At 42.8% G+C, this 64,392-nt stretch overlaps 1 protein-coding gene and 1 non-coding gene across 2 annotated transcripts; both read right to left on the reverse strand.

Moving 5' to 3' along the window:
• Positions 1–1,527: 1,527 nt before the first annotated feature.
• SLC10A1 (solute carrier family 10 member 1) lies at positions 1,528–23,864 on the reverse strand. The gene is made up of 5 exons (XM_030812638.1): positions 23,380–23,864; positions 12,692–12,902; positions 5,735–5,913; positions 4,888–5,084; positions 1,528–2,972 (listed from the first exon to the last, which is right to left on the reverse strand). The coding sequence occupies exons 1-5, from the start codon at positions 23,733–23,735 to the stop codon at positions 2,866–2,868; spliced, it is 1,050 nt and encodes a 349-aa protein (XP_030668498.1). The 5' UTR covers positions 23,736–23,864; the 3' UTR covers positions 1,528–2,865.
• Positions 23,865–31,224: 7,360 nt separating this feature from the next.
• On the reverse strand, positions 31,225–31,353 carry LOC115836067. Its single transcript, XR_004031070.1, has one exon. It is a non-coding gene; the product is annotated as a small nucleolar RNA SNORA11 (small nucleolar RNA).
• Between the last annotated feature and the right edge of the window lie 33,039 nt (positions 31,354–64,392).

Here is a 64,392-nt window from a genome sequence, read left to right on the forward strand (position 1 = left end):
AAGACCCCCCACACCACAGTGTCACTGTTGACATAAAGATTTTTGCCCCTAACCTTTCAGGTGTTTGGAAGAAGGCAGAATTAGAAGCACTAGAAAAATGTAGCTTTTAGCTTCTCGAAAGCATGCGGGTTAGGAAGTGGGAATCTCCATTTGGGAGAATTGAAAGGTTTTTGGTATCCTTAATTTTTAAAAGGCCACTCCCCAGCTGTTTCTAAGACTAGAACAGGCCATGGAAGCTTAAAGCTGCTAATTGCAGTAAGAGGCTGAGTTTAGGAGTTGGTATACCTGTTGAATTAGTTACGGAAACTAGGTTTATTTTAATGGTGAAATCTAGATTTTCTTAGCGTCTCTGAAGGCAGTACTTAGCCAGCCTGAAGTTGCTATCAAAAGCAACTTTTCCCTCTTGGGGTTTTAAAACATGCTTCTCAGTGCAGTATGGTACTATGTTGATGTTTTTCCCCTCTATCCCTAGACAATCAGACAAACTTTTTTTTTGAGTTGGAGTCTTGCTGTGTTGCCCAGTTTGGGCGATCTTGGCTCACTGCAGCGTCTGCCTCCCGGGTTCAAGCGATTCTCTTGCCTCAGCCTCCCAGGTAGCTGGGATTACAGGTGCCCATGCCCAGCTAATTTTGAATTTTTAGTACAGACGAGGTTTTACCCTGTTAGCCAGGCTGGTCTCGAACTCCTGACCTCAAGTGATACACCCACCTCAGCCTCCCAAAGTGCTTGGTTTACAGGCGTGAGCCACTCTGCCAGTCTTTTTTTTTTCTTGCGATAGGGTCTTGCTTGGTCACCCAGGCTGGAATGCAGTGGTGTCGTCTTGACTCACTGCAACCTCCACTTCCCAGGCTCAAGTGATCCTTATGTTTCAGCCTCCCAGTAGCTGGAATCTCCCACCACCATGTCTGGCTGATTTTTGTATTTTTATTAGAGACGAGGTTTGACCATGTTGGCCAAGCTGGTCCTCGAACTCCTGACTTCAAATGATCTATCTGCCTGCCTTGGCCTCCCAAAGTGTTGGGATTACAGGTGTGAGCCACTGTGCCCAGCCAAGACTTAAGCTACTTTTAATCTTAGAGGTGTTAGGGAGTACGATAAATTCCTTCTTTTGAAAAAATGGCAGGGAGATAACGATTATGTCTCAAAAAGGGGCTCTCAAAACCAGGCTTGAGATACCATGAGGAGTGTGGATGTAATCCTAAGGAAAGGTTTAGGACCTGACTTTGTAGGGCATGGTTTAGCCTTTGTTTTCTATGTTTATATTCTTTTCATCTTTATTCCTTGCTTTTTTTTTTTATTTAGACGGGGTCTTGTTCTGTTGCTAGGCTGGATGGAGCACAGTGGTGCTATCTCGGCTCACTGCAACCTCTGCCTCTGGGGTTCAAGCGATTCTCCTGCCTCAGCCTCCCAAGTAGCTGGGACTACAGGTGTGTGCCACCATGCCTGGCTAATTTTTGTATTTTTAGTAGAGATGGGGTTTCACCATGTTGGCCAGGATGGTCTCAATCACTTGACCTCATGATCTGCCCAACTCGGACTCCCAAAATGCTGGGATTACAGGTGTGAACTACTGCATCCGGCCATCTTTATTACTTTCTAAGGACGGTTTGAGGCCAACCCTGTCTTCCTCAAAAGCTAAACAAATGTGTTCTTACATAATTTGTATGTAACCGAGTCTCCTAGCAGATGATGTTGGTTAGATAATAGAGAAGACAATTTGAACAGGTAGGTATATATGGATATAATCAGTAAAAATGATAGGTAGTAGCCTTTTCAAAAATCTGCATTTTTAAGAGGATGTTAGTGACCCAAATCTGTGTTTCTCGTTTTGGTGTTGGAGTATTTGTTAGTCCTGCACATTTGCCAAACTGATACCCAAAAACTATATTGTCTTGGTTTCATTTGTACCTGACCATACAAAATGATAAAAATCCCAAATAACTAAGCATGATTGATTTTTTTGTAAGTGTTAATATTAGTTGTTAATCATTTACTCGATCCTTATTTGCATATGATATGCAGAATGTTTAAATTTTATTAGAGACAATTTGAAATTTGTGAATTCTAGGTATTTGAACATTTTTTCTTCTAATTGGGAAACCACTCATTTTGGCAGTAGTTTGCTGTACCCAGTTTTGGGGGTGCCTTGTGTTAAAACCAAATACCTAATGAACTTAAGAGATTATTAGTGAGGTAACATTGTGTTAATGTATGTGTTTGTTTCCTGGTTTTTCCTTGTCAAAGTTTTTCTCCTCTACTAACGTGATGCATTCGCCCAGTTTTTTCATTTCATTAGCTATTTTTTGTTTTGCCTAATTGCATCTTACTGTGTTCACTTTTGCATACTTGATGTCAAATTTGACTTTTTGGGAGCATCATCCCAATAATGTCAGAAGGGAAGGAACAGAATCTGAACTTTTTAGGTTAGAACTTCTGAAGTCTAATTCTATAGCACTTTTTGAGCATTTATTTCCCTTTTGGGTCACAAAACTTGGAATGGGATTTGGGTATTTGAGTAATGGGTTAAACATATATATTGATTAGTTGAGGAATTGAGTGACTTTAAGATGCTTATCAGATACTGTTTTAGAGATCCCAGCAAGAGGCAGATTCGGTTTCTGGTTTCGTAGAGTTTACAGTCACTGAACAAGTCTTTAAGTAGCAAATTAAGTTGGGGATAGGTGAGGCTTCTTGGGTAGGCACCCTGTCTGTGTTCCCGGCCAAGACTTGATGACTTCTGGTAGATGTACTGGAAATGCTGGAGAAAGACTCAGGCAAGACTGGTGTTTTTGCTGCGCTCTCTAGTTTACCACACTGGCTTTCAGAATTGCTTTGGGACCAGAATCCAGGCCACCAGGGGAAGGGCTAGGCTGTGCAAGGGGAGCAGTCCTCCCGTTTGTAGGTGCCATTTCCCAGAGCTCCTGGAATTGTTTCTTCAGTTTTGGCAGCTGTGTAGATCATTTTTGTTTTATCTGTAAAGTTAAAAAGGGTTATAGGTGTAGAGAGAGAACAAGAGGAGTGAACGATGAAGCTTGTTTAATCTGGAAAGTACAAAAATACCAACTCAGCCCTATTGTGTGCTAAGTATATGTTTTCCATTTCTGTCGTCTCCCGTGGTTTACTCTTTAAACTCACTTTCCCCTCAGTCTCCCTAGTGGTAGTACTAGTAGTAAAAGTCCTAATGAATTAGATTATTGTGTCTTCATCATCACTTCACTTCTAACTTCTTTGTGTATACAGTAAAACAACAGGAGATGAGTTTATGTATGCAAGGACTGTGTTGCATTCAGGGAGTGAGGAGGCAGGCGGGAAAGATCTTTGAGAAAGACTAACCAAGAGAGTTTCCAGTTCTTCCCTCCAACCCCCGATTCTTCTACATCTTCTTGTGCGTGGTGTAGGCGGTGATGCAAATTTGAAGATAGCTTTGATTCCTGCACCTTTCTATACAGATGGGAGAGTTCTCTATACAGAGTTGTTCTCCCATCAGGTGCAGGAATCAAAAGTATAAAAACTTGACAGATTCCTCCCCCTGAGAATAGCTTCTTGGGGCCATTAGGTCTAAAGAAATATGTTGCTTTGATTTAGTGTTTCCACTGGGGTCTTCTGAGATACATTGTGAGGAAAGTTCTTTTCAAGTCTTAAGAGCTAAAGATCCACAGAGTATTGCCCTTTGAGGTCACTCCAGGTCTTTCTGGTACTAAAACCTCAAATCTGGGAACTTGGTTGGTCTAGAAACTTCTCCTCTTCTGTGCACTTTTTGTAAGAGGGCAGCAAATCTCTTGCATTCCTCTCAGATAAGCATCAGACTAGATTCTCACAACTCCACTGTAGCTTTGAACCAAAGCTTCTAGAGTATGGTCAGCCTGTACTTGTTTCGTGTTGGCTGCTTGGCAACCTAATTACATCTTAGCTAATTGCAAAGGGAGAGAGAATTGGCATTTGCTAGTATAATGTAACAAATTCCAACCGAGAAAGTTGTGTATTTCTCCTAGGGTGTAAATCACAGTCCCTAGGGTCTAGAAAGGTTTTGAAGGGGACTTCAATTCGTGGACATGAAGGGACAGTTGAAGGATTTGGGTAAGTACTTAGGAAGAATATACTAATGTTTAGAGTTATAATGAAATGTTATAAAGTAGGTTTGAATGTCCTGTTTTTTTTTTTTTTTATAATTGGTGTTAAAGTACACTTCGAGGAAGGCACTCGGGTCTGTCTTGAGGTTCAATTTTATTTTGAAAGGTAATGCTCTGAGCATTTTAGAGAAGAGATGCTGTGTTAACCCCATAGTGATCAGAGTAAAGTATAAATCATATTAAGTTTATTGTGGAGGTAGTTACTGTTTAACAACCTTACGCTTAAGTTTCCTTTACTGCGTAACTAGAGTTGAGGAATCTTTTTTTTTTTTTTCTTTATTCTGGGTTATATTAGGCTGTGTTGCTTTCATATGTTTTTCCTCATATGGAGGTGCCAATGGTGCTGTGGCTCTGACCTCGTTCCAGGATATAAGAATCTAGTCCTGAGAAATGGAAACTTCCCCAACTCTTGCGAGTAGAGGCCTTTCACACAACTAATAACCTCAGTTGTCCAAGGCAGTTCTGTCCTATGATGTCTCCCCACTGAGACAAAGCAGCCCAAATTGCTTCAGTTTTATGAGGTAAACTGCATCCACAATTTTGTTCTCCCAGCTAGAAGGAAGAAATGGAGTGCAGTTGATGGAAGTAGCCTTGGATCTTTAAAGCTTCTTGGATGCTTCTTGGGGTTGCCTGGTTCTTAGTGACTTGATAAGAGTTAAAGCCCTATCCAAAAAGTCGCTGCTGGAAACTTGCTTGTTGGCAGGCTCAGGTCTAATATTGGAGCAGAACTTGAAGTGGGGATAATTTTAGTACTCACCCTTGGGAGTCTTGAATTTCTCATAACACCGAAACATGGCAATGAGGAGAAGCCCTTCTCCAAGCTGGAAAATCATGTAGAGGAGGGGAAAGAAGAAAAGTGGTCCAATGACTTCAGGTGGAAAGGCCACATTGAGGATGGTGGAACAGAGTTGGACATTTTGGCATCCGGTCTCCATGCTGACAGTGCGTCTGCACCTGTGTCGGTGAAGAAAACCCCACATACACTCAGAAGGAACTGGAGGGAGCAACTTTGTCCCAGTGCTGCTACCAAAGAGTTTGTCAGCAGATGGAATCTAGACCCTGGACAGGGGTACTTTGCTGTTGCTGTTGGTGTTTGGATACCTTTGATGTCTGGATTTTTAACCCGTTCGATAACTTCCCTCAATTTTTTTCAAGTCTAAAGTCTTGTCCGATTAGTGCATCTGAACATACTGCCAGGAAAATGTCTTACCCAGAGATTTCAGGTTCCTAGCTTTTTATTCTTTTCCTGAAAGACTAGGACAAGAATGAAGCCCATGGGACAGTGGGACCTAAAATAATACCTTTCTCCAGGCATGGAGATAGATTACGCCTATAATCCTAGCACTTTGGAAGGCTGAGGCAGGCGGATCACTTGAGCTCATTAGTTCAAAACTGGCCTGGGCAACGTGGTAAAACCCTGTCTCTAGAAAAGATAAATCAACTGGTCATGGTGGCTTGTGCCTGTAGTCCCGGTTACTTGGGGGGCTGAGGCAGGAGGATCAGTTAAGCCCAGGAGGTTGAGGCTGCAGTGAGCTGAGAATGTGCTACTCCCCTCCAGCCTGGGCAACAGAGTGAGACCTTTTCTTAAAAAAAAAAATACCTACCGTCCATTGAGGCAGAAGAGAGCAGAGAGAACATAACCCAGCAGAAAGCCAATAAAAGGCATCAGGGAGGAGGTGGCAATCAAGAGTGGTGTCATGGCAAACATGATGCTCTTCCCCACATTGATGGCAGAGAGAACTGTGACGGCCACACTGCACAAGAGAATGATGATCATCCCTCCCTGGGAATGAAGACAAGAAGAAAAGGCAATTAGAAGAGTTGGGGATAGAGAGAAACAGAGGTGGGGAAGCATAGGTAGAAATTGGAGGTGGGAAACATTGCAATAAAACACTGGAAGTGGAAAGGAATATGAAAGACCTTTATCATCTTTTTGGATTCCTTTTTTTAAAAATTTTTAAAAAATTATTAATATTAGAGACAGGGTCTTAGTATGTTGCCCAGGCTGGTCTTACTCCCGGACTCTAGTGGTCCTCCCGCCTTGGCCTCCCAAAGTGCTGGGATTACAGGTGTGAGCCACTGCACCCAGCCCATCTTTTTAGATTTCTTATCAGTAGCTAGGAAGCTTGGGGACAGCTGATTAACACTTTGATTATTACAAACTCAGCCAAGCACAGTTTCTGCTTTTGACACGTCTCTGGATAGCAGACTTTGAGTGAAGTGTTACGTGAGGCTATTCAGGACTCCTGCAAAATGGATATTATATAAGTTTAAAAGTCAGTATTTTTGGAACTTATATACACATTCCTACAATACTGTCATTGTTCCACATACTTTGAAACTCATGAGAACTTGTCATACATATTTGTCTCAAATACCTTGATTACAGGTAGGGATTTTACCCATTTTAGGATCAATTTGACTTCTGGAAATTGCCAAGAGTCATTTGAAGCAAAGCTGGTAAACAAGGTGGATGATCAAGCCCGGAAATATGGTTTTAAACCCAAAATTATGTCTAATAAGAGGACAAACCTACTTTCTTGAGTGACCTGCAAATTGAATATGAAGGAAGTTCCCAAAAGAACTTTCAGAAATATCTTGGGTGATAACAACATCATTGGAAACTATGCAGGTCTACTCTGAATGAAATTGTAGGGTTTTTCATTGTGCAACGTAGGATGCAACGTTTCAAAATGCACCTCCATGCACTTTATACTTTCCAGTGTGCATTTTAGAGAATTGCATGCTCCAAAATGATAAACAGGTATGTGTAAATTTAAGACTGTCCCTTTTATCTCCTGAGTAAATAACAAACTTTTCTCAAACTTAGCATGTTATTTTGTAATAGTTATATGTGTTGGTTCACTTTTTGGTTCATTCACGTGTTGAATTTTATATTTCCTAGTAACATTTAAAAAAAGTAGTAAAATATGTATAGCAAAGTTTGCCATTTTCATCACTTTTGAGTGTACAGTTCAGTGGCATTAAGTACATTCATAATGTCTTAACGACATTTTAACATTTATATTGCTCAAATTTCAGCTGCACAGCTTTGTGTTTCTGTTTTTAATACTTGTTGCAACTGATGTGATCATAGAAAACATCACCTATACCAATTAGTGGTCCTATCCCAGCATAGGAAGGACTTTCACACATCTCTTGAATAACCATGTGCTTCAAGTTTTATTAAAGGACTTACTAGCTAATGAACTTCTCAGTTTACCTTTGCATTTTTATTTGATTTCCCCTTTTGGATTTCTGTCTTTCGAATTTTTCCTTTACTCAGTAGTCAAATAGTTTTTAATCTCCATCAAGAGTCTAGTGGATAATGTAGGAGACATTGAGTTACAGGAATTGTCCACGAATCCAGAAGCCCTCTTCTTCTGTATAGGCATTCACTCTTACTCTATCACTCGTGTTCTCTGACTCTTGGGGACAGCACAGTTGTGGTTATGAGCACAGACTTTGATATGATCCAGGTGGGAAAGCTGGCTCTGCTAGTCTCAGGTGTGTAAGCTTTGGGGAGTCACTCAACCTGAGTGAGGTTGACGGCATAGGACCTAGCATATAAGAACAGTTACTAAACTGTAACTCCTATTATTACTCAAAGGGGAGGAATTAACATTCTAGAGGTTCCTGTCACTCACTGCTGCCATCTCTGGAAATTTATCCTGTCTACAACTCCTGTCTCCTGCTGAGACAAGTGGCCCTGGGTAGTTGCTTCTCCATAGGCTACCATGTTTTTGTACTGCCTGACTTCATTGCCCTGCTTACAACTGGGATGAGTGCCCATTCATGGGCAGCCAGTCCATTGGCTTACACGTGAGATGACATGTCCACACTCTACCCACAAAGGTGGCCTGCACAGGCTGGTGAGTGGTAGAAATAATCAGATTCTCTCATTTAGGAAGTTTGCAGGAGTGCAGAGAGGGAAGCAATAGCAGGGACAAGTGTCAAAACACACAGAGGTCTGGGAGCAATAGAAGCCACAAGTTGGCACAAGTTGTAAGACAAAGGAAAGTTAGGGGTCAGTTCATCAGTAGCAGCAGGTGTGGGAAATGTATGAGTAGAGTGTTGAGTCAGTGAAACGGTGGGATCCTTATTAAAAAATGGTGGATGGCTTACGGTGAAAGTGGCTCCTGGACCATGTCATTCTCAGATTCATCACCCTTCTAGCTGTATAGCCTTTGGATAAACCCTTGCATGGGTAAGTTAAAAATTACTTGAATTGCCTTTCAAAATGAGCATGCCTGAAATTGTATCTTGGTGTATCTAAATGTGACCTTCCACCAGCGAATGCAACTGGTTGAACCCGGTGTGAGCAGATACCTGCTGCCAGAGCTAGTTGAAAGTTGGGTTATTTTGATATGCAAGGTCCTAGGAGGGTTATGTGTGCATAAGAGGCTAGGACAATTATTTGTTCGTTTTCCTGTTTGGCACTTCCTGTATTATTTATGGGACAGGGTGACGAAGGATGAGCATAGTCCTCGAGCCATAGAAGCAAGGAAGCCTCAGCCTTTGCAGCTTGACCCACATGTTCGTCTCTGCATCCTCACAGGAGTGATTCCAGTTTTGGAACATAGGAAGATCAGTGTAGCTGTTGACTTTGGTTGTTTAACCCTGGAGGTTTAGCCAGGGGCAAAATGGGTCCAGGGCATTCCTGGGTTTTTTAGATCACCTTTTATGTAGTCCCTTACTACTAGTCTCTGTCTTTCCAGCCAAGGTATTTCTTAGCCCTTTTAATGTTCTCTGGCTTCATTTTGACTTCATTTCCTCTGTGGCATTGAGTAGTGAATGTGCAACACAACAGGAACAGAGACTGGTTGAGATAATCCTGTCTCTGCCAAGTAACACTTCTGGGCCTCAGTTACTCTATTTGCAAATTGGGAATAAGGCAGGAGACTGAACTTCATCTTAAAGGCTTCTCCAGCTTTAAGATCTGAGATTCTCGGCCGGGTGTGGTGGCTCACGCCTGTAATCCCAGCACTTTGGGAGGCCAAGGCGGGCAGTTCACAAGGTCAGGAAATCGAGACCATCCTGGCTAACACGGTGAAACCCTGTCTTTACTAAAAAATACAAAAAATTAGCCGGGTATGGTGGCGGGCGCCTGTAGTCCCAGCTACTTGGGAGGCTGAGGCAGGAGAATGGCGTGAACTCGGGAGGCAGAGCTTGCAGTGAGCCGAGATCGCACCACTGCACTCCAACCCGGGCGACACAGCGAGACTCCATCTCAAAAAAAAAAAAGTCTGAGATTTCTGCTTTTCGCAACCTCAGAGAAACACTTTTAAAGCTACTCTGAGGTAGAAAGGAGACATGTTCTCACATCAGTTGTCATTAGCACTATGACTTGGTATTCTGGTTCCCAGTTTTCCCACCTATAAAATGGGGGAGGGCAGAGTAGCATTAAATGATAGCAGTGGTCACTTCACATTTTAGTATTATTTATATTTTATATGCATTTCTTTAAGATCGTTTGTGGGTGTATAGGATTTTTACAAAATTAAAGCAATCTAATGCACCCCACAAACTATCTTAGAGAAATGAAATGATGCACACAAACATGTTTCTCTGTGTATGTTGTTTTTCTGCTGGTGTGTGGAAGAGCAGCAGACAGGACTTGCCCTTCATTCCTTTATTCTCAGGCATTAGCTATGGGGGCACTGTGGTAGGTGCTGTGGATTCAGTGTTAATTAAGACATAGCCTTATGGTCTTGCTTCTTGAGAAGTGAGTGAGGAATAAAAATGAACAGATATTCTTAATGCAGTGTAATAATTGCTACAGAGGTTAGCTGGAGTGTTGGGTGCTATGGGAATGAATAGGACAAGCATCCTACTCAGGCTTAGGAGGTTAAGGAAGGCTTCCTGGGGGAGGCGCTATTTGTGTTGAGACTTAAAGGATGAGTGGGAGTGATCCAGTGAAAGATGGTGAGTGGGGTGAGAATTGGGAAGAAGAGTGTTCCAGGTGAAGAGAAGGGCACATGCAAAGAGAAAAGAGCTGAGACTGGTGAGGTCAATTGAGACCAAATCAAGAAGTGCCACATTAAGGAGTTTAAACTCTATCCTAGGGGGAAGGAGCCAATGAGAGGCTTTAAGCAGTGGAGTGACATGATAGAGTTTGTACTTTACATCTTCACTCTTAGGTTAAAACTGGGTGAGGAGGTTGGATGAGAAGGCCATTTGAGTTGTCTAGTGAGAGGTAAGGATGGAGATGAATGAATGGATTCCAGCAACAGAAGGTGGACTCGACAGTCATTGATTAGATGGGTGTGAGTGGTGAGGGAGAAGGGAACATTGAGAATGACTTCCAGTTTCTGGTTGAGGCAACTGGGCACACACACAGTGCCACCGACTGAGATAACCACACGGGGCGGAGATGACTTTAACATACATTGAGTTTTAAATGCCCGAGGTATATTCAGATAGAAAGATCTGGTAGATAATAAATGGATTCTGGAGTCAGGATAGAGTTGACGTCTGATGATGCTGTTCTGGAAGTCTCAGCTTGCAGATGGTAATTGCAGACCTGAGAGGGACCAGATCCTGGGCTTGGAGAGGTCTGGTGAGAAAGGCAGAAAGCTTGGTCTGAATGCAGAGAAGTGCCTTTGACCAGAGGAACTCATAAGGGAGTTCTATGTATGTTGTTTTCTGCTGGTGTGTGGAAGAGCAGCAGACAGACCTCTGAAGGTCATGAGAGGTAGGAGGAAAGCAACAGAGCTTAGAGTCACTAAAGCTGACAGAAGGCTTTTGAGGAGGAGGCAGTGGTCAATTATGTCCAATGCTGCTAGAAGGTCAAGGAAGGATTGAGAAATGTCCATTGGATTTGGCAAAGAAAGTGGAGCAGGTGGTCATCAAGATGCTGGGTGGATGGGAGACCAAGGAGGAGAGAAGAGAGGGATTCAAATAATGGAAACGAATTGCTGAGGGCCTAGTCGCTCATGAGAGAGCTCTGGTGGTGGCATGGGGGGAATGGAAGGTGTTTGAGAGGAAGCGATTGACAGAGAGAGAGAGAGAGGAGTGAGGAGGACTATTGAAGCCTGGCTAGGAAGGAGAGCAAAGGGAGGAATGGGTGGATTGGGAGGTGGATTCCACAAAAAATCCCAGTGAGAGATACTTTTTGTTTTTAGAAGATAGGAGATATCTGAATTTGTTTCAAAGCTGATTGTGAAGAACCAATACAGAGATGTTTTAGAAATGAGAGTGAGAGAGGGGAGGCTGCTGGGCCAGGGGCATAATCAACAAAAGGAGTTCTCTGAGTACAAGGGTAGAGAGAATGATGCAATCCAGGGCTGAGATATGGTGACTGGCCACGGAAAGGAGGAGGGTTGATTCTTCCATGTCCTCCAGCAGGCGGGAAGGGGAGCTGTGGCCATGGCACTGGGACAGGGCAAGGGCAAGGGCAAAAACTACTCTTGAGACAATGGTAGTGTGAAAATAAAACCCCCCTGAAAACTGGACTCTTGGCTTCTTTGTTCCAGGCCCAAAGCTGCTGCCAAACTTTGGGGTTCTCAGCAGCACGCCTTGCAGACCAGGCCAGAGGCATTGATCCAGGAGCAGAGATGGTACAGGATGTCAGGAGGTCAAGTCCTTCCTGAGGACCAGGATGACCTCGTGGCCCTGGGGGATGAATAGTGAGCCAAGGGGGAGGCTGGCAGGGACCAAACTCCAAGGTTGAAAATGTTGGTGGAGAGACCATAGCTGCACTCTAGGAGTTCTACACACAAAGCAGTGGCATGATGCCCTGTCTGTGACCACACTGCTTCTCAAAACCTTTGTGGCCTTAATTCACTCTGCTTCCCACCCCATCCCTCTCCTGAAATACTGGGAATGGGTACACTACCTCTCTCTAGCTTCTTGCCACATCAGCCAAATTTGCCCTTGGTACCCGCTGAACTCTATTCAGGATTCTCCCCAGGTTTACCTAAATGCCTCAAGCTGTTCCTTTTTAAGAAGGCTCCTTGACCACTCCAGCCCTCACTGTTCCCATCTCCTTGCCTTCTGCAAATACTTGGGTGTACACTGGAATTGGATCTTGTTTCTCTCGTGTGTTACTTCATTTTTTTTTTTTTTTTTTTTTTCATTTTGGAGATGGGGTCTTGCTCTGTGGCCCAGGCTGGAGTGCAGTGGTGTGATCTCAGCTCACTGCAACCCCCGCCTCCCTGGTTCAAGCGATTCTGCTGCCTCAGCCTCCTGAGTAGCTGGGATTACAGGCACTCGCTACCATGCCTGGCTAATTTTTTGTTGTTGCTGTTGTTGTATTTTTAATAGAGAAGGGGTTTCGCCATGTTGGTCAGGCTGGTCTCAAACTTCTGACCTCAAGTGATCCACCCGCCTCAACTTCCCAAAGTGTTGGGATTGTAGGTGTGAGCCACCGCGCCAGCCTCGTGTTACTTCACTTTCTGCAAACAAACTGGTGACAGTGAATCCTCAGAGTGCATAGCATAAAACTTAGCATCTAGTAGGAGCATATATATGTTTATTATGAATATAATGATTTTACCTTATAGTTGTATATGGTGTTTTTACTCTTTTGCCCTAATTTGTCAAGCCCCCCAGGTTCTTACCTTAATGACATAGCACATGTATTGTGGCCGTTTGGATTTGAGGACGATCCCTATGGTGCAAGGAATGAGAACCAGGACCAGTGATATCACGATGCCTCTGTAGGGCACCTTGTCCTTCAGGTCCCCATCATAGATCCCCCTGGAGTAGATGTACAGGAGGAGAGGCATCATGCCAAGGGCACAGAAGGTGGAGCAGGTGGTCATCACAATGCTGGTGGGAGACATGGGAAGAGGAGAGAGAGCGAGCCCATAAATACAGACTATTTTGTTGAGTGCCTGCTAAGTGCGACTGTGCTAAGTGCTTGACATATGTGGCTTCAGTTCCTTTTCCCCATATCATTAGGCAGTAAGCATACTATCTTCTTTTTGCTGACAAGGAAGCTGGGGACTAGAAAAGTTGTGTCCTGCTCAAAATCGCGCAAGGTAGTAAGTGGCCAAGGCAGGATTTGAACTCAGGCTGGTTGAACTGCTTCAATCCCTGTGTGCTTCATTGTGGAAGGAGCCATTCTGATCTCCTTCTCTGTAATACAACCCTTTTCGTGTTGAGCACCTCCCCCATGCCAAGCCCATTTTGTAGAAAGCTAACTGTGTGATTCCATTACTCTGGTCATTAGCCCATTGGACCATGGAATAGCACCTGACCCACAGTTACTAAATGTCTGGTTTGGAGCCTAGGGAATGGCTGGTTGTAGTGGCTTTGTCCGACGGAGACAATAACAATTAGCTATATCAGCACATTTTACCTCATGGGGAGTCTGAGTGTGAGACACAGTGACAGGACACTTGGTCTTTGGGGATGGGTGGCATGGGATTGATGGTCAGGTAGAAGCCAAAAACTCTACTAAGAAGAATCAATAAACAGATACCATGATTAAAAGGACTGTAAAAGAAATAGTGAAGCAGTAAGAAACAGAATAATTGAAGGGCCATATGGTGGGGTAGTAGAGAAGGCAGTAATAGATACCCATGTTGAGTAAGTGACAAGATGATCTGGTCAGATTTGCTTTGCATCTTGGATAGTATTCCAGTCCCCAACTCTGATGTTCTCATGTTCTTTACTTTCTGGTTCCTCTTGATATTATTTAAAATAAATTATGACACTCAGAGCCTGAATAATGTATCCTTCCAGCTCTAATATGTATCTTACTTGTCCAATTTCCTTTTCCATTTGGAATCTTATATGTTAGTCCCAGGACCCTGTCTAGGGAGAGGCCCTCCAGAAAGGTCAACTGAGAAGGAAGCTGATAGGGCATCTCCTTAGATTTATGTACATTCACATTAACAATATATGGCTCTGACTTCTATTCCAGTGGGAAGGTGGTTGGGAGGTGAGGGCTTGGCAAGACCCTAGGAAAACCACACTCAGTGTGTCCCTCCTCCTCCCCACAGCCCTATCCTTCATCTACATTTCTTTCATTATTTCCATAAAGATGGAATATGGCTTAAATATGCATGAAGAGCAGCCTATATCAAAGGTTCCAGAGCGTAGCCGTCAAGAACAATAGGTAGACGTGTCATAAGGATAAGAGCTGTTAGAGGTGAGGAGAGTCCCTCAAAATTGTGAACTAGATAATGGGAACTCCCCCACCCCCGTGAACACTTAAATATACACTTGAGCTTGTAGGAAATTAACACTCAATTTATTTTAAGTGTGGCATAGTGGCTCATGCCTATAATCCCAGCATTTTGGGAGGCCGAGGAGGGAGGATTGCTTGAAGCCAGGAGTTTGAGACCAGCCTGGGCAACAAAGTAAGACCCCTGTCTCTACACACAAACAAATGAACAAACCAAAAACCACACACAAATTAGCCAGGTGTGGTGGTGTGCACCAGTAGTCCCAGCTATTTGAGAGGCTGAGGCAGGAGGATGGGTTGAGCCCAGAAGGTTGAGGTTACAGTGAGCTATGTTAGCGCCACTCCACTAAAAAAAAGGTGCCTACCGACAAGAAACAAATGCAAAGTAGTTAGTGGGGGAGCTCAAGCTGAAGCTTCATAGAGGGGTTCTGGAGGGGAGTGGAGTGTTAGTCTTGGCACTGTGGAGGCTTTAATGCCCAAGGAAGGGACCAGAATTGAGGTCTTAGACCTGGGGTGGGAGGAGCATTGAAACTGAGCAACCAGTAATAAAAGGATCATGGATGGGGGGAGGAGAATTTTCTAATTATATCATCAATCAAATATGAAATCATGGTGGAAACTTTAGAACATAAAAATAATAAAATACATATTTAAAAAACATGGAGAGGGGACTTTGGATTAGGCAATGGTTTCTTAGATAAGACATCTAAAGCACAAACAGCCAAAGAAACAGGCAAATCAGACTTTATTAATATTAAAAACTTGTGATTCAAAGGATGCCAAGAAAGTGAAAAGCCAACCAGAGAATGGGAGAAAATATTTGTAAGCCATATATCTGATAAGGGTCTAGTATTCAGAATATATATGAAGAATTCTTTTTTTTTTTGAGATGGAGTCTTGCCCTGTTGCCCAGGCTGGAGTGCAGTGGCACATTCTCGGCTCACTGCAAGCTCCGCCTCCTGGGTTCATGCCATTCTTCTGCCTCAGCCTCCCGAGTAGCTGGGACTACAGGCACCCACCACCACGCCCGGCTATTTTTTTGTATTTTTAGTAGAGACGAGGTTTCACCATGTTAGCCAGGATAGTCTCGATCTCCTGACCTCGTGATCCACCCGCCTCGGCCTCCCAAAGTGCTGGGATTACAGGCATGAGCCACCGTGCCTGGCCAATATATGAAGAACTCTTATAATGCAATAATAAAAAGTAAAAAATGGGCAAAGGATTTGAATGAGATATTTTCCCAAAGAAGATATACAAATGGCTAATGAGCACATGAAAAGATGCTCAACATCATTACTTATTAGGAAAATGCAAATCAAAACCACTATGAGATACCACTTTATATCTATTAGCATGGCTATAATTAAAAAGATGGACAATAATAAGTGTTGGAGGGTATATGGAAAATTTGGAATCCTCATACACTGCTGGTGGGAAGTAAAATGGTGCTTTGGAAAATAGTTTGGCAGTTTCTCAAAAATTTAAACACAGAGTCACCACATAACCCAGCAATTCTACCCTTAGGTATATATTCCAAGGGAACAGAAAGCATGTTCACACAAAAACTTGCCTATGAGCTTCCATAGACATTATTCATACTAGGGAACAAGTAGAAACAACCCATATGTCCATCAGCTGAATGAATGGTTGAGCAAAATGTATTATATCCATACAATGGGATATTATTCAATTACAAAAACAAATGAAGTATTGTGACATGCTATCACATGAATGAACCTTGAAAATATTATGCTAAGTGAAAGAAGTATAGATACAAAAGGTCACATATTGAATGCTTCCATTTATGTGAAATCCATAGAGACAAAGTAGATTAGTGGTTGTCAAGGGTTGGAGGGGGAGAGAGAAATGGGGACTCCTGTTAAATGGGATGGAGTTCCTTTTTTGGGTATTGAAAATGTTCTGAAATTAGATAATGGTGATAGGTTCACAGGCTTGGAAATATGCTAAGAACCAAGGCATCGTACAATTTAAAGAATGGATTTTATTGTATGTGAATTATATCTCAATAAGTAGTAATTTAAAACCATGTGGGGAGCAAATAAAGCAATTATTAAAGGGCAGTTTATAGCCTTACATATTTATATTGAAAAAAGATTAAAAATTAATGAGTTAAGCACCTTACTCAAGAGGTTAGAAAGAAAAAACAAACCCAATAAAAAGAAAACGAAGAAATTTTTTAAGTTTTCTGAATTGTTAGAATCAGTAAAACCAAAAGTAGCGTGTTTTTTTTTTTTTTTAAGGCCAATTAAATAGGCACCTCTGGCAAGACAGACCAGGGAAAAGAGAGATGGCACAAATTGATGAGGTTAGTGTGAAAAAGGGAACATAACTACAGAGAAAATGAAGATTTTAAAAAGTCATAAAATAAACTAAGGACATTTTCATACTTTCATTTTTAACTTAAATGGACAATTTCATGGGAAATATAACCTACAAAAACCAAGTCAATATGAAGCCAAAAACCTGATTCAACTTAGAATCATTTAAGACATTTAATAAGCAGTTCAAAACCTATCTTCTAGAACCCCACATGATTTATACTGTCTTATGGTAGTGTTCTACTAAACATGCAAAGTGCAGATTGTTGCAGTATTATGCAAATCTCTCCAGATAATATAAAAAAGGGAAACGTCCTAATTTGTTGTATAAGGTTAATATGATCTTGGAACGAAAGCTGGAGAATGATATTATGAGAAAAGAAAATTGGGGGCCACTCTTATTTGTGAACATGGAAGCAAAAATAATAAAATATTAGCAAATAAATCAATGTTTTAAAAAAGCAATACAATGAACAAGATGAGTAAGAATGATTTAACATTAGTCTATTCATACATATTACTATATTATTAAATAGTATAATTTTGTAGATATGGAAAAGCCATTCAACAAAATTTAATGTTCTTACATAATAAAAATTTAGTACACGAGCAACAGAATGAAAATTCCTTAACTCGAAAGGAAATCTATTAGAAAAAGTATATTAAACATTAAACTTAATGGTAAAAAGTTAGAAGGATTTTCTTTAACAAGAGGAATAAAGCAAAGATAGTCATTATTATTACCTCTTTTATAAATTATACTATATATAGGCCCTAGTAAGCACAGCAAAACAAGAAATAGAAAAAGTATAGGGATGGGAAAAGAAGAAATGAAACTTTCTTGTTTTGCCAGTGATAGGATTGTCCACAGAGGAAATCTAAGTAATTTTCCATTATAACTGGTAAGAAAATGTATGAGATTCTAAATACATTAGCATCAGTCAATCAATCAATTGGGTCTGATATACTAGAAACAAATATATATATTTTAAAAGACACCATTTATGATATTCGCAAAACTAGAAAATACTTATACATCTAAAAGAGACATGTAAGATCTTTATGAAAGAAATTACAAACCTTTATAAAAAGGTATTAAAAAAGGCCTAAGTAAAAAAAGCTATATCATATTCATAGATGGGAAGATTCAATATTACAAAGATGGTCTCTCAATTTATATATAAATGTAATGCACATTTAATAAAACTTCCAGATGTATAATTTTTTTTGTAGACTTGAAAGCTGATACTAAAACTCAAGTGAAAGAGTAAAAGGCTAAGAATAGCTAACATGATTTTTTTTTTTTTTTTGGAGACAGAGTCTGGCTCTGTCGCCCAGGTTGGAGTGCAGTGGCGTGATCTCGGCTCACTACAAGCTCTGACTCCCGGGTTCACGCCATTCTCCTGCCTCAGCTTCCCGAGTAGCTGGGACTACAGGCGCCCGCCACCACGCCCAGCTAATTTTTTGTATTTTTAGTAGAGGCGGGGTTTCACCGTGTTAGCCAGGATGGTTTCGATCTCCTGACCTCGTGATCTGCCTGCCTCGGCCTCCCAAAGTGCTGGGATTGCAGGCGTGAGCCACTGTGCCCGGCCCATGATTTTCAAGAACAAGGTAGGGGGACTTAACTTTCAGATAACAAGACTTATAAAATTGTAATTAAGAAAGTGTGGAACTGGTACAAGGATAGCCACATAGACCCGTAGAAGAGAAGAGAGATCCAGACACAAGCTCTGCATTTATGAGAGAGATGTCATTACAAATACCTGGAGAAAAATTCACTCACCGTGGCTTGGAATCTTCTATTTATATGGAAAAGATAAAATTAGTTCATGCCATACATAAAAATAAGTTCTACATTGATTGTAGCTCTCCATGTGAAAATCAAACATTTAAAAATTTTCAAAGAAAATACAGGGTAATATGTTTGTAACTTTGTAGACAGTAAAAAATGTTTTTTTTTGAGACAGGGTCTTGCTCTGTCACCCAGGCTGGAGTGCAGTGGCATGATTTTGGCTCACTGCAACCTCTGCCTCCCGGGTTCAAGTGATTCTTATGCCTCAGCCTCCTGAGTAGCTGGGATTACAGGCGCACACCACCATGCCCAGCTAATTTTTTGTATTTTTTAGTAGAGACGGGGTTTTGCCATGTTGGCCAGGCTTGTAGATAGTAAAGGATTTCTTAAACCCCTAAAAAACATAAACCACAAAGGAAAAATATTGGCAAATTTGACTAAATTAACATAAGCAATCTATAAGACATTATTATCAAAGTGTAAAGACCAGCTCCAAACTGTGAATAGACTGTTGCAACATATATAAAACAATAACTTTACAAATTAATTTTCAAAACCCACCCAAACCACAATCCCATAGAAAAACAGGCAAAGGACCCAATGTTTCCAGAAGAGGACACACGAATGGCTAACACACACGAAAATGTGGTAGGCCTCCCATGAAATCAAATTTAAAACGACTATGATCTGCTTCACTTTTTTCATTTGGGAAAAATTAAAAAGTCTGACAATTCCAAGTATAGATGAAGGCATGGAGAAACAGGGATCTTCAGACACTGCTAGGGAACGTGTGAAGTGAACAATGACCTTGGAGACCTGTTAAAGATTTGTGACTCCCACGACCCAGCAGTCCTGCTTCAATTACATATGCCCTCATATGTGGGCAGAGGGACACGCACAAGTCTGTTCACAGAAGCGAGACGTAAAATCCACATGAATCTTTGACAACAGGAGAATGGATAAATGTAAGCAAACTACACGGCAGTTCAGATACATGAGGTAGCTATTTTCTTTACATGCCTATTTCTCAAAAAAAAGCTGGTAGGTGATGTGGACACTATAATACTGTTCGTACAAAATTAAAAGACGTAAATCCCACAGTCTATCTTGTTTATGAATATATACATATATAATAGTTGAAAAGGGTCCGTGGAAATGCTGAACACCAAATTCCCAGGGATGCTTCCTTTGGCATGTGGTAGAGGGGAATGAGATTGGGAATAGGAATACAGGGGGTTTCAATGCTGCTGTTGATCTCCTCTTAGGGAAAAGCCAAACACAACTTGTGTGTTTGTTCTGGTGTCCTAGAGCAGAGGAATCATGCTTACTTTGGCTTGGTGTGTCAGGAGTTTTGGAATTTGGACTTGGTGTGCCTTGTCAGCTTGGGTATGCAGGAGCCATGTTCCCTGATCCCCAGGTACTTCCTCCACTTGCACAGGTGCTGGGGTCAGGTCAGGGACATCCATCTCCTAGCCTGCTGGCATCTGTGACTGTTGTGATCCTTACCCCAAGGGACAGGGGACGGGCAATTATTTTTTCAGACTCTAGATTCCTGAGATTGTGGGCCTGGTTGCCTTTCAGCGGGAAAGGGGCACATTTGTTTTTTTATTTTTCCCTCCTGCTTAAGTTATAAGAGCACAGCATAGACCTTGCTTTTGGACATCTGTGTACCCCACTTAAGGGACTTGTTCGAGCATCCGTCAATGCACAGATTGGAGGCAGAAGCTGAGGGAGCTGTGAGGACCCCAACACAGTCTCTATGAAGTGGGAAACTTCTGGGACCCCAGTGGCTTCCATCTTGTCCTGGTTAAGCTTCCTACATCATGGCTAGGAGACTTGTGGAAGTGCTTGGGTTGTGTCCAAGCCCGTTGTCCCCATGGCCATTGGCTCTGGGCTCTGCTGTGAGTCCAATGGTGGTAGGGGGAGCAGATGAACTTGGGACAGCAAGGATGTTCAAAGGAGGCCAGTTCCTGCTGGCATAGCACTCTCTCCTCTGTGCCTGACAAGCCATACTCACTTCGACTGTGAGGGCGTTTTCTCTTGCCTGTTTGTCACCTACATTTTTTGAAACTTGTCTAGTGGCCTTCCTTGAGGAGGGAGCTGCCGTGCCTGGCTGCGTTGAGGGGTCTGCTTGGTGGCCTGGCCTCCTGGGATGGCAGGCTGTCCCCAGACTGACTCCACCTATGAGGCAGAGTGAGTGGAGGGAGACACAGTTTCCCACAAACTCTGGGAAACCTCTGGCAAGTCTCTGACCTCAGCCTCTTCATGTGTAAAAGGGGATCTGTGTCTTACAATTCCTTCCAGTTCTAAATGGGATGTAGAGTATTGTGCTTATCTCAAACTGGGGCCTTTGGGCTACAGCTGGCCCTTTGACATGTATTGTTTGGTTTGCACATTTAAAAAAATGGAATGAGTTGCTGATTTCACATAAAATGGATATTTTACCTTCTTTTGAAAAGTGGGAAGCTCTGGCTCCCACACAATACTTGCTGCTGAGACACGGGTGTCTGCCCATGCCTTTGAGGCTGTTTGGCCGTTTTGTTTGTGGAAATGCTGACCTGGAAGATATTTCAGTAAAAGCACAGGTTCTGGAGACACCCAGACCTGGAGCCAATGTATTGACCTCTCTAAGATTCAGTTTCCTTACCTCTAAATGCTACTTGTTACATGCTGTCCCCCAGGGTGCTGTAGGAGGATCACATATACTTATCCAGGTAAGGTGTTTAGCACTGTGCCTGGCTGTTTCTTATAGTCATTGTCATTATTATAATGCATGTAACAAGTTGTCCCAAATTGGAATGGGATTTGAAGTCTGGCAGCACATGAAGGTAGATGACCAGATTCCCATTCCGACAGTGGGATCTGAGGCATGGTTTAATGTGCATGGGAAGGTTGTTTGTTGGGAAGGAGCTTTATGGCAGAAGGTGGCTGTCCCAGCAGAGCTTATCTCTTGTGGGGGTCTAGGTAAAAATGACAGTCATCAGGGGTCTGGACAAGGAGGTTGAGCAGGAAAGCATGAGGGATCATGTTCTTGAGTCACCAGAGGCTCTGCCTGGGTGGGGCCTAGAGCCACAGCAATGTAGGCATTGTGGCAGAGGCCTCAATAGTGGCCACTGGCTACGGGGCTGGGACATCTGGCCACTCACACTTAAAGACACAGTTGCCTTCCACCCCCCCCAGCTCTGCTTCTTCCACAGAAACACAAAACCCTCAGAGTACCCCTTCCCAGGCCTCTGACTTCCTGCATCCCTCCTACACCAAAATTCAGATATACTGTAGGATTCTTGGGACACACAGGCTGCCATGAGCCTTGTCCAGAAGCCAGATCCAAGACCAAGGGCTTGCTTTGTAAGTGGAGAGGATGTGGATTAGACAGAGCGAAGCATTTTCTCACAGTGAGGTCGTTGAACATTGAAATACCTTTCCGTGGGTGATGGCCCAAACCAAATGCCCTCTTTGTGCCTCTCTTCCCATTGACTGACTACTAAAGTGAGGATTAAATCATACGGAAAAAGAGCCCAGAGCTTCTCAGATGGCAGATCCTGTTAAACCCCAACTTTCACTCACTCTCACTTTTTTATTTCGTTTTTTTTTTTTTTCTGAGAGAGAGACAGGGTCTCACTCTGTTGCCCAGGTTGGAGTGCAGTGGTGTGATCATGACTCACTGTAGCCTTGAACTTGTAGGCTCAAAGATCCTCTAATCTCAGCCTCCCAAGTAGCTGGGACTACAGGCATGTGCCACTATGCCTGGCTAATTAAATATATATATATATATATTTGTAGACACAGGGTCTTGCTATGTTGCCCAGGTTGGTCTTAAACTCCTGGTCTCAAGTGGTCTTCCTGCCTTGGCCTCCCAAAGTGCTGGGATTATAGGTGTGAGCCACCGTGCCCAGCCATTCTCACTTTTTTCATTTAAAAAATCTGTCCCAGTGTCATTTTGCATCACTAGGAGGGGCTTCTTGACTTGGTTAGTTTTCCTAGGGAAGTTTGGCTAGGCGTAGGGTGCTGACAAACAAAAGCAGATAGACTTTCTGGATTCTGCTGCTATACCTGGCATTGAATAGCGTCTCCATGGAGGACTAAACCAGCGGGGACTGGCTTGAGACTGAGGTTTCACTAAAAGCAAGAGCTTCTGCCAGTGAGTTTTCTTTAGCTTCAGCACAGACTGCTGGAGCTGGAGCAGGTCTGAAGTAGCTCCTCTGGCAGATGTTTAAGACTAGAGTCTCCCCTGTTTGGAAGGATGAGCATCAACCAGCCCATGTGCTGCGTCTCCAGGAGTGAGCCCTTGCTGATTTCTGCTTATAATGCTTTGGGCAGGGGGTTAGGGGGTGCTGCTGTCTTCCCTTTACCAGGGTGGCTGAGATGGGGCTGGCATATCCAGAGTGGGTGCTGGGAAACTCTAGGATCTCTCTGGTTGTGCCTTCGGATGGAAATGTCACTGCATCTGATGGGGAATGAGGGACTTTAAAGAGAAAACATCTTAGATGACCAGGTAATTGGGAGGACCTTTTGGAAATTCTTGCCTGCTTTGCAGGAATTTGAGGTGCTCATTTGGTTCCAAGTCACCTTGATCTCCCTGGTGATGTTTGGAACGAACCACACTACCTTTTAAATCTCTGGGCTCAAAGCAGGCAACTTGTCCACTGTTGTAGGTGGATGCAGTTCTCCATAGGTCCCTTTGGCTTAAATCAGTGCTCCTTTAAGACAATCCTTGAGATACCTCTGGAAGCAAGGAGATCACCACCAGCTTCCTGGACCAGTATGGTCCCTTTGGCTTGGTGCCTCAACCAGACGTACGCCAACTCCTGCCCCCATCCCAGCATAAGCTCTTGGCAATAAATGCCAGCCTCCCCTTGCCCTAGCCTCCACCCAGCCTGCATTCACTCCTTTTCCTGGCTTTAGCCCAGCTCTTCCCCTCAACTGTGACATCTCTAATGTAGCTCCTGTCCCAGGCTGTTCCCTCCTCACCCCCGGGCCTACCTGAGGTTCATGTCCCCCTTCATGGCCAGACTGAAGACATTGGACAGGTTCCCTCCAGGTGAGCAGCCACAGACCAGGATGGCCAGCGCCTCAATGTTCTTCAGCCGGAAGACCTTGCCCAGCACAAAGGCCGTGAGGGGCATGATGCCATACTGTGCCACCAGGGCAATGGCCAGCCCTTTAGGCTTCCATAAGTGAGCCTTGATCTTGCTGAACTCCATGGTGCAGCCCAGCGAGAGCATGATGAAGAACAACATGAACACCAGGATGACGCTCAGTGCCAGGTCTGTGGGACGCTTGCCAAAGTTGGGTGGCAGGGTGAAGTTGAATGGGACAGACGCGTTGTGGGCCTCCATCCTCCTGTGAAGTAGTGGAAGACCACTCCTTGTTCTCTGGCTGACTCCGTTTCTTGTGCAGTTCTTGCTGGATGCTTTCTTTAATCACCTCTCGGGACAGAGAGTTTCTGGACAAAAGCTCTGGGCAAATAGAAGGGTTATGCAACTAGCTGAGCTATTTCTCTGGCTGTCGCCACAAAGAGGAACAGCCCAGAACCTTATCTGCCTGCCCTAGCTCTCCCAAGCTCCCTGACCTCTGCTGGATTCCTGGGTGCTACTCGTACTCCTCCCTTGTCACTTTACTGCTTCTGGGCTTATTTCTCCCCTTTGCCCTCCACTGAGTGTGCCTCATAGGCATTCATTCAGTTCCTGGGGAAGGTGCCCTCCCCATGTCCAGTGGGTTATCATTTGTCCCCAGAACCCATGAGAATGAAAGGAGCTGGGTGTTGCCTTTGGTTCCTAGATACAGGGACCAGGGTGTGAACCACTGTTGGGTGGAGATGGGGACAGATTTTGGCTTGGCGCAAGGAACTACCTGCCCAGGGCCCACCTGAATCCAGGTCCAACCCATCTCCTTCCCTGTAGCTCCTTTTCCCAGCTCAGCCCTTGATTCCTTAGTTTCTTGGTTGGGGGAAGGTGCCCTCCCCATGTCCAGTGGGTTATCATTTGTCCCCAGAACCCATGAGAGTGAAAGGTGCTGGGTGTTGCCTTTGGTTCCTAGATACAGGTAGCATAGTCCAAGAGGGTGTGGGACAGGCAATGTCACTGGCCTTCAGGAGGGGATGTGTCCCTGACCCTTTTCCTGGGAGCTGAGAGGATGCCAGCGTCCTCCCTGCCTGTTCTGGGGAAACTTTTGTTTTATCCCCAAACTGGGACTGTATGAGTCCCAGGGAGGAATACTGGTGGTGGCTGTTCCACACTCCCTGGAATGCTTACCATCAGAGGGAATAACCAGCTGGGATGGTGGGTGGGCTCTCAGGAAGCTTGGAGGCTCTTTCCCCGAAGAGCAACCTGAGGAAACCCAGGCTGTGGAGATTGCTTTGTGTCCGGGGAGGCCCATTGCTTGGGAAACTTGCTGAGAAGGAAGCAGGAATGCAGTCTTTTCTTCCTGACTTCTTGACTACTTTACTTTTGCACTGGGCCTGTGTGTTTTAGGCTGGGAGCCAGGCTTGGGGCATGCAGCAGAAGCAGAGAGAGGTGGGCATGCCAGGGGCAGGGCCACCTAGTATGCGAGGTTATCCTAAGCCTTGCTCTTTCCATCTATCCCCACTGCAGAGGTGGGACAAGGGAGGGGTCTCCTTCAGAAACACAACTGCTTCCTGGCTTGGTTGGAATCCAGGAGGCCTGGGTGGGGTCTGAAACAGGTGATTAGGCTTTGTATGTAGGACTCCAGAGGGCAGAATAGGGACCAGGGTGTGAACCACTGTTGGGTGGAGATGGGGACAGATTTTGGCTTGGCGCAAGGAACTACCTGAAAATGAGAGCTCTCCAAGAATGGCCTTGAGGCCTCTGGAATCCTACTTGGATAAGGGTTGGATGGCAGGATCCATACATATTGCATCGTATCCATGAAAAGGCTGCTCCCTGGGCTTGCGCGGTGGACAGCCTGTGGGGCCGTATACTGTGGCCCTGGGTGACATGAACTTGAAGTTCCTTTTCCTTTGAGAGTCTCTGCTAATGATATCCTGGTGCTTGAGTTGGGCTGGTATCAAAGGGAGGGCAGGCAGAGGACTGGGCACTGGATGTGATGCCTGGACTGAGCATTCCCACAGGGTAGGGCTGAGTCTCAAAGGAGGCTGCTTCCTCTCCCTGGGGCTAATCAGAAGGGAACAGAGTTGCTAGGGGAGAATTATTGATCACTAACTGAGTACCAGGCACCGTGGGAGGCAAAAAAAAAAAAAACACCAAAAAACAAAAACCCTATATAATTCATGTTCCTGTTCTCAGGGACCTGATGGTCTGTATAAGACCACAGGTGGCCAGATGGTACACAATGCAATATGGAAGCACGTGAGGGTGGAAGTCATGCAGGGCTGCCAGGTACACTTGTTCAGGTTGGGCACTACACAATGCTAGGGACGCCACTCTACAGATGTCTTTTGCAACCGTACATGAGGCCTTGAAGTCAAAGGAAGACGTTAGCTTTTTACACATTTGCCTGACGCCAAAGGGTGAGGAGGAATTGACCAATATCTGTTAAAGATCAGGGTCTGGGCATGTGTCTGTTGATCCGATTGTGCACATCCAAAGAGAAGAGTTCCCATGAACACATTTGTAACCTGGATTCTAAACCATGTAGTCTCTATCAACTCTTTCCCCTCACCTCTTCTCAGAAACCCAAAATCCTTCCACCTCCTACTGTGAGCTTTTCCCTTTGAGAAAACACAGTTTCTTGCCCTGGCTGCCCCTCCTCCCACTCCTTCCCATTCCCTCTGTTCCTAGCAATGTGCCTTTGCAGAGAATGGAAAAATCTGTTCCAGGAACCTGACACCCTCCATTCTTTTCCCCATATCCCCTCTGAATCTACTCTAATTTAATACAATTTTGGAGACAGGAAGATCTTTTTGTGTTATGTTAATGATACCTGAGAGTTGTTGAGCACATGCTGTGTGATGGATGCTGTGATTTAAATTACATTTGTTTTTAACTTTTATTTTAGATTTAGGGGTACATGTACAGGTTTGTTATTACAGACAAACTTGTGTTATGTGGGTTTGGTGCACGGACCACTTTGTCACCCAGGTACTAAACGTAGTACCTGATAGTTCTGATAGTTATTTTTCCTGATTCTCTCTCTTCTTCCACCCTCCTCCCTCAAATAGGCCCCTGTGTCTGTTGTTCCCCTCTTTGTGCCCATTAGTTCTCATTATTTAACTCCCACTTATCAGTGGGAACATGCAGTATTTGGTTTTCTGTTCCTGCATTAGTTTGCTAAGAATATTGGCCTCCAGCTCCATCTGTGTTCCTGCAGAGAACATGATCTCATTCTTTTTTACGGCTGTATAGATTCCATGGTGTATAAGTACCACATTTTCTTTATCCAGTCTACTGTTGATGGGCATTTAGGTTGATTCTATGTCTTTGCTATTGTGAATAGTGCTGCAATGAACACACGTGTGCATTATGGTAGAATGACTTATATTCCTTTGGGTATATACCCAGTAATGAGATTGCTAAGTTGAATGGTAGTTCTGTTTTTAGTTCTTTGAGAAATTACCACACTATTTTCCACAACAGTTTAACTAATTTACCTTCCCACCAGCAGTGTATAAGTGTTCCCTTTACCTTGAATGTAAATAGGCTAAATGCCCCAAATAAAAGGCACAGAGTGGCAAGCTGGATAAAGAAGCAAGGCCGAATAGCATGCTGTCTTCAAGAGACCCATTTAACATGCAATGACACCCATAGGCTTAAAATAAAGGGATGGAGAAAAATCTACCAAGCAAATGGAAATCAGAAAAAAGCAGGGGTTGCAATCCTAATTTTAGACAAAGCAGACTGTAAGCCAACAAAGATGAGAAAAGACAAAGAAGGGCATTACATCATGGTGAAGGGTTCAAATCAACAAAAGGCCTAACTGTCCTAAATATAGATGCACCAAACACAGGAGTACCCAGATTCATAAAGCGAGTTCTTTTTAAAAAATAAATAATAGAAATTTATTTTTTATAATTCTGGAGGCTGGAAAGTCTAAGATCAAGGTGCTGGCAGATTCAGTGTCTGATGAGGGTTGCTGTCTGCAGATGATGCCTTGTTGCTGCATCCTCCAGAGGGGATGAATGCATAAAGCGAGTTCTGAGAGACCCATGAAGAGACTTAGACTCCCACACAATGACAGAGGGAGACTTCAACACCCCACTGACAGTATTAGACAGATCATCAAGGCAAGACGAATCATCAAAGCAAAGATACTCAGGACCTGAACTCAATACTTGACTGAATGGACCTAGTAGACATCTATAGAACTCTCTACCCCAAAACAACAGAATATACATTCTTCTCATCGCCACATGGCACATTCACTAAAATCAACCAAAGAATTGGACATAAAGCAATTCATAGCCAATGCAAAAAAAAAAAAAAAAAATTATACCAATCACACCCTTGGACAACAACGCAATAAAAATAGAATTGAGTACAAAGAAAATTGCTCAAAACCATACATTTACATGGAAATTAACCTCCTCCTGAATGACTTTTGGGCAAATAATTAAATTAAGAGAGAAATCAATAAGTTATTTGAAACTAACGAGAACAAAGATACAACATACCAGAATCTCTGGGACACAGCTAAGGCAGTGTTAAGAGGGAAATGTATAGCACTAAATGCCCACGTTTTTTATTTAGTCTTCACAATAGCCTTATGAGATAAGATGCTATTGCTATCCTTATTTTATAGGTTAGGAAAAGGCTTAGAGTGGTTAAATAATCTGCCCAATTCGCATGGCTAGTGAGTGGTACAATTGGTATTCACGCCCAGCCTGGTTCCGGGCCCCAGCTGCTCTTCTGACATGCTCCTCCTTTTGCCTCATCCTGTCTCCAGAGTTAACCTGCTTTTTGAGACCTGAAATCTTTGACTGGAAAAGCTCCTGTGATTGCATATTTTTTCCAAACTGGCCTAGACTTGTTCTTTCACAGGCTGGATGTACCAAGCAACACAACAAACACAACATCCAAACAATCATGGGGGTAGTGGTGGCTGAATAAATTTACTTAAGGGACATTTTAATTTCACCTCTGGCAAAAGTCAGCTATTTTCCCAGATTCTGAAGTGGCATAAAAAGCCTTCAATCAGCCATTGCTCTTGACACAGAATTCTACTTGTAGAAAATTATCCTATAGAAATTATTGCTTGAGGATCTACCTGAAGAGATTTTCACTGCAGCATTGCTTTGTAATAGTGAATTGTTGGAAATAACCTAAATATCTATTAGTAGGTGATTGGTTATGGCCCATTTAAAAGAATGTAGCCATTAAAAAATATGGTAGTGACTTATGGTATAAATGTGGCTGTAGAGGCTGGACATGGTGGCTCATGCCTGTAATCCCAGCACTTTGGGAGGCTGAGGCAGGAGGATTGCTTGAGTCCAGGAGTTCCAGACCAGCCTGGGCAACAAAATAAGTCCTAGTCTCTACACAGAATAAAAAATTAGCCAGTTGTGGTGGCATGCACCTATATCCCCAGCTACTTAAAAGGCTGAGGCAAGAGGATCGCTTGAGCCCAGGAGTTTGAGAGGTCAGGGCTGCAATGAGCTATGATTGCGCCACTGCACTCTAGGCTGGGCGACAGAGTGAACCTTGAGGCTAAAAAGAAAAAAAGCGCTGGATGCCTGGGCTCAGGGGCTCATGCCTGTAATTCCAGCATTTTGAGAGGCTGAGGTGGGAGGACCACACAAGCTCAGGAGTTTGAAACGAGCCTGGGCAACATAGTGAGGGCTTGTCCCTACAAAAAATAATTTTAAAAATTAGTTGTGTGTGGTGGCGCATGCTTGTAGTCCTAGCTACTTGGGAGGCTGAGGTGGGAGGATTGCTTGAGCCCGAGAGATGGAGGCTGCAGTGAGCTGTGATTGCACCACTGCATCCAGCCTGGGTGATGGAGCAAGACCCTGTCTAAAACAAACAAACCAGAAAGAAAGAAGGAGGCTATTTCTCCCTTCCTTTTCTAGAAATCATTCAAAAGCAACAAGGAAAATGGGGAAAAACTCCACAGACAATAATTTTTTGGTGAAACTAGGGGACACATATCATTTGCAGACTCCAGAATGCGTGAAAAGGCTGCCAGTGTCACCATTAGGCAGCACTCACTAGGGAGAAAGAGAATGCAGAGCGGGTGGATGTCAGGAAGCTCTAGGAATATGTACACCTCCTGCAGGTGGAGGATGCAACCTCAAGTGCAAAAGAGACCTCCTTCCTTTGTAACAACAGCTATGGGAACTGGGTGAGCAAGGCTGACAGCAGAAGCCATCTTATACCCCACTCAGGTTCATACAGCCCATAGAAGTGGACATTTTAGCTATCCATTGCTGTATAACAAACCACCCCCAAACTCAGTGATTTTAAACACCTATTTGTTATTCTCTTTCACAGTTCTGGGATATGACAGGTTTAGCTGATGGCTTTTGCTTGGGGTCCTCATATGGTTGCTGAGGATGAGTCATCTGCATCGTGATCTCAGAGTAGTCAGACTTCTTATCTGGTAGCTGATGGCCCCAGAGCAATTGCTCCACGAGGCTTAAGTCAAAGCTACAAGGCATCTTATGACCTAGTATGGAATCCCTACAATGTCACTTTCAGCACATTATATTTTGTCAAGCAGTTTACTAAGAGTGTCCCAGATTTGAGGGATGGGAGAAATGGACTCCACCTCTAAATGGGGAGAGTAGCAAAGAATTTCGACCATCATTACATGTCCACATGGGGCTATACAAAAAATCAAATGGATGAGCAGTAGTTGTATGAAGCAGTCTGTGTCTATGGCTGATGGTGGTGGAGGGAAGCCAGCTATCCTAAAAGGATACCTTGCCCCGCCCCCCAACAGTGCCTCATGCAAATAACCTGCCCACTCAGTAATGAGTGACAGCATCAAATTAAATCCACTATAAGGTGAAGGAGGAAAAAGAGTGTCAAACATTTCCAACAATTGAAGAATACTTACCAGAAAAACATTGACATAGAGCAGCTGAAAAAAGCATTAGGCAATTTAATTTTAAGAAGTGAATGCAGTAATTGCTTCTATGAAGAAAGACCACAAAACAGAAATACATTAACAGATTTTTTTTAATTACCATTTTGCAACCCCTAATATAGCAATTGGTTTAGGTAGGGATCATCAATAGATGTGAAAACCTTCAGTAAAAGGCAATTGGGGAATAGTATATTCATGGTGATAAAGTATCACCACATGGAGTAATTATAGAGGGAAGATATGTACCTTTTACATTGGAGAAACCTAGCAGTTACCCATTTTTTTTTTGAGACGGAGTCTCACTCTGTCACCCAGGCTGGAGTGCAGTGGCGCGATCTCGGCTCACTGCAAGCTCCGCCTCCCGGGTTCACGCCATTCTCCTGCCTCAGCCTCTCCGAGTAACTGGGACTACAGGCGTCCGCCACCATGCCCGGCTAATTTTTTGTATTTTTTTTTAAGTAGAGACGGGGTTTCACCATGGTCTCGATCTCCTGACCTCGTGATCTGCCCTCCTTGGCCTCCCAAAGTCTAGGATTACAAGCGTGAGCCACTGCACCCAGCCTACCCATTTTAACCAAGTGGTCAAACTTGGAATTACTGATATCAAGACAGCCTAAACTGATGTGCCTTCTGATGGAATGCAATATGAAATTCACAACATCATTATAGACAAAATGTTTAATCTGAATTTTATCAAGTCTTTGGACCTAGCTGGCAATTTACCAGAAATACAAATGCTAGATAAACAAATGAAATATAAAGAAACAACCTGACAAATCTAGTCTATGGGATATTTTATAAAACAAGTGGCATGCATTTTCTCTTTTTTTTTTTTTTTTCACATGTAGGGAGGACACAAGTTTTGTGCCCATTGTCACAATGACCCCAGATTCCTGTTTGGTGTATTGTAAACAGAGGAGCCACTCTTCAACCCCCCTGCCCTAAGCAAACCCTGGCATATACTCTTAAAGAAGTAAATGTCATAACCAAAGTTGGAGATCTAGTCTAGATTAAAAGAGAATAAAGGCTGGGCGCAGTGGCTTATGCCTATAATCCCAGCACTTTGGGAGGCCGAGGCTGATGGATCATGAGGTCAAGAGATCAAGGCCATCCTGGCCAACATAGTGAAACCCCATCTCTACTAAAGATACAAAAATTAGCTGGCATGCGCCTGTAGTCCCAGCTACTTGGGAGGCTGAGGCAGGAAAATTGCTTGAACTCGGGAGGTGGAGGTTGAAGTGAGCTGAGATCTCTTCACTGCACTCCAGCCTGGCGACAGAGCAAGACTCCATCTCCAAAAAAAGAGAGAGAATAAAGAGACATAACAAGCAAATGCAATATATAATTGGATACTGGGTTGGAATAGTATTTAAAAACATTTTTGGAGGTAATTGGGGGAAATCTGAGTATAGATTATATATTAGATGATATTATAAAGTTATTGTTAAATTAGTATTATGGTTGCTATGGTCTGACTGCTTGTGCCCCCCTAAGATTCATATGTTGAAACCTAATCACCAATGTGATGGCAGGTGGGGTGGTTGGGAGGTGATTAGGATGGGGACAGAGCTCTCATGAATGGGTTTTGTGGCCTTATAAAAAAGGACCCATAGAGCTGCCTTGCCCCCTCCACCATCTAAGGGCACAGCAAGAAGGTACCATCTGTGAACCAGAAAGTAGGCCTTTGCCAGACACTGAACCTGTGGGTGTCTTGATTTTGGACTTCCCCGCCTCTGGAACTGTGAGAAATAATTTTCTGTTGTTTACAAGCTACCCTGTCTATGGTAATTTATTCTAGCAACTCAGATGGTCTAAGATAGGGGTTATATAGTGGAATGTTTTTATTTTAGGAGATGCAGACTAAAGTTTTTATGGTTGAAGTGTTCTGATGTCTATAATCTATTTAAAAATGATTTGGAAAAAATGCATATATGTATTGTTTGTGAGTATAGAGACAGTGAAAGCACATATAGCAAAATAATAATAATTGGCGAATCTATGTGAAGTATATGATATATGACTGCTCATTGTATTATTCTTTCAACATGTCTGTAGCTCTGCAGTTTTTCAAAATGAAAAGTTGAAGGGAAAAAGAACATAGGGATGCGATTGTGAGATAACAGAATGAGATGAAGCATGGGTGGGCAGAACTCAGATCAAAGTATCAGAGAAATAAGGATGAAATGGAAGGGGTACAAATAATAGGCAATTAAACCACAGCAAGGGACAAAAATATAATTTTCTGAAATAGGCATTAATTTAATTATGTATCAGAGAAAATTAATGCGGGAGAGCCAACCTAGAGATGTGTCCTAGTAAAGTTATTAAACTTCAAAGATAACTAAGCAAAATGATCAAGTCACTGAGGGGTGGGGGAAGCAGGCTTGTTTCAGAGTTCCATGCAGCAACATTCAATGTCAGAAGAAGGTCATGCAGAACTTAAAAAAGATGTCCAAGGGAAAAAAAAGTGGTACACATGGAATTCAAATCCAGCCAAATTATCCTTCAACCATAAAGACTACAGATAGCCTCGATCATAAAATAATTCAGGGGATGGCGATTCTTTGAATCTTTCTTGAAGAAACAATCAGAGGATGAATGCCAGCCAACTAAGAGATAACTGAGGACATTATAGAAAAAATACTGGAAGCAAGCTTTGATTATATGTAATGTGGACTAAAGCAAAAATAATTCCACACTTTAGAGTGATTGAAAAGAATGTAAAAATGACATGTCCTGACAATATATAAATAAATGCGCTGAACAAATACTGGTGGAGGAAGGGGGAAAGTAGGCAAAAGGTAGATTAAGGTAACCGATTGCTACATCTGTAGTAAGTGGGAGTCAAAAAATATTACTCAAGACTGAGAAACCAAGTAATAGAAGCCTACACATTTTTAATAGTACAAAATTAAACTCAGAGAAAGATGTTCTCTTTGGTAGGAGAGAGGAGGAAGAGAGGAAGAGGAAATGTGCTTTTTTTTTTCATTGTTCCTAGGCACTAATAGACATTTATTGAATAATAGAAAACTAGAGGTATTTTTTAAAAGTTTTATTATAAAAGTAACAGAGCAAAAATGAAAACCTATTGAAATTTGAAAAGAATTATTCACAGCAACAAAGACAAGAGACTACATAGTGTTTTTAAAAAACTATAAATAAACAAAAGTAGAACATAATGTTACTATGTTAGAACTAATGCTGATTTATTTGACATATGAATAGATGTTGAAATAGGCTTAACTCACCTATTAAAATAAACAATATTTCAGAGTATTCTTAGGCAACACCCACCTTCATGCTGAACTCAAGCAAGTGACCACCTACAGTAAGTATTTTCAGAAAGGTTGAAAACAGGCCAGATGCAGTGGCTCATGCCTGTAATCCCAGCACTTTGGGAGGCCGAGGTGAGTGGATCACTTGAGGTCAGAAGTTTGAGACTAGCCTGGCCAATATGGTGAAACCCCATCTCTACTAAAAATACAAAAATTATCCAGGCATGGCGACACATGCTTGTAATCCCAGCTACTCAGGAGGCTGAAGCAGAAGAATCTCTTGAACCCAGGAGGCAGAGGTTGCAGTGAGCTGGGATTGCACCATTGCACTCCAGCCTGGGTGACAGAGCGAGACTTCATCTTAAAAAAAAAAAAAAGGTTGAAAATAAAAGTACATACAAAGATAGGTGAGGCAAATGCAAAACAAAACAAAAGACAAACAAAAGAAAGCCTAGGTCATAATTTTAATATCACACTAGATGGAGATGAAGAAAGTCACTTTAAGGTGGGGTGCTATGACTCATGCTTGTAATCCCAGTGCTTTGGAAGGCTGATGTGGGAGGATCACTCCAGCCCAGGAGTTTGAGACCAGCCTAGGCAACATAGAGAGACCCTGCCTCTACAAAACATTAAAAAAAAAAAAAGCCAAGCGTAGTGTTGCATGAGTGTAGTCCCAGCTATTTGGGAGGCTGAGCTGGGAGGATCACTTGAGCCAGGGAGGCTGAGGTTGCAGTGAGCAGTGATAGAGCTACTATACTTTAGCCTGGGTGATAGAGCCAGACTCTGTCTCAAAAAAAAAAAAAAAAAAGAAAATCACTTTATAATACTTAAGGATGGAATCCACAATGAATATAACAGTTCTGAATATCTATGTACCAAATAACAAAGCACAACATTCATAAAGCTAAAATTGTAAGAGATACGGGGGTAAAAACAGACAAACAAATGGTAGGAAACTTTAATTCACCCATCACAGTCAATGATAGATCAACTGAAAAAAAAATAATTAGGATATAGAAAACCTAAATATCATATTTAGAAAAGCAGGTACAGGTTTACAATATATTTTCCAAAACTCTCTATAGTTTTTCAAAGTTTGGAAAGCTGATATAGTACATATACAGAATATTATGAAATATCTTAATTGGGCTTCATAATGAAACACATTGATATTTCTACAGTGAACCATATGATGAAGGAAGCAAAAACCATAACTAGTCTCACATCAGATTAGAACAGAGTTTGCTGTCAAAGGAGTTACAAAAAAAAAGTTTAGAAATCAGAACATTTTGGATTTAGGATATTTCAGAGTTGGGAAGGTGACTCTGTGTTGGGCTCCACATAAGGAAAAATTTCAACCTAAAACTGTCTAAAAGAGGAATGAAGTCCCTTGGAAGTGCCTGCCACTGGGGCTCAGGTGGGTTGGAGACATTCAAGCAGAGATGACCATTTTTTCAGGCGACTCAAGTACCAAGTAGAAAGCCGGACAAGGAGACTACCAAGTTATTTTCTAACCTGGGATTCTGGGGTTAGACTAGCTGGGGAGTGGTGGGTTAGAGAAGGGGGATTAACAGAATGGGTTCATACAATCCTATGCATTGTCTCTTAGGTATCTGTCAAAATTAAAGCAAAATGGTACTGATCCAGTGTTCTAACATGTGGTTGGGAAATGTGTATACAAGCTACTAACTCTGAAGATAGCAGACAAGTTGCTTTTTATAAGCTCTTAGAGGATGGATCCCATTCCAAAGTAGGCATAAAATATGCTGAAAAGTGGCTGGGCGCGGTGGCTTATGCCTGTAATCTCAGCATTTTGGGAGGCAGAGGCGGGCGGATCACCTGAGGTCAGGAGTTCGAGACCAGCCTGGCCAATATGGTGAAACCCTGTCTCTACTAAAAATACAAAAATTAGCTGGGTGTGGTGGCGCATGCCTGTAATCCCAACTACTCGGGAGGCTGAGGCAGGAGAATCGCTTGAACCTGGGAGGCGGAGGTTGCAGTGAGCTGAGGTTATGTCATTCATTGCACTTCAGCCTGGGCAACAAGAGCAAAACCCCATCTCAAAAAAAAAAAATGCTGAAAGGTAGGGTAGCAAGTGGGGCTTTGAAGGGACAGCTAGCTTGTCCCCTCGCTTCCTGTGGCTGGAGCAGCAATGTCACTCAGCGAGTACTTCTGAACTCTTTCTGTGCCATCAAGCACATTTGTAAATTTCTGAATTTGGTGCTGCATAGCTGGGGGCCACAGCAGGCTCAGGTGGTCAGTGAATACTGACAATAGAGAGCTTGGCCCATTTCTGAGAGCTGGTAGGTCAGATGGATGCTGGCGAGAAAAGGCAGTGGCAAGTGGAGGGCATTAGGCCTTTGTTGGGCCACAGTTGGCTGATTTGATGATTATGAGTGAGGACTGGGGAATGGGGAAGGGAGCTCATTGCTGCTGGTTGCGGCTACCTGCCAAGTGTCGGTGATGTCTTCTGGGTGCATGGGTTTCCTGACCTTTGTTGGGTTACTTTACTGCTTTTTAAAACTTCGAAAGGACTCACCCTGCCTTGCTGGGAACAACTATCAGTGTTTGATGACTTTTGCTGAGGGAGCTCTTTCAATTATCTTCCTGGAATCACTCCAGTTGTGATTACTGCCACACTCTCTGGTTCCACCACTCAGCCTGGAAAATGGTGAGGCTGGTGGAGTGGAGGTCAGATACCCTCTGAAGCACTTCTTTCCCCCTTGTAACTTTAAGCAAACATTCCATGGCCAGAAGGGAGCAAAGTCTGTGGGAGGGCAGAGAGCAGCAGGACTCACCAGGTCAGAAGTCCTTTAAAACATTGATTTCTCTTCAGCTTGAACAAAACAACACGAGTTGCATTATGGAGGAGGCAGAAAATGAAGATAAGCACAAAAAAGAAAACAAAAATCTCACCATGCAGAGATAAGTGCTGTTCATGGTTTAGTCTGACGGTTTCCAACTGGGTTCCTAGATGTCCCGGGGTTCTGTGGAGGTGCTTCTAAGACGCCTTAAATACTTAGAATTTAACCAAAGAATGGCCGGGTGCAGTGGCTCATGCCTGTAATCTCAGCACTTTGGGAGGCCGAGGCAGGTAGATTGCGAGATCAGGAAATTGAGACCATCCTGGCTAACATGGTGAAACCCCATCTCTACCCCCCCCCAAAAAAAAAAAATACAAAAAATTAGCTGGGCATGGTGGCGGGCGCCTGTAGTCCCAGCTACTCAGGAGGCTGAGGTAGGAGAATGGCATGAACCTGGGAGGCGGAGGTTGCAGTGAGCCGAGATCGCGCCATTGCACTCCAGCCTGGGTGATAGAGTGAGACTCCACTAAAAAAAAATTAATCAAAGAAGTAGAAAATATTTTGACCACATAAAAATGGCAATAAACAAAAAAATAACGGCAACCTTGGGGCAAACAGCAGTCTCCTGGAGACCACCAGCATGTGATCGTGTGTGTCTCTGCCAGCCTTAGCCCAACTCCTCCTGCTGTCCGTGGGTGGTTATTTTCACTTGTCATGAATGTGCCTTGGTTGGAAGGCTGGAGCCCTGCAGACCCACAGGCCTATCAGAGAGCTCAGGGCCTTACGTTCTGTATGTTCACCTCATGAGGAAATCGTGGGGTGTGTAAGAAGTGAATTTGTAACACATCGTGGTGTGATTCCATTGTATTATGGATCACTTTAGCACCTGTCTTTTATTTTTATTATTGAGATATGGTAAATACCTCTTAATAGAAATACCTTTCAATAAGTGGCAGGATATAGAATGCTGAGTACTAACCTTCCCCACCTCAAGCCCACAATATCCTGTAACCTGTGGCCCCTCAGCTGCCTGGCTGGGAAGTTCCTCATGCTTTAGAGGAGGATTTCAGAAATGCAGAGAGAAAGAAGCATGAGGATACTCAGCTTTTTCAATGAAACTGAAAACAGAGGAAAGTATTGATAGCTTTCAAGACCAGAATCTAGGCCGGGTGTGGTGGCTCGTGCCTGCAATCCCAGCACTTTGGGAGGCCGAGGCAGGAGGACTGCTTGAGGTCAGGAGTTTGAAATCAGTCTGGGCAACATAAGGAGACCCCATCTTTACAAAACAATGAAGAATTAGCTGGGCTTGATGGTGTGTGCCTATTGTTCCAGCTACTTGGGAGGCTGAGGCAGGACGATCCCTTGAGCCCAGGAGGTAGGGGTTGCAGTGAGCCATGATGGCACCACTACACTCCATCCTTGGCAACAGAGTGAGACTCTGCCTCAAAACAACAACAGCAACAAAAACAAAGACCAGAATCTAAGCAGTTGTCTAAATAGCAAAGAAGATCTGGGTTGGGGAAGAGAAGAGAATCAGAGGGAAAGCTGGAGAGAAACAAAATTCCTGCACCCTGACCCAGTATCCCACCCAAGGTCACAATCCCGGGTTGGAGACAGTCACCAGAATAAATGTGGGGACTCTGAGGCCAGAGAAGACCTGCGCTCCTTCGCAAGCATGGCCTGGGGAAATTGGCTGAGATCCTGGAGTACCCTGTTTGGTCAGCTGCCATTGTGTCTGACGACCGCTGGATGGTGCATTGGGGCAGAGAGGCCGCAAGTTGGCAAAGTCCTGCTCCTTGAGACTCCCGTGGCTCAGTGGGTGCAGGGAGCCGAAGGTCCGTAGGACGTGACCAACTCAGCATTCCACTGAGTCTATATGATCAAACAGCAAACTGTTTATCATGAATACAGAATGTGGGCAAACTCACGACAGTGCCTGCCCCAGAAGGTTTGCTGAGGGCAATCACTTCCTGGCGCCAAGCTCCTTGGGGTTATCTACTGGGACATCTAGAGAATGCAGTCTTGAGAGACTACTCTGGACCAAGCAGCTGACCCCTTCTTCCACCCCCCTTCTCACTATCTCTTTTGCCTAATAAATACAGAGGGCTATGTAAAGGTCAGGGCCCTCGTCCACTAGAGGCAAGGTGCCCCCTGACCCCTTCTTCCAAATATATGCTTTTGTCTTTTATTCCTGCGTTCGCCCGCTTTGTTCAGTCCCCCTAGGGTCCATGCGGGTTACATAGTGGCACCCCAGAACAGGGACTTCAAGGACATGAAGAAGGTCTGCTGGAGCAGAGGAACTGAAATTGACAAGGTGAACGGGGACCCCCAGCCGAGTCTGCTGGCAGCGGTCATAAGGTCGGTGCCCTAAAGAGGTACTGGGAGCAGTGCTTTAAAGAAGTACTGGGAATGGGAAGTTTTCTGAATCAGGGTAACATGGGGCAGAATTTGTCTGTTGGAGAAAAACATTATGTGCCGTTGCTTACAGTTTTGTTGAAACAAACTGGTGCTCAGGTCAGTTCTCAGACATTAAGATGCTGCCGGAGGTTATTACGCATAACCCATGGTTTCCACAGGCAGGCACTCTTGATGTGGAAAATTGGGATAGAGCAGAAGGATTAAAACAGGCTCATCAAAAAGGTTTTAAAGTTGATTCTTCAGTTTTTTCCACTCGGAGTTCAGTTCGTACTGTACTTCTGCCATTATCTCGTTATTCTGCGGGGTAGCAGGCTGAATCCAAAAATCTGAAAGAATCTGTTGTCCCACCCACAGATCCAAATGAAAATAAAAGACAGGAGAGGGAGAATAAAAATTGGCCTATACCGCCTCCTCCAGTTGCAGAAACATCTGTACTGCCTCCTTTGGTGGCAAAAATAGAGACCCCCCAATACAGAGAATTTATGCTCTGCTGTCATAGCCGGAGAGCCCTTAGGACCTTGTGCTTTTCCTATTTCCGTAAGGGCTGATCCAAATAATCCACAGCAGGTTATTCACGAACACACTCCACTAGAGTTTAAGTTGTTAAAGGAATTAAAAGCGAGTGTGGTAAATAATGGCATACAGAGCCCATTCACTTTAGGATTGCTAGAATCTGCGTTTGGTGCCATACATCTTTTACCTTTGGTGTGAAACACTTGGCGCCAACTTGCTTGTCTGCGAGTGCATATCTGATGTGGAATTTAAATTGGCAAGAAATGTGTGCAGAACAGGCTAGACAGAACTGTGCTGCTGGAAACGGAGACATTACAGAGGATATGCTATTGGGTAATGGCCCTTATTCAGACCTGGAACGTCAAATGGCACTCCCAGACGCTGCTTACCAGCCGTGTGCACAGTCCACTAACTGCACCTGGGCCACAATTCCTGAAGAGGGAGTCCCAGTACAATCCTTTTTATATATCATGCAAGGGTCACAGGAACCCTATGCACGATTTCTTGCAAGATTACAAGAGGCAGTGAAGCGTCAGATTCCTCATACCGTGGCTGCAGAAATGCTAACCTTAACTCTAGCTTTTGAGAATGCAAATGTGTATTGTAAAAATGCACTGTCACCTCTGAGATGTACAAAAACTTGGGAAATTTTCTCAGAGCTTGTCAAGATGCAGGAATCAAGCTTCATCGCTCTTCAATGTTGGCTGAAGCAATGGCTAATTTAGTAGCTGACAAATCTAAAAGGAGCCAAGGGTCAAACTCTAAAATGGGAAAATGTTATAATTGTGGAAAAACTGGACGTTTAAAAAAGGAATGCCACCAGATCTCAGGACAGAAAGGATCTTACAATGCAGTTCCCCCACCAGCGGAAAAAATGCCAGGACTTTGTCCTCACTGTAACAAAGGAAATCACTGGGCTAATCACTGCCACTCAAAATTTCATCAGAATGGCACCCCCCTGTCGGGAAACGAGATGAGGGCCTGGACTTGGGTCCCACAAACAGTGAGGGCATTCGCAGTCCAGACCTCAGCCCCGTTTCAGGGATGGGTTCCCGGAGGCACATTGATTCCCTCACCCCAGGAACACCAGGAAGTGCAGGATTAGATCTACCCGCCAGAGAAAGAATCACATTAGTTGGGGGAGACAAACCCATCAAAGTTCCCACTGGTATTTGGGGACCTTCACCAGCAGGATACATGGGACTAATTTTAGGCAAAAGCTGCCTTAACTTGCAAGGCATTACTGTAGTCCCAGAGTTGTTGACTCTGATTATGAAGGAGAAACTCAAGTAGTTTTAGTGTCACAAGATCTTTGGGTTTTTGAACTGGGAGAATATATTGCTCAGCTTTTGCTTATTCCCTGCAAATTACACCTTTCTCCACGAAAGGAGAAATGAGGAAATAAAGGGTTTGGGAGCACAACTACATGGGAAATCTATCCCGACCCATAGCCTCTAATAGACCCACCTGTGTAGTATAAATTAAAGGAAAGAAATTTTATGGGCTTATGGATACGGGAACTGATGTATCAGTAATATCTAAAGACAATTGGCCCCCATCCTGGCCCTTGCAATTAACTTCTACGTCCCTAGTGGAAGTAAGAACAGCTCAAAGTGTTCAACAGAGTGCTGAGATTTTACCCTGTCTTGGTCTGGATGCACAGTCATGTACTTTTCAGCCTTATGTTGCAAATACAGCTATCAATTTATGGGGTTGAGACTTACAGCATGGGAGATGAGACTTACAAATGAAAACTTTGATAACCCAGGATTTAAAATGTTGAAGGACATGGATATCAGAGTGAAAAAGGTTTAGGGAAATTCCTACAAGAAAATCCTAACCCGATATCAGTAACTGGAAAAACAGATAGAAAAAGGCTAGGACATCAGGATTTCTGACGGGGGTCATTGATATTTCTCCTCTGCCCACTGCCTTACCGTTAGAATGGCTTAGTGACAAACCTGTGCGGGTGGATCAATGGCCCCTAACACAGGAGAAGCTAGATACCTCTGGTGCTTCAGCGCAATGCTCAGAGCTGATTGCAGTCATTCAGGTTTTACAGCTCACAGCTTCAGATCCTATCAACATTGTCTGTAATTCAGCTTATGTCGTAAATGTAGCCAGTCACATGGAAACTGCTACAGTTAAAAGTACACTAGACCCAGAACTGCTTAATTTGTTTCACTTATTCTCATATGCTGCACGCTACATGCCAAACAGGTGAGACAGCTGGTCATGTACAGCGACATTGTCTGTCATCATTTGCTCATATGGGGATTCCCAAACAATTAAAAACTGACAACGGACCCGCTTATACTAGTCATGCCTTTCAAAATTTCTTACAGCTTTAGGCTATAACCCATAAAACAGGAATTCCTTATAATCCTAAAGGACAAAGCATTATAGAGCAGGCACATCAAACATTACAACGCATGTTGAAAAGACAAAAAAGGGGTAGAGGAGGCCAACTATCACCTCAGTCAAAACTACATTTAGCCTTATTTACTTTAAATTTTTTGACTCCTGGTACAGATGGTAAGACTCCAGCAGAAAGACATTGGCAAATGTTAGAGGAAAAGAGGAAAGTTTATTCGGAAGTATTATGGAAATCCCTGGAAGAAGGACAATGGAAAGGTCAGGTGGATTTACTGACATGGGGAAGAAGGTATGCTTGTGTTTTTACAGGAGATGGACAAGCCGTGTGGGTGCCCTCAAGGTGCGCGCGACCATGGAATGGGAGACTGGGGGAACCCAGGGTGGCCAATCATGGGCCCGGTCTCTCTGGTGCAAGCCATGAGCCAGCTGAGCCTTCGTGCAAAGACGGAGAGAAGGCCGACCAGAGTCACGACATCAACATCAACCCCTATAACCTGGGGACAACTCAAGAAAACCACGCAGGAAGCTGAGAAACTACTGGAGCGCCAGGGACAGTCTGTAAAATTGGATGGACTGCCAATTGGAAAATGACAGCTGCCTAGCCTGGCCTTACACTCCTTCAATTAACACATAAACAGAAAGGAGGATATGCAGGGAGCCAAAGGCCCATGGGACGTGACCAACTCAACATTCCACTGAGGCTATATGATCAAACAGCAAACTGTTTATCATGAATACAGAATGTAGGCAAACTCATGACTGTGCCTGCCCCAGAAGGTTTGCTGAGGGCAATCGCTTCCTGACGCCAAGCTCCTTGAGGTTATCTACTGGGACATCCAGAGAATGCAGTCTTGCAAGCCTACTCTGGACCGAGCAGCTGACCCCCCCTTCCACTTCCCTTCACTCTATCTCTTTTGCCTAATAAATATGGAGGGCCGTGTAAAGGTCAGGGCCCTTGTCCACTAGAGGCAAGGTGCTTCCTGACCCCTTCTTCCAAATATACTCTTTTGTCTTTGTCTTTTATTCCTGCTTTTGCCTCCTTTGTTCAGTCTCCCTAGGTCCATGCAGGTTACAAATGGGCATGCAACTGGCTGGTTTGGAAGGGACTTCAGAGCTGGGATAAGAAGAAGCATAGTGCAGGACTCAGGACTGGGATTAGGGAAGGAGTGTTCTGGGCAGAGGGAACAAGTGGAGTGGGTCTGGTTTGGGGCTCATTTGGCTGAAGGGGCAGAGGAAAAGGCGAGGAGGAAGGGGCACGCTGCTCGGTGTAGGCTGTGGAGGGGACTGCTGACTGTGATTGTATTCTCAGAGTGGTGGGGGCCATTGAACATTTTAAAGAGAGCAGCAACGTGATCATTCATTCTGGCTGCTTTGTGGGAAATGTCTTCCAGGGATTAAGAGTGGAAGCAGGAAGACGACAATAATCCAGACCAGAGGTGAAGGCGGCTTGAAGGCAGCTTGGCCACGGCTGTGCTGTCCCACGTGGAGGCCACTGGCGACATTAGCTATGAACACTTGGAATGTGGCTGGTCTGAATGGAGATGTGCTGTGAGTGTAAAATACACACTGAATTTTAAAGGCTTAGGACAGAAACAAGAGCATCAAATATCACACGGATAATTTTTAAAACTATTGATTACATATGGAAATAACATTGTATTTTGACCACCACGCTGTGTGGGGTTAAAATATTTTATTAAAATTCATCTTGCTTGCTTCATTTTACATTAAAATTTGTCATCTAGAAAATCTAGATACATGGCTTCCGTTTGCAGCTTGTGTGAATGGCACTGGACTAGAGTGCTAGCAGTGCGTGGCAAGAAAGGCTTGGATCTGTGTTGATCCTGCAGGAGAGCTGAGGAGAGCATCGGGGTAAAGGAGGGAGAGCTAAGCCATCGGTTTATCGGTTTTCCAGGAATGAGGGATCCTGGGGAAGAAACACGTCTGGGGAGAGGCCATTCATGAATCAAATGTGGAAATGTTGAGTGGTCCCTTCATCATCCAGGTGGAGATGTGGAGTATGGGGCTGGACTTTAGAGGCAGTCAGGATGCACACTGGAAGTCATCAGCATTTGGGTGGCATTTGCAGCGCTGGGACTGTAGGAGATGACCTGGAAGTGAACATGAAGACAGAAGAGAAGAGGACTGAAGACAGAACCCTGAGGTGCTTCAGCATTTAGAGTTGGGGAAAAGGAAGAAGATGCAAAGAAGACTGGTAAAGAATGACTAGTGAGGCCACAGAAACCCAGAAGAGTGTGGTGTCAAAACGCCCTGAAAAACCACCTGGAGGACCGGACCTAAGTGGCTGCTGCCCCCTGGAAGCAGGTCCCCTGCGGGGAGGGGGCAAGGAAGGGCTGCACTGCAATGCTTGATTCCTTATCCCGAGCTCACCCTTCCCATCAGTCACTACACAGCAGCGGAGAGGAGGGACCTGGGCCTGGAGAGTTCTACTGAAGCCAGGGGCATGGAGATGGCCCCCACATGCCTGCCTTCGCCTTTCTCTTCCAAGAATCCAGAGTGGCTGAATCGGTTCAACCCTCATAACCGATAATTCTCCTGCACTTGAATCTTACTCTCTCCGGTCTATTCTACCACACAGAATGGGGCATAGAATCTCTCAAAGCCCAGCTCTGCCCTTCTCTGTCTCTCTGCCTCCTTCTCTCTCTCTCTGTCTCTCTCTCTTACTTACACACACACACACATGCACACACACACCCCATTTAGCAGCCGTCACTGTGAAACGGATTAAAATCCAAATTCTTTTTTTTTGAGACGGAGTCTCACTCTGTCTCCCAGGCTGGAGTGCAGTGGCACAATCTCGGCTCACTGCAACCTCTGCCTCCTGGGTTCATGCCATTCTCCTGCCTCAGCCTCCCGAGTAGCTGGGATTACAGGCTCCTGCCAACACACCCGGCTAATTTTTTGTATTTTTACATGTTAGCCAGGATGGTCTCGATCTCCGCCCGTCTCGGCCTCCCAAAGTGGTGGGATTACAGGCGTAAGCCTCTGCGCCCGGCCTAAAATCCAAATTCTTTAGCAAGACGTCCAAGGGCTTCCCTGATCTGACCGCGATCAGAATCCTTCCTGTCCTGGGGGGCCCCTCTCTCCTTGGAGGAGAGTGTTCTCTTCCTCCTTAAAGGTTTGCCACATTTGTGTGTGCTCCATGAAGGTGCTTGGTAAACATCTGGAAACCTCTCAGGACACCTTCCATAGGCTCTTCTGTTCCTTGTTTCCCTGCCATGGCTTCCCTACCAGAGGATAAGCTTCTGGAAGACAGGAGCAGAGACGTGGGTGGGTGGATCGGCCGGGCAGCTCTCTGGGCACCCAGTTGTGCGACAGCTTTCAGGTTTTGGACTAGTTTTGGCAGTGTTATCAATAAGGGGTGACTTATTATCCACATTTAAAATTCTTAAATTTGCCTTTCAAAAAATCGCCCAATTTAAAAAATTGCAAAAGAAAACAGAAGAGAGAAGAAAAATTACAAGAAAGTTGGAAACATTTTGCTGACAAAAAATTTTTGAGAACTTTTGGACATTGCTTTATATCTACATGCTTGTAAATGAGCTTCTTTGGTTAAGTGTGAATGATTAAAGCTTTACGTGGGTACATGTAGGAAATTCCTTATTTAAGCATAAGGGATTACATGATTTCTGTTTTATTAGAGAATCCCTTCTCCAGCCAAACAAATGTTAAACAGATTTGAAGGGGCCCCAAGTTATCATCCGCTGCCCAGAAGCCGTCATGTCTCCATCTGATTCTATAAAGGAGTGTGGGTTGGTCAGTCTTTACATTTCCTGTAACTCTTAGAACGCTGTTAAATAAGTGATGCTTTACACGTGGTAGGGCACTTGCTGTGTTCACCAGAATCAAACTAACGGACAAAATCTCAGCTGCACTTAGAAATTCTACCACCAGAGGGCAGTAAGTAATCACTGATGGGATTGCCCTGCAGTCCCTTAGGTGCAGGGCAATCCCATCAGCGGTGTTTGGGGAGGCGGGGAGGGGGGTGCAGAGTGCAGATGCGGGGGAAGGAAGGGATAAGGAAGATGTTTCATATGGATAATCCTTTGTGGAAGCCGGAAAAACCTGCCAGAGGGGTAACTCAGCTTGACATGATTCACAGCTTCTTAAAGCACTGTGTATAAACACAACTTTAGTATTGATTTTTCTATACATCCATATTTCCTCTTGATCTTTCAACCACGGTAGTTCTGAAATAATATTACACTTCTCTTGCTTATGTGGTTCAGATCTTCTCTTCCCAACTCCAAGACTTCTAATTGGTTCATAAAGCAACATTTAAGAATACGAAGTCCACTTCCTTCCCCATTTAATAAAGGAACACCTATAGCACCTTCTGAAGGCCTGCTATGTGCCAGTCACTTTACATATCAAGTCCTTTTTATTTATCAAAACAACCCTGTGAAACAGTTACCATTAACCCCATTTTACAAATGGGAAAACGGAGGCACAGAGAGATAAAATCATTGGTCCCAGAACAAGCCAGTGGCAGAGTGAGGATGTGAACCCAAATCCGCTGGCCTGCTCACTCATGCATGTATCCCAGTTTTTCTCGACCTCAGCCCTATTGCCACTTTGGGCTGGATAGTTCTTTTTTGGGGGCAAGGACTGTGGGCTGTGTATTGCAGGACGTTTAGCAGCATTATCAGCTTCTACCCACTTGATACCAGTAGCACTCTTTCCCCTAGTTGCAACAACCAAAAATGTCTCTAGATATTGCCACACGGCCCCTGGGTAGCAAACCATCATCGGGGAGAACCGCTGATATAGAAAAGCCTTGGCTGGGTTTTCGGATGCAGCAGACCAGTGTTGCCTTACAGCAGGAAGCCAGGGCTCTGTCCAGGCGCTGGCCTTCCAAGTGTCCCGCTCCAACCATCTTCCCAGCTGCTTCTCTCTTGGAGTGAGGCATCCACAGTACCCACCTGCTGCACTTCCACTTTTCTGTACCATATTCTATTTTCCAGGGCCTCCCTGGGCTTGTTGCTGGTTCTCCTGGCTGCTGGAGTGCGCACCTCTACCCCTGGAGTGTGCCCAGGGTGTCTAGCCAGTGGGGAGGGCGGTGGACAGAGCTGGACATGGGAACTAGGTTATCTGGATACAGAAGTGCATGCAAGGCCCCTCTGCTGGAGGATACTGTCAGAGGTGGGAAGAGAAGGGTGATGGGCTGTGGGCCAGGGCCTCCATTTGTATCTTGACTAGTTCAGGGTGGGCCTGCTCCAGACCCCTGCGGCTGGGGTCGTTGGGGGAGATGTGCTTGTAGGTGATACATTTGCAACACCCCAGTTTGAAGACCTCAGAATCACTGTTTGCCAACACAGAAAAGCTGTTAGGGCTCCAGGTTGTCTCCTGAATTATGTTTCTTTAGGGAAGTTTTCACCATGTTTACTGCTCACTTGGTGGTCATTTCCTACCTACAAAAGTCACTCTTTTCTCCTGGAAGAGCAGACAGGAGTCAAACCAACAAAGGCACATGGAGAAGAGGGTTCAGCCAGGCTGTCTTACTCACTGAGGGACCCTCACTCACGACAGCCTTCCGGTGGAGAAGCAGTCGAAATCATGGCAGAAGCCCCCCAAAATGGAAATAGCTTTACTATTTTTATTAGAGGAAATCATTGAAATGACTTACAGGCATACTTGTCTACAAGTAATAGAGGTGTGGAAATGTTTTAACTCATTCGCAATTACTTGAAGTACAAAATCTACCCATAATTCTCATTAATAGGTATTTATTTTTTTAAATTTTGTTATTATTATACTTTAAGTTTTAGGGTACATGTGCACAACGTGCAGGTTTGTTACATATGTATACATGTGCCATGTTGGTGTGCTGCACCAATTAATGGGTATTTATAATGTTGCTTTCAATCATTTAAATACAATAAATAATACATATCTGTCAACAGAGGACTGGTAATAAATTTATAGCACATCCGCATGCTGGAACCCAAGGCAACCATTACAGCCAGTAGCAAACTTAAAAAGATGAGGCACACTGGGTGTGGCGATGCACACCTGTGTATCAGGTACTAGAGAGGCTGAGGTGGAGGATCCTTGAGCCCAGGAGTTCAAGACCAGCCTGGGAATATAGCAAGATCCTGACTCAAAAAAAAAAAAAACTCAGAAAAAAAGATGAGCCAAGAGTAATTTATTCATATGACAAATATATTCTGAGCCTATGGTATGTGTTGGTGCTGAGTAAAGCCCTGGATAATAAAAACATGCTTTGACTTGCAAAGATATCCATCATAGAACATTAAGTTTAAAAAGTGAGATCACAGCATACATAATACAATCACATATATGCTATCATATATTTATACAGAGGTAATAGTAACCATTTACTGAATGCTAAGATTCACTGCACAACAAATATTAGGCTAAGCATGTATGTATGATAATTTTATTTAATCGTCACATCTATGAGGTAGGTTTTTTATTTCTTTCTTTTTTTTTTTTTTTTTCTGAGAAGGAGTCTTGCTCTGTCACCCAGGCTGGAGTGCAGTGGCACCATCTCGGCTCACTGCAACCTCTGCTTCCCAGGTTCAATCGATTCGCCTGCTTCAGCCTCCCTAGTAGCTGGGATTACAGGCATGCGCCACCACACCTGGCTAATTTTTGTATTTTTAGTAGAGACAGGGTTTCACCATGTTGGCCAGGCTGGTCTTGAACTGTTGACCTCAAGTGATCTGCCCACCTCTGCCTCCCAAAGTGCTGGGATTACAGGTGTGAGCCACTGTGCCTGGCATGGTTTTAAATACTTTTAAGTGCACACATCTCATCTATTTCTTGCTAAATTTAATCCTTGCTATTTCATAGCTTTAGCTTTGTTTGCTGCTTCAAAGTGGAACCCCTCCCCTCAGTTTTCTAACTGGATTTTCCTTTCTTTGTTACAGTATTTGTATTAGTCAGAGTTCTCTAGAGGGATGGAACTTATTTTATATATATATATAAAATATATATATTTTAATTATATATATAATTAAATTTATATTTAATTATATATATACTTTTATATATATTATATATATATATGGGAGTTTATTAAGAATTAACTTACACAATCACAAGGTCCCACAATAGACTGTCTGCAAGCTGAGGGGCAAGGAGAGCCAGTCTGAGTCTCAAAACTGAAGAACCTGGAGTCCGATGTTTGAGGGCAGGAAGCATCCAGCATAGGAGAAAGATGTAGGCTGGGAGGCTATGCCAGTCTCAGCTTTTCACATTCTTCTGCCTGCTTATATTCACTGACAGCTGATTAGATTGTGCCCACCAGATTAAGGGTGGGTGCGCCTTCCCCAGCCCACTGACTCAAATGTTAATCTCCTTTGGCAACACCTTCACAGACATGCCCAGGATTACTACTTTGCATCCTTCAATCCAATCAAGTTGACACTCAGTCTTAATATCACAAGTTCACCCCTTGTCAACATGAACCCATACACATCTCCTGAGATCATACATAATCTTCAAATAAAGACAAGAATAAGGTCATAATTTTGCCTAACATAATACAACTATCCTTCACACAATTGGAAATGCACCAATCCCCAACCCAAATACTATTACATAAAGTTTACTACTTAAATGCTGACGTGAAGTCAATAAATCTTATGTCACATGATAAAGGAAAAGAGAAATAAAATGAAGATATTTTCTTAGTTCAGGTGTACACATGCACAAACATGTTTTTAACAAAAGAAGGAGGAAATACTCATGACAATTACAGTCCTCGTTTCTATAGCTGATCTCATGGTCGTAGCTGGTATTGATGACTACCTTCTTCTACTACCCATTCTGTGCTCCCTTTGCCTTCAGCAAGCACCTCAGCAGGTTGTGGTTTTTTTCCCTGGTGGAGTGACCCAAACGTTCATTCCTGAAGGGTCTAGGTCATTTGTAGTCCTGCCTGGATTGGGCTGTTGTAGTTTCCCATTGACCTGAATCACAGGGCATGGTAATATTAAGAGACACTCTAGTGGATCTTCTGTATTCCATGCCTACACTTTCTTACCTCTGTTATGGAGTAGTAGACTGATTTCATCTTGATAGTCCAGGTCAATCAACCCAGCCACCCGGTGAGGACAAACCTCTGCCCTTTCCATGATGGAAAAGGTCCAATATAATTAACCTGCCACCAGGTAGCTGGCTGATCACCCCGAGGAATGGTGCCATATTGAGGGTTCAGTGTTGGTCTCTGCTGCTGGCAAATTGGGCACTCAGCAGTGGCCGTAGCCATGTCAGCCTTGGTGAGTGGAAGTCCATGTTGCTGAGCCCATGTGTAACCTCCATCCCTGCCACCATGGCCACTTTGTTCATGGGACCATTGGGCGATGACAGGGCTGGCTGGGGAAAGAGGCTGAGTGGTGTCCACAGAACAGGTCATCCTATCCACTTGATTATTAAAATCCTCCTCTGTTGAGGTCACCCGTTGGTGAGCACTCACATGGGATACAAGTATCTTCACAGTTTTTGACCACTCAGAGAGGTCCGTCCACACACCTCTTTCCCAAATTTCGTTATCACTAATTTTCCAATCGTGCTTCTTCCAAGTCCCTGACCATCCAGCGAAACCATTGGCTACAGCCCATGAATCAGTATATAATTGCATATCTGGCCATTTCTCCTTCCATGCAAAGTGCACAACCAGGTGCACTGCTCGAAGTTCTGCTCACTGAGAATATTTCCTTTCACCTCTGTCCTTCAGGGATGTCCTAGAAGGGGCTGTAGTGCTGCAGCTGTCCACTTTCGGGTGGTGCCTGCATATTGTGCAGAACCATCTGTGAACCAGGCCCTAGTCTTCTGTTTCTCTGTGAACTGATCATAGGGAACTCACCATTAGGCCATGCATGCAGGCTGGGGGAGAGAAGGCAGGGTGGCAGGAGTGGAGACCATGGGTTTTTGAGTCACTGCCTCATGTAACTTACTTGTGCCTTCAGGACCTGTTTGAGCCTGATCAAGTATATACCACTTCCATTTGATGATGGGATGCTGCTGTGCACGACCCACTTTATGTCTAGATGGGTCAGAAAGCACCCAGTTCATGATAGGCAGTTCAGGTCGCATGGTGACTTGACCCATAGTCAAACGTTCAGTTTCCACCAAAGCCCAGTAACAGGCCAAGAGCTGTCTCTCAAAAGGAGAGTAGTTATCTGCAGAAGATGGCAGGGCCTTGCACCCAAATCCTAGAAGCCTCCACTGTGATTCACCTATGGGGGCCAGCATCATTATCTGCCACTGACACCTCAAGCACCATTGGATCTGCTGGGTCATATGGCCCAAGTAGCAGAGCAGCTTGCACAGCAGCCTGGGCCTGTTGCAGAGCCTTCTTCTGTTCTGGTCCTCACTCAAAACTGGCAGCCTTTCGGGTCACTCGATAAATGGGCCAGAGTAACACACTCGAATGAGAATGTCTTGCTTCCAAAATCGAAATAGTCCCACTAGGCATTGTGCCTCTTTCTTGGTTGTAGGAGGAGCCAAATGCAGCAACTCATCCTTCCCCTTAGAAGGATATCTCGACAGGCTCCACACCACTTGACCCCTAGAAATTTTACTGAGGTAGAAGGTCCCTGAATTTTAGTCAGATTTATTTCCCATTCTCTGGCACACTAATGTCTCACCAGTAAGTCCAGTGTGTTTGCTACTTCTTGCTCACTGTATCCAATCAGCATAATGTCATTAATGTAATGGAACAGTGTGATATCTTGCAGAAGCAAAAAGTAATCAAGGTCTCTCCAAATAAGATTATGACACAAAGCCAAAGAGTTGATATACCCCTGAGGTAGGACAGTAAAGGTATATTGCTGGTCTTGCCAGCTGAAGGCAAATTGCTTCTGGTGGGCCTTATGGACAGGAATGGAGAAAAAGGCATTTGCCAAGTCCATGGCTGCATACTAGGTACCAGGAAATGTGTTAATTTGCTTAAGCAATGAAACCACATCTGATACAGCAGCTGCAACTGGAGTCACCACTCAGCTTAGCTTATGATAATCCACTGTCATTCTCCAAGATCCATCTGTCTTCTGCACAGGCCAAATGGGACAGTTGAATGGGGATGTGGTGGGAATCACCACCCCTGCATCTTTCAAGTCGTTGATGGTGGCACTAATCTCTGCAGTCCCTCCAGGCATGTGATATTGTTTTTGATATACTATTTTTCTAGGTAGAGGCAGCTCTAATGGCTTCCATTTGGCCTTTCCCACCATAATAGCTCTCACCCTACTGGTCAGGGAGCCAATGTGGGGGTTCTGCCAGCTGCTAAGTATGTCTGTGCCAATTACGCATTCTGGCACTGGGGAAATGACCACAGGATGAGTCTGGGGACCCACTGGACCCACTGTTAAGTCAGACCTGAGCTAAAACTCCATTAATTACCTGACCTCCATAAGCCCCTACTTTAACTGGAGGACCACACTGACGTTTTGGGTCCCCTGGAATCAATGTCAGCTCAGAGCTAGTGTCCAGTAGTCCCCGAAATGTCTGATCATTTCCCTTTCTCCAATGCACAGTTACCTTGGTAAAAGGCTGGATTTGGAAGTCTCCTTGGGGAAGGATGGGAGAAAGATTCACTGCACAAATTGTTGGTAATGTAGTGGGGTCCTTCTTCAAGGGGACCCGGCCTCCCCTTCATTCAAGGGGTTCTGGGTCTGTAAACTGGCTCAAGTCTGGAAACTGATTGAGGGGTTGTGATTCTCTGTTTTTATAATACAAATTAGTCTTTTGTCCATTCGACCTAGAAGTTTTCTCCTCATATAAATTAAGAATTCAGTAGGTTTCCTATCAATTTCACTTCTAGGAACACTGTGATTAATTAGCCAATGCCAGAGCTCTACATGAGTCAGACTATTCTGATTGCTGCTTTGTCTCCGCTGTCCATTATGGTAGCTATGCCCACCTAGCCTTTGATGGTTGAGTGCTGCCACTTGGCCCTTGCCACCTTGGGATCCAATTATTCCCATTGTATTTAAATTTCATAGTTGAGTGACTGCAGTTCCCACTGTTACATCTGATATACAGAGAAGAGCAATTACAGGGCTCTTCAAAGATGCAGGTGCTGCCCTCACAAGTCTATTTCACAAAGCATTAGTTAAGGGTATATCTTCTGGATCCTCCCAACTGGGATGAGTAGGTCTAAAAGGACTAATCCAGTCCATCATCCCAATCCCCCTAAGCCTTTGGATCCCTTCCTCTACATTAAGCCAAGGAAGATCAGGCATTTCCAGCTCGCTCACAGTGGGCCATCTTTTAATCCATATTTCAGCTAACCAAGTAAATAAACTATTAGAACTTTTTTTTTTTTTTTTTAAACTCCCTGAGCTGCAACATTAAAAGTGAGTCCCTACTTATTGGGCCCAAATCAATACATTCAGCCTGATCCAACTCTATGTTCCTTCCACCATTATCCTATGCCCTTAATATCCATTCCCATGCCTATTCTCCAGATTTCTGTTTATATAAATTAGAAAACTCAAACAGTTCTTTTCGAGTGTAGCGTACCCCCTCATGGGTCACACTCTCAACCTCACCTCTAGGGGCCTGCCGGGACATTAGTTATAGGTCTAGAAGCAAACAGGGGTGTTGGGAGTGGCTCCTGAGGAGAATCAACAGTATTTTTCCTGGCAACTGCCTCAGGGGAGGCCATCACTGTTGCCTCCAGCAGTGCAGGGTTTATCTCCTCAGACAAAAGTGGAAAGGCTGATGGCAGCATGGGTCCGGGTGGGGATGTTGCCACTACTGGGGATGGGGAAGCTGTTACTTCTGGCAAAAAAGTTTCCTCAGAGTTCACAAACTCGGTGTCCCCAGCTTCACCAGGGTCCTCCCACACATCCCCATTCCAAGTTGCAGGGTCCCATTGTTTTCTAATCAGTGCCCTCCCTTTCACAGTAGACACCTGATGAGGCTGTGTATGCAACTTTCATTGCAGGTCAGCCATTTGCATGATAAGAGCTTGTCTCTGTTTTTCCACAATTTCAGTTCTTTCTCTGCAGCAGATAAGACTCTCACTCAGGGTAATCTTAGCAGATTTGAGACTTGGTATCTGCTTCTGAAGCTGGGAGACAGAATCCCTGAGTTCATCATTTTCTTTAATCACTTTGTCCACTGAACTTAGGAGCAACCAACTAGCTTCATTATGTTCCTTTGTTCTCCGTATATGGTCAAAGTTATTATGTATAGAGTCACTAAACTTCTTGCCTCTCATGAGCGGTGAATCAGGAGAATCCAATGCATTTATTTTGCATAACTCTTTAAATGGTTTATACCAAGGACTATCAGTGCTCTCCATACTATTAGAAGTAGAGTCCTTAGCATTTTTGGGTCTAATCATATTAAGCAGCCAACTCCAGAAACCCCCAAACCAATTAAAGAACTCCGTTCTTAATATTCTGTTCCTCTAGAAGCACTCCTGGTACCAAAATCTGTATTAGTCAGGGTTCTCTAGAGGGACAGAACTAATAGAATATATCTATATTTCTACATATATATCTGTATATGTAATAGAATATACATATATGTATATATATATATGTATAGGTATATGTGTGTATATATATGAGTTTATTACATGATCACAAGGTTCCACAGTAGGCTGTCTGCAATCTGAGGGGCAAGGAGAGCCCGTCTGAGTCCCAAAACTGAAGAACTTGGGGTCTGATGTTCGAGGACAGGAAGCATCCAGCATGAGAGAAATACATAGGCTGAGAGGCTAGACCAGTCTCACCTATTCACATTCTTCTGCCTGCTGTATATTCGATGGAAGCTGATTAGATAGTGCCCACCATATCAAGGGTGGGTCTGCCTTCCTCAGCCCATGACTCTAATGTTAATCTTCTTTGGCAACACCCTCACAGACACACCCAGGATTAATACTTTGCATCCTTCAATCCAATCAAGTTGACACTCAGTATTAACCATCACATACGGGGTTTCACCTTGTTGGCCAGGCTGATTTTGAACTGACTCAGCCTCACAAAGTGTTGGGATTACAGGTGTGAGCCACCATGCCTGGCTCAGTTTTAAATACTTTCAAGTGCATACATCTCACCTATTTCTTGTTAAATTTAATCTTTGGTATTTCATAGCTTTAGCTTTGTTTACTGCTTCAAAATGGAACCCCTCCCCTCAGTTTTCTTTTCTAACCGGATTTTCCTTTTTATGTCATGATATTTGACTCTTGGGTGAAAATTTTTTACTCAGCCACTGTATTGAACCACCTTATTTTTTTATTTTGGTGAAATTCTTATGACAGAAATTTAACCATTTTAAAGTGAAAAATACAGTGTGAATTTAGTACATTCACAATGTTGTGCACCCACCATCTCTGTCTAGTTCCAAACATTTAATCACCCCAAAATAGAACCCTGTGCCCATTAAGCTGTTCTACCCCATGAACCATCTTACTTTTCTGAATTGATTTTTTGGAAACCAGATCTGTGGACTCCACGGGTAACATTGAGCCATGTAGCATTGCAAGGTAGGGAAATGAAACAGGTGTATGTTTTCCCCGAATTTTAGACATATCCCTACCCCCATACTCAGCCTGCTAGGAAATAAATAGTTCAAGAAATTCACAGTGAAGTGACCCTAGATCTCCTCTGGCTGGTCACAAGCCTGGGCCTTGCTGCCAAAGATAATTGGTGCTTCCGCATGGCTGGAGCCGAGCTATGTGCTGCCAGGACTGGCCAAGAAGCCCTGGGTGCTTGGAATTGGTGGAGGAGTGGGAGTGTGGGCAAACAAGCCTGGAAAGCCAGTCTGGTTTGTCATGGTCAACACCCAGGGACCTACATTTGCATACGATCTGCATATTATTTGTATAAACTGAAAATTATCTTTAAATTTCTGACGTTCTTTAAAAAATTTTGTGTTTAAAATAATACATGACTCCTCCCTTTTTTTTCTTACTGTTATCAGAACTCTGCCTTTTAATCTCATTTTGTTTGTCTATTGCTAGGGTTGCTATGTGTGTGTATGTGTGTGTGTGTCTGTGTGTGTATATGTGTGTGTATGTATATGTGTGTATATGTGTTTGTATATGTGTGTATGTGTGTGTATATATGTGTGTGTATGTGTTTGTATATGTGTGTGTATATGTGTGTATATGTATGTATATGTATATGTGTATGTATATATGTTTATATATGTGTGTGTATGTATATGTGTGTGTATATATGTGTGTGTATGTATATGTGTGTGTATGTGTGTGTATGTGTGTATGTGTATGTATGTGTGTATGTATATGTGTGTATATATATCTGTGTGTATATGTGTGTGTATGTATATGTGTATGTATGTATGCATGTGTGTATGTGTGTGTGTGTATGTGTATGTATGTGCATATTTGTGTGTGTGTGTGTATTGATCTGGGTGCCATGTCCTGTGCTAGGCACTGAAGACATAAAGACAGTAATAATCTAGGCCTGGCCTTCAATGAGCTCCCATCAACTTTCTTGACTCTAAGCCATGGCTCTCCACCTCTATACCCTGTGGCTTCTTGCTTCTCTTTATTCACATGCAGCCAGAGCTGAGGTTGTGGATTAGTTGTATGTAGCAGAGACCAGGTGTGGGGTGAAGTAGGCTCACAGAGTCAGCTCTCACTGGGTCACTGTGCCAGGACACTTGTGACTCCTTGTGGGTGGTAACCCTGCACCCTCCGAGCCCCTGCCTTGGTCTTTTGCAGTCAGGTCCCCTGAGTATCTAATGTTGGCGTCCCAAGTGTATCATGCACTTGGATCTGGGCCCGCTTGGATAGGGTGGGAGGCTGATCCTGGATGACACTGGAGATGATGCCTGAATCGGTTGGTTTGGGTTTCCTCTTTGTTGCACTCCCAGAGCAACCTCGGAATCCACACTAAGGACCCCTCCAGCCTGCTGGCCTCACAGTTCCTACCTTACCTATCCTGTCCTTTTACTTATTCTCTTTTTCAGTTATATATTTTCTTTATTGATCATTTAAATAGAAATTTCTGAAAGAATTAATGTGTTAATTAAACTAAGATTTAACAATTTGCCATAGTTGGTACTGTATTGTGGAAGTGAATATGAACAGCAAAACGTCTGGTCACAGAAGATAGAGTCAAATCAAGATTTTTTTAAAGTTGAGGGCAACCCCCTTTGGGTCCCCTTCCATTGTATGGGAGCTCTGTTTTCACTCTATTAAGTCTTGCAACTGCAAAAAAAAAAAAAAAGATTTGAAGTTGAATCAAGCAACAGTAAGCTGCCATACAGGCAAAATGATCCCCAGAAGCAAGGAATGGAACCCAGGGCCCAGGTGATGAGATCTCAGTTACCCCTGATGCCTCATTTCCCTATGTTCTATCTGGAACTCTACCTACATGTAAGCCAACAGAGAAATTCTGGGAGCACCTTTGACTGATTTTAACTGGAATAGATGAATAATTGCCTCATTTCATAGAAGTGTGAGTGTCAGAGATCTTGGCAGATCAACATTCTCCCCCACCCTACTCTTTCATTTTACATTTTTTACTTTAAACATATACAAAAGTAAAACAATTGTCCATTAAACTTGCTGTATTAGTCTGCTCTCCAGCTGCTAATAAAGACATACCTGAGACTGGGTAATTTATAAAGGAAAGAGGTTTAATTGACTCACAGTTCCCCATGGATGGGGAGGCCTCACAACCATGGAAGAAGGCAAAGGAGGAGCAAAGTCACGTCTTGTATGGTGGCAGGGAAGATAGTGTGTGTAGCGGAACTCCCCTTTATAAAACCATCAGATCTGGTGAGACTTATTCACTACCACGAGAATAGTATGGGGGAAACCGCCCAAATGATTCGATTATTTCCACCTGGCCCCACCCTTGATACTTGGGGATTATTACAGTTCAAGGTGAGATTTGGATGTGGACACAGCCAACCCATATCACTTGCTGTACCCATTATGCAACTTCGACAAACATTAGTGTCCAATTTTGTTTCATGTATACCTCGTTCACTCTCCCTACTCCCTGATTTTCAAGCAAATCCAAGTTCTAATATATATATATATATATATTTTAGTAGAGATGGGGTTTTGCCATGTTGGCCAGGCTGGTCTCGAACTCCTGAACTCAGGTGATCCACCCCCCCCTCCCCCCGGCCTCCCAAAGTACTGGGATTATAGCAAATCCAAGTTCTTATATTATATCATCCGTAAACATTTGGTTATGTGTCACTAAAATTTAAAGACTCTTAAAAAAACATAACCTAATACCATTTTCATATCTAAGGAAATTAACGACCCCTTAATTATCCTCAATTATCAGTGTACATAGTTCCCTAACTGTCTTACAGTTTTTACAAGTTTGTTCAGGTCAGGATTCAGAAAGGCCCATACATTGCAGTTGGTTGTTATGGCTCTTATGTCTCTTTTAATCTGCAGATGCCTCTGCCATTATTTTTCTAGTAATTTTGTTGTTGTTGTTGAAGAAACTAGTTCTTCGCCCTGTAAGTTTCCTACTTTTTGCTGATTCTTAACTGTGGTGTTGTTTAACATGTTCCTCTGTCACCTGTGTTTCTCATATGTTGGATCTTGGAAATTAGATTTGAAGTTAGGTCCATTTCAAAGATTTTTTTGTTTCTCTTTTGTTTTTTGGTTTTGTAAGACTACCTCATAGGTGGTGGTGTGTACCTCTATTAGGAAGTAATGTCTCTGCTTGTTTTTGTTTTTAAAATCATATTGCAGGTAGGGCGTGGTGGCTCACACCTGTAATCCAGCACTTTGGAAGGCCGAGGTGGGCAGATCACCTGAGGTAGGGAGTTTGAGACCAGACTGACCAACATGGAGAAACCCCACCTCTACTGAGAAAAAAAAATACAAAATTAGCTGGGCATGGTGGCCCATGCCTGTAATCCCAGCTACTTGGGAGGCTGAGGCAGGAGAATCACTTGAACCCGGGAGGCGGAGGTTGTGGTGAGCTGAGATCACACCATTGTACTCCAGCCTGAACAACAAGAGCGAAACTTCATCTCAAAAATAAATAAATAAATAAATAAATAAATAAAATCATATTGCCAGTCAGTGATGATCATTGCTTAATAGATTGACTCATTATGGGTTGGAAAAATGATTATATTCTGCCAATATTTCTTTGTTGTTTAGCTAGAGTAATCTATAAGAATTGGTCTTAATCAACTAACTAGTTTATTAATTATAACAAATATTATAGAAAAAGTAGGATGAAACCTTTATTCTTTCTTTTTACTTATTTACCAGTTTTGAAGGTAGTAAGTTGGTTCTCTAGCATCTTCCAAAGGTTACCAATGATTTTTTTAGTACTGATATGAGCTAATGAATTAGATATACTTGATGTGTTTCAATCCTACAGTTATTATCTTTGTCAATGGTAAAATTGTCCCATCTTCAGCCAGTGAGGATTTACTTGGTTTGACTCCTGAGTCTTTTTGACACAATCTTAGTAGTCTTTGACAGTTTCCTTGCTATCTGATACCATAAGATATTTCAGATTTATCTTGTACATTTCCTGCCTCAGAATTATCCATTTGTCAAGACTTCCAACTCCTTTTAATGGGAATGATATTTAGAGACCATAATCTATGTGCTTGGGTGCTCATTACTATTTAGTTCATTAGTATAGCTGGGCCTTTGGTGTGGACAGAACTAGAAAAGATGAGTGTACATATGTAGATATTTAGGATAAAATTAATCATGAGTTCATATTGATATTTCTAGTTCAAATTCAAGATTGTAGATTTTTTTTAAGATGGAGTCTCATCTGTTGCCCAGGCTAGAGCGCAGTGGCACAATCTTGGCTCACTGCAACCTCCACCTCCTGGGTTCAAGTTATTCTCCCGCCTGCCACCACACCTGGCTAACTTTTGTAGTTTTAGTAGCGATGGAGTTTCACTATGTTGGCCAGGCTGGTCTCAAACTCCTGATCTCAGGTGATCCACCCACCTCAGCCTCCCAAAGTGCTAGAATTACAGGCGTGAGCCACCGCACCCAGCCAAGATTGTAGATTAAAAAAAAAAATAACAACACAACCTCATTAGTTTTACATCAATAGCACCTTTGACCACACCTCACATTCTGGTTTTCAGTGTCACCATCAAATTGATTATTTGGTTTATTTCACATGTCACACACAGCAATTTTAGAATACGAATACCAATACACATACCAACATGAGGAATACTGAAAACCACTCAAGAGGTTGTGGTTTTTGTAGGGTTTTTGGTCCTAGGGTATATCACATTAGGGATGTACACATTTTTGTACTGTTATTTGGAATGGTTAATGCTACAAATTGAATATATAGTTGGAGTCACCTGTGACATTTTACTTTTGATTTCTAGGTATTACTCTGTAAGTGTATTTTTGTTGTATAATTTATAAATAAATTGCATAATTCCGAAGTCAAATATTTTAAATGAAGTTGTATTCAAAGGAGTTTGTCTTAATCCCTGTATTCTCAACCCCGTTTCCTCCATCTCTCATAGGTAATTATTTTAAAAAGTGCTATGGTTGATCCTTCCACAAAAAAATACAAATATATATATTCATAGTCTACTCTTCTTTGAAAACGTGGTAGCATACTGTGTGTCTGTGTATGTGTGTATATACTTTTATTATTATTTTTAAGAGATAGGATCTCACTATGTTGTTCAGTCTGAAGTACAGGTGCAATCACAGTGCACTAGTCTCAAACTCTTGGGTTCAAGCAGTCTTCCTGCCTCAGCCCTCTAAGTAGCTGAGGCTACAGGAATGAGCCACCATGCCTGTCCTCTACCTCATTTTTCTATAGAGTTTTTGGCCATTTTCTTCTGTATTTTTAGAAGATTTTTACATCTTAGAGATTTTAACCCTTTTGTGGTATAAATTCGAAATCTTTTTTTCAGTTTATTATTGGTCATTTTACTTTGTATATAGTTCTTTTTGCCATGCAGTACTTTTTATGTTTTATGTAATTATGTTAAACTTCCTCTTGTTCTGATTTTGAGTCATAGGAAAGTTTTTCCTACTCCAAGATCACGGAAGAATTTATCCATATTTTCTTCTAGTATTTTGTAGTGTCTTTTTTTAAACAATGAAATCTCTGATATTTTTGGAATTTTTCCTGATTTATGATGTAAGCATTAGTTCCATTTTTTCCCTGTATGACTATGTAGTATATCTCTTTCTCTGTATAATTATATCAAGAAAGTATCCATTGGCTTCTATTCTATTGAGTGTTCTTAAAATGAATGGACATTGAATATTAGAAAAAAATTTATATTTTTTGTAAATATGGAGGTGATCATATGATTTTTCCCTTAGCTTTATTAATAGAATGGATTTTATTAGTCGATTTCTCTTTTTTCTTATTTTTTGAGACAGAATGTCACTCTATCACTTAGGCTGGAGTGCAGTGGCACAACCTTGGCTCACTGCACCATCCACCTCCTGGGTTCAAGTGATTCTCCTGCCTCAGCCTCCCGAGTAGCTGGGATTACAGGTGTCCACCACCACGCCTGGCTAATTTTTGTATTTTTAGTAAAGGCAGGATTTCACCATGTTGGCCAAGCTGGTCTTGAACTCCTGACCTCAGGTGATCCACCTGCCTAGGCCTCCCAAAGTGCTGGGATTACAGACATGAGCCACCTCATCCGGCCTATTAGTGGATTTCTTAATATTGTGTTGCCTTTGTATTTATGGACCAAACTCCATTTGGTCATAATGTATTATTTTATGTGTTCTGTTGGATTCTGCTTGTATTATTTTATTTATTTATTTATTTTTAGGTGCAGTCTCACTCTGTCGCCCAGGCTGGAATGCAGTGGCATAATCTTGGCTCACTGCAACCTCCACCTCCTGGGTTCAAGTGATTCTCCTGCCTCAGCCTCCTGAGTAGTGGGATTACAGGCACCCACCACCACGCCTGGCTAATTTGTGTATTTTTAGTAGAGACAGGGTTTCACCATGTCTGTCAGGCTGGTCTCAAACTCCTGGCCTCATGTGATCCACCTGCCTCAGCCTCCCAAAGTGCTGGGATTACAAGCATGAGCCATTGCGCCCAGCCTATTAGTGGATTTCCTAATATTAAGTTGTCCTTGTATTTACGGACCAATTCCATTTGGTCATAACGTATTATTTTATATGTGTTGTGTTGGGTTCTGTTTGTTATTTTGTTAAATATTTTTGTAACAGTATTCATAAGCAAGACTGACTTTTTGTGTGCAATCTTTGCCAAATTTGCTATCAGTATTACACTCACTTCATAAAACAAAATTAGAAGTTTTCCTTCTTTTTCTATACTCTGTAATAGTTTAAATTGCATAAGGATCTGATCTTTAAAAGTTTGGTAAGATTCCTCTGTAAAACCATGTGGGCCTGGTCTTTTTTTTTGTTTATGGGGGAGGTCTCTAAGTATTTTCTCTATTTATTCTATGACGATCTGCTTAACTTTTCTTAGAAAAACTTCTATTACTGTCTATTTTGGCAAATTATATTTTTCTTAAAAATATCCATTTTTATAGGTTGGAAGTTTATTTGCCTATTGTCATGCAAGGTAATCTCATTTTGGGGAAACATTTTTGTTTTCTTAGTTATTTTTCTTCGTTTCTAATTTTGAACATTTGTATTTCCTTCCATTCTCATTTTTTTCTTGATTACATTACCTACATTTTGTGTTTATTTTGTTTTTGATTTCTTTTTTAAAAAAGAAGCATGTTTTAAAATTTATTTATTGTTTTTTGTTTTCTAGCTCATTAATTTGTTTTAATCTTTATTTATTTTCTGATTTTTTTGTTTACCTCATTGATTTTTTTCTAGCTTTTTGAGTTGGTGCTTATTCCCTTATTTTGATTCACGTAGATATAGATATTTAATACTATAAATTTCCCACTAACTGCTTTTGTTGTATCTGTTGTATACTGCAGATTATGCTATGTCATGGTTTCTTCATAATTACTTTCACGAAATTCTGTAACTTCATCTGGTATTTCTTCATTTGATTCAAGGATTGTTTAATAATGTGATTTTTAGTTCCTAGGTAGAAAAATCTTTTGGTTTTAAAATTTCATTATTAATTTATAGTTTTGTAGAATTGTAGAGAGATAATGTTTTTGTTTTTATTTGTGTTCTTTGGGACTTAATTGAGTTTTTTTGTGTGCGACCAAAGATATGGTCAATCTGGTGACTGTTTCAAGTGCACTTAAAAAGAAGTTGTAGTTTCAGTTAGGAGGAATACATTTTTGAGATCTGTTGCACAGAATGGTGACTATAATAATGATGTAATGTACACCTCAAAATTTAAATGTCTGCATGACATACACACACAAAGATAAGTATGAGATGAGGAGTATGTTAATTAGCTTGATTTAATCATTCCATAATATACAGTGTACGTATATATCAAAACATCACATTGTACCCCATAAATATATATACAATTATTATTTGTTAATTTAAAGTAAAGTTTTAAAGGAAGATAAACAGAAAATAAAGAAGCTGTATTCTGTTATTAGTGATCAGAACTGGATACATACTAATAAGACCTACCTTACTGTTGTAAGGTCTTAATATGTCCTGAATTAAGAGAAATACGTTAAAGTCTTCTATTAGTTTTATTTTTCCTTGCAAATATTATAGTTTCTTCTTTATGAAAGTGATTGCTATATGTTAATAACTTTATATCTTCATGGTGAATGATAGGTTTTATCATTATAAAACGCCTTTGTCTCTTTCACTATTTTTTTTTTTTTGGATCTAAGTTCTGTCTTATCAGATAGCAAGATTGTGACTCCTATTGTTGGTGTTTTTTTAGATTTACATATAGTTGGTATATCTTTGTCCACTTAAACATTGTTAACTTACCTTGATCTCTTTGTTTTAGGTGTGTCTCTTGCATATAGCATAGATTTTCATTTTGCTTTGTTGGCAACCTAAAAATCTTTTCCTTTTAATGAGTGAGTTAAACATATTTACACTATTGATATGATCAATGTGTTTGGCTCAGTTCTGTCGTATTATCATTATATATGTCATACGTCTCTTTTATCATACAACATCTTGTTTGTCTTTTGCTTTGTGGATTTTTTTCATTCTCTCCCTCTCTCAATATCTTTTGGTATTGAGGAAAGTTTTAATTTTTTCTAATGGTTATCTTTTTTTTCTTTTTTTTTTGGAGATGGAGTCTTGCTGTGTCACCAGTCTGGAGTGCATTAGTGCGATCTTGGCTCACTGCAACCTCTGCCTCCCGGGTTCAAGTGATTCTCCTGCCTCAGCCTCCTGAGTAGCTGGGACTACAGGCGTGCACCACCATGCCCAGCTAATTTTTGTATTTTTAGTAGAGATGGGGTTTCACCATGTTGGCCAGGATGGTCTCGATCTCATGACCTCATGATCCGCCCACCTCAGCCTCCCAAAGTGCTGGGACTTTATGCTTCCTCTAGTGTTTTGTCTTTTTTTTTTTTTTTATGGAGGTGGACTATTGTCTTTGGTGCCATAATATGAACAATATCAAATTTGCATAGTAACCTCTTCTCCCTGTCCCCTCCTTTCACACCAATATTTGAAGTAATATTCTCTTTCTCCTAGATGTTACATATAAGGCAATCGGTAAGCTCATTCTGGTTTTCATACACACTCTCCATTCTTC

This window comes from Nomascus leucogenys, chromosome 1a, assembly GCF_006542625.1.
Source record: "Nomascus leucogenys isolate Asia chromosome 1a, Asia_NLE_v1, whole genome shotgun sequence".
Lineage (NCBI taxonomy): Eukaryota > Metazoa > Chordata > Mammalia > Primates > Hylobatidae > Nomascus > Nomascus leucogenys.

Excerpts from the sequence above, each read along its gene's own strand:
- SLC10A1 (XM_030812638.1), bottom strand. The coding sequence starts at position 23,735 with ATGGAGGCCCACAACGCGTCTGTCCCATTCAACTTCACCCTGCCACCC. Across the intron at positions 5,085-5,734 it reads CTCTTCTGCCTCAATGGACG|GTGCAGACGCACTGTCAGCA; the intron begins GTAGGTATTTTT and ends TCACCGACACAG. Across the intron at positions 2,973-4,887 it reads GAAATTCAAGACTCCCAAGG|ATAAAACAAAAATGATCTAC; the intron begins GTGAGTACTAAA and ends TTAACTTTACAG.